At 43.5% G+C, this 62009-nt stretch overlaps 2 protein-coding genes across 2 annotated transcripts; both read right to left on the bottom strand.

Annotated features, from left to right (window-relative positions):
- Window positions 1-11295: 11295 nt before the first annotated feature.
- On the bottom strand, window positions 11296-25877 carry LOC115206744 (teneurin-2-like). Its single transcript, XM_029773951.1, has 9 exons — window positions 25495-25877; window positions 21936-22232; window positions 21068-21625; window positions 18584-18853; window positions 15580-15990; window positions 13576-13686; window positions 13069-13336; window positions 12765-12895; window positions 11296-12474 (listed from the first exon to the last, which is right to left on the bottom strand). Exons 1-9 carry the CDS (start codon window positions 25678-25680, stop codon window positions 11737-11739), a joined length of 2970 nt encoding a protein of 989 aa, XP_029629811.1. The 5' UTR covers window positions 25681-25877; the 3' UTR covers window positions 11296-11736.
- A 2979-nt stretch (window positions 25878-28856) lies between these two features.
- LOC115206743 (teneurin-2-like) lies at window positions 28857-46855 on the bottom strand. Its single transcript, XM_029773950.1, has 11 exons — window positions 46600-46855; window positions 43775-43918; window positions 36053-36302; window positions 35528-35548; window positions 35111-35340; window positions 32943-33097; window positions 32625-32726; window positions 31989-32162; window positions 31168-31802; window positions 29294-29469; window positions 28857-28882 (listed from the first exon to the last, which is right to left on the bottom strand). Exons 1-11 carry the CDS (start codon window positions 46853-46855, stop codon window positions 28857-28859), a joined length of 2169 nt encoding a protein of 722 aa, XP_029629810.1.
- Window positions 46856-62009: the final 15154 nt, after the last annotated feature.

Raw genomic sequence — 62009 nt, 5'->3', positions numbered from 1 at the left:
CTGTAGTAGTCTGAACTGTAGTATAGAATTCTGAACTATAGTATAGTCTGAATTGTAGTTTAGGAGTCTGTATGTAGTATAGTAGTCTGAACTGTAATGTAGTAGTCTGGACTGTGGTACAGTAGTCTGAACTGCAGAATAGTCTGAACTGTAGAATAGTCTGAACTGTAGAATAGTCTGAACTGTAGTATAGTAGTCTGAACTGTAGTATAGTAGTCTGAACTGTAGTGTAGTACTCTGATCTGTAGCATAGTAGTCTGAACTGTAGTATAGTAGTCTGAACTGTAGTGTAGTAGTCTGAACTGTAGTGTAGTAGTCTGAGCTGTAGTTTAGTCTGAACTGTAGTGCATAAGTCTGAACTGTTTTATAGAGGTCTGAAATGTAGTAGAGTAGTCTGAACTGTAGTAAAGTTGTCTGAACTCTAGTATAGTTTGATCTGTGGCATGGTAGTCTGAACTGTAGTATAGTAGTCTGAACGGTCATGTAGTAGTCTGAACTGTAGTATAGTAGTCTGAATTGTAGTATAGTAGTCTGATATGTGGTAAAGTAGTCTGAACTGTAGTATAGTAGACTGAACTGTATTATAGTAGTCTGAACTGTGGTATAGTAGTCTGAACTGTAGAATAGTAGTCTGAACTGTAGTGCAGTAGTCTAAACTGCAGTCGTCTAAACTGTAGTATATTATTCTGAACTGTAGTATAGTAGTTTGAACTGTAGTGTCGTAGTATGAAATGTAGTAAAGTAGTCTGAACTGTACTGTAGTAGTCTGAGCTGTGGTATAGTAGTCTAAAATGTAGTATAGTAGTCTGAACTGAATTATAGTAATCTGAACTGTTGTGTAGTAGTCTAAATTGAAGTATATTATTCTGAACTGTAGTATAGTAGTTTGAATTGTAGTATAGTAGTATGAAATGTAGTAAAGTAGTCTGAACTGTAGTATAGTAGTCTGAACTGTATTGTAGTAGTCTGAACTGTGGTATAGTAGTCTAAAATGTAGTATAGTAGTCTGAGGTGTATTTTAGTAGTCTGAACTGTAGTATAGTAGTCTGAACTGTTGTGTAGTAGTCTGAACTGGAGTGTAGTAGTCTGAACTGTAGTACAGTAGACTGTACTGTAGTAATCTGAACTGTAGTATAGTAGTCTGAACTGTAGTGTAGGAGTCTGTATGTAGTATAGTAGTCTGAACTGTAATGTAGTAGTCTGGGCTGTGGTACAGTAGTCTGAACCGTACAGTAGTCTGAACTGTAGTATAGTAGTCTGAACTGTATTATAGTCATCTGAAATGTAATAAAGTAGTCTGAGCTGTATTATAGTAGTCTGAGCTGTATTATAGTAGTCTGAACTGTAGTATAGTAGTCTGAACTGTAGTATAGTCTGGACTGTAGAATAGTAGTCTGAACTGTAGTGTAGTAGTCTGAGCTGTAGTAAAGTAGTTTAAACTGTAGTATAGTAGTCTGAAATGTAGTATAGTAGTCTGAACTGTACTATAGTAGTCTGAACTGTAGCATAGTAGTCTGAACTGTATTATAGTAATCTGAACTGTAGTGTAGTCGTCTGAACTATAGTATAGACTGAACTGTAGAATAGTAGTCTGAACTGTAGTGTAGTAGTCTGAACTGTAGTATAGTAGTCTGAACTGTAGTGTAGTAGTCTGAACTGTAGTGTAGTAGTCTGAACAATAGTATATTCTGAAATGTATCATAGTAGTCTGAACTGTAGTGTAGAAGTCTGAACTGTAGTATAGTCTGAACTGTTGTATAGTAGTCTGAACTGTTGTGTAGTAGTCTGAACTGTAGTGTAGTATTCTGAACAGTACTATAATAGTCTGAACTGTAGTAGTCTGAACTGTAGTGTAGTAGTCTGATCTGTAGTGTAGTACTCTGAACTGTAGTTTAGTAGTCTGATCTGTAGTGTAATACTCTGAACTGTAATAGTCTGAACTGTTATGTAGTAGACTGAGCTGTGGTGTACCAGTCTAAACTGTAGTATAATAGTCTGAAATGTAGTAGTCTGAACTGTTGTGTAGTAGTCTGATCTGTAGTGTAGTAGTCTGAACTGTAGTGTAGTAGTCTGAACTGTTGTGTAGTACTCTGAACTGTAGTGTTGTATTCTGAACAGTACAACAACAGTCTGAACTGTAGCAGTCTGAACAGTTGTGTAGTAGTCTAAACTGTAGTATAGTTGAACTGTGGGATAGAAGTCTGAACAGTTGTATAGTTGTCTGAACTGTAGTATAGTAGTTTGATCTGAACTTTAGTAGTCTGAACAGTAGTATAGTAGTCTGTACTGTAGTAGTCTGAACTGTAGGATTGTAGCGTGAACTGTAGTATGGTAGTCTGAACTGTAGTATATTAGTCTGAACAGTCATGTAGTAGTCTGAACTGTGGTATAGTAGTCTGAACTGTAGAATAGTAGTCTGAACTGTAGTATAATAGTTTGAACTGTAGTAGTCTGAACTGTGGTGTAGTATTCTGCACAGTACTATAATAATCTGAACTCTAGTATTCTGAACTGTTGTGTAGTTATCTGAACTGTTGTGTAGTACTCTGAACAGTGGTGTAGTATTCTGAACAGTACTATAATAGTCTGACCTCTAGTAGTCTGAACTGTTCTGTAGTAGTCTGAACTGTAGTAATCTGACCTCTAGTGTAGTAGTCTGATCTGTAGTATAATACTCTGAACTGTAATACTCTGAACTGTTATGTAGTACTCTGAGCTGTGGTGTAATAGTCTGAACTGTAGTATAATAGTCTGAACTGTAGTAGTCTGAACTGTTGTGCAGTAGTCTGATCTGTTGTGTAGTACTCTGAACTGTAGTATTCTGAACAGTACCACACTAGTCTGAACTGTAGTAGTCTGAACTGATGTGTAGTAGTCTGAACTGTAGTACTCTGAACTGTTGTGTATTAATCTGATTTGTAGTATAGTAGTCTGAAATGTAGTAAAGTAGTCTGAACTTTAGTATAGTAGTCTGAACTCTACTTTAGTAGTCTGAACTGTGGTATAGTAGTCTGAACTGTAGTCTAGTAGTTTGAACTGTTGTATAGTAGTCTGAACTGTTGTATAGTAGTCTGAACTGTAGTCTAGTAGTTTGAAATGTTGTATAGTAGTCTGAACTGTTGTATAGTAGTCTGAACTGTAGTATAGTAGTCTGAACTGTACTGTAGTAGTCTGAACTGTACTATAATAGTCTGAACCCTAGTAGTCTGACCTGTAGTGTAATACTCTGAACTGTAATACTCTGAACTGTTGTGTAGTACTCTGAACTGTAGTGTAGTAGTCTGAACTGAAGTAGTCTGAACTGTTGTGTAGCAGTCTGAACTGTAGTAGTCTGAACTGTTGTGTAGTAGTCTGAACTGTTGTGTAGTACTCTGAACTGTAGTGTAGTACACTGACCTGTAGTATAATAGTCTGAACTGTAGTAGTCTGAACTGTTGTGTAGTAGTCTGAACTGTAGTAGTCTGACCTGTAGTGTAGTAGTCTGAACTGTTGTGTAGTACTCTGAACTGTAGTGTAGTATTCTGAACAGTACTATAATAGTCTGAACAGTAGTGTAGTATTTTGAACTGTATTGTAGTAGTCTGAACTGTAGTATACTAGTCTGAACTGTAGTGCAGGAGTCTGAACAGTAGTATAGTAGTCTGAACAGTAGTGTAGTATTTTGAACTGTAGTGTAGTAGTCTGAACTGTAGTATACTACTCTGAACTGTAGTGCAGGAGTCTGAACTGTAGTATAGCAGTCTGAACTGTAGTATAGTAGTCTGAACTGTAGTGTAGGAGTCTGAACTGTAGTGTAGTAGTCTGAACTGTAGTATAGTAGTCTGAACTGTAGTGTAGTAGTCAGAACTGTAATGTAGTCATCTGAACTGTAGTGTAGCAGTCTGAACTCTAGTATAGTCTGAACTGTAGTATAGTAGTCTGAACTGTAGAATACTCTGAAATGTAGTATAGTAGTCTAAACTGTAGTATAGTAGTCTGAACTGTAGTATAGTAGTCTGATCTGTCATGTAGTAGTCTGAACTGTAGTATAGTCTGAACTGTAGTGCAGGAGTCTGAACTGTAGTATAGTAGTCTGAACTGTAGTATAGTAGTCTGAACTGTAGTATATTAGTCTGAACTGTAGCATAGTAGTCTGAACTGTAGTGTAGTAGTCTGAACTGTAGTATAGTCTGAACTGTAGTGCAGGAGTCTGAACTGTAGTATAGTAGTCTGAACTGTAGTATAGTAGTCTGAACTGTAGTATAGTAGTCTGAACTGTAGTATATTAGTCTGAACTGTGGTATAGTAGTCTGAACTGTAGTATAGTTTGAACGGTGGGATAGTAGTCTGAACTGTAGTATAGCAGTTTGAACTGTTGTATAGTGGTGTGTACTGTAGTAGTCTGAACTGTAGTATAGTAGTCTGAACTATAGTATAGTAGTCTCACATGTACTGTAGTAGTCTGAACTGCAGTATCGTCTGAACTGTAGTATAGTAGTCTGAACTGTATTATAGTAGTCTGAACTGTAGTATAGTAGTCTGTACTGTAGTAGTCTGAACTGTAGTATAGTAGTCTGAACTATAGCATAGTCTGAACTGTAGTGTAGGAGTCTGTATGTAGTATAGTAGTCTGAACTGTAATGTAGTAGTCTGGACTGTGGTACAGTAGTCTGAACTGTAGAGTAGTCTGAACTGTAGAATAGTCTTAACTGTATTGTAGTTGTCTGAACTGTAATGTAGTAGTCTGAACTGTAGTGTAGTAGTCTGAACTGTGGTACAGTAGTCTGAACTGCAGAATAGTCTGAACTGTAGTATAGTAGTCTGATCTGTAGCATAGTAGTCTGAACTGTAGGATAGTAGTCTGAACTGTAGTGTAGTAGTCTGAGCTGTAGTTTAGTCTGAACTGTATTATAGTAGTCTGAACTCTGGTATAATAGTCTAAACTGTAGTATAGTAGTCTGAACTGTAGTATAGTAGTCTGAACTGTAGCATAGTAGTCTGAACTGTAGTGTAGTAGTCTGAACTGTAGTGCAGGAGTCTGAACTGTAGTGTAGTAGTCTGAACTGTAGCATAGTAGTCTGAACTGTAGTATAGTAGTCTGAACTGTAGTGTAGTAGTCTGAACTGTAGTATAGTCTGAACTGTAGTGCAGGAGTCTGAACTGTAGTATAGTAGTCTGAACTGTAGTATAGCAGTTTTTACTGTTGCATAGTGGTCTGCACTGTAGTCTAGTAGTCTGAATTATGGTGTAGTAGTCTGAACTGTTGTATAGTAATCTGAACTGTAGTATAGTAATCTCACATGTACTGTAGTAATCTGAACTGCAGTATTGTCTGAACTGTAGTATAGTAGTCTGAACTGTAGTATAGTAGTCTGAACTGTAGTATAGTAGTCTGTACTGTAGTAGTCTAAACTGTAGTATAGTAGTCTGAACTGTAGTATAGTCTGAACTGCAGTGTAGGAGTAGGTATGTAGTATAGTAGTCTGAACTGTAATGTAGTAGTCTGGACTGTGGTACAGTAGTCTGAACTGTAGAGTAGTCTGAACTGTAGAATAGTCTTAACTGTAGTGTAGTTGTCTGAACTGAAATGTAGTGGTCTGAACTGTAGTGTAGTAGTCTGAACTGTGGTACAGTAATCTGAACTGCAGAATCGTCTGAACTGTAGAATAGTAGTCTGAACTGTAGTATAGTAGTCTGAACTGTGGTATGTAGTCTGATCTGTAGCATAGTAGTCTGAACTGTAGGATAGTAGTCTGAACTGTAATGTAGTAGTCTGAGCTGTACTTTAGTCTGAACTGTATTACAGTAGTCTGAACTGTGGTATAATAGTCTGAACTGTAGCATAGTAGTCTGAACTGTAGTGTAGTAGTCTGAACTGTGGTACAGTAGTCTGAACTGCAGAATAGTCTGAACTGTAGAATAGTCTGAACTGTAGTATAGTAGTCTGACCTGTAGTATAGTAGTCTGAACTGTAGTATAGTAGTCTGAACTGCATTGTAGTAGTCTGAGCTGTATTTTACTCTGAACTGTAATGCATTAGTCTGAACTGTTGTATATAGGTCTGAAATGTAGTAAAGTAGTCTGAGCTGTAGTATAGTAGTCTGATATGTAGTGTAGCAGTCTGAACTGTAGTGTTGTAGTCTGAACTGTAGTATAGTAGTCTGAACTGTAGAATACTCTGAACTCTAGTATAGTCGTCTAAACTGTAGTATAGTAGTCTGAACTGTAGTATAGTAGTCTGAACTGTCATGTAGTAGTCTGAACTGTAGCATAGTAGTCTGAACTGTATTGTAGTAGTCTGAAATGGGGAATAGTAGTCTGAACTGTAGTATAGTAGTCTGAACTGTAGTACAGTAGTCTGAACTGTAGTATAGTCTGAACTGTAGTATAGTAGTCTGAACTGTAGTGTAGGAGTCTGTATGTAGTATAGTAGTCTGAACTGTAATGTAGTAGTCTGGGCTGTGGTACAGTAGTCTGAACCGTACAGTAGTCTGAACTGTAGAATAGTCTTAACTGTAGCGTAGTAGTCTGAACTGTAATATAGTAGTCTGAACTGTAGTATAGTAGTCTGAACTGTAGTATAGTCATTTGAAATGTAATAAAGTAGTCTGAGCTGTATTATAGTAGTCTGAACTGTAGTGTAGTAGTCTAAAATGTAGTATAGTAGTCTGAACTGTATTATAGTAATCTGAACTGTAGAATAGTAGTCTGAACTGTAGTGTAGTCTGGACTGTAGTATAGTAGTCTGAACTGTAGTGTAGTAGTCTGAACTGTAGCATAGTAGTCTGAACTGTAGTATAGTAGTCTGAACTGTAGTGTAGTAGTCTGAACTGTAGTGTAGTAGTCTGAACTGTAGTATTGTAGTCTGAACTGTAGTGTAGTAGTCTGAACTGTAGTATAGTAGTCTGAACTGTAGTATAGTAGTCTGAACTGTACTATATTAGTTTGAACTTTGGTATAGTAGTCTCAACTGTGGGATAGTAGTCTGAACTGTAGTATAGTTTGAACTGTGGGATAGTAGTCTGAACTGTAGTATAGTAGTCTCACATGTACTGTAGTAGTCTGAACTGCAGTATCGTCTGAACTGTAGTAAAGTTGTCTGATCTGTAGTATAGTAGTCTGAACTGTAGTATAGCAAGTAGTCTGTACTGTAGTAGTCTGAACTGTAGTATAGAATTCTGAACTATAGTATAGTCTGAATTGTAGTTTAGGAGTCTGTATGTAGTATAGTAGTCTGAACTGTAATGTAGTAGTCTGGACTGTGGTACAGTAGTCTGAACTGCAGAATAGTCTGAACTGTAGAATAGTCTGAACTGTAGTATAGTAGTCTGAACTGTAGTATAGTAGTCTGAACTGTAGTGTAGTACTCTGATCTGTAGCATAGTAGTCTGACCTGTAGTATAGTAGTCTGAACTGTAGTGTAGTAGTCTGAACTGTAGTGTAGTAGTCTGAGCTGTAGTTTAGTCTGAACTGTAGTGCATAAGTCTGAACTGTTGTATAGAGGTCTGAAATGTAGTATAGTAGTCTGAACTGTAGTAAAGTTGTCTGAACTCTAGTATAGTTTGAACTGTGGCATGGTAGTCTGACCTGTAGTGTAGTAGTCATAACTGAAATGTAGTCGTCTGAACTGTAGTGTAGTAGCCTGAACTGTAGTATAGTCTGAACTGTAGTATAGTAGTCTGAACTGTAGAATACTCTGAACTGTAATATAGTAGTCTAAACTGTAGTATAGTAGTCTGAACTGTAGCATAGTAGTCTGAACTGTATTGTAGTAGTCTGAAATGGGGAATAGTAGTCTGAACTGTAGCATAGTAGTCTGAACTGTAGTATAGTAGTCTGAACTGTAGTGTAGTAGTCTGAACTGTAGTGCAGGAGTCTGAACTGTAGCATAGTAGTCTGAACTGTAGCATAGTAGTCTGAGCTGTAGTGTAGTAGTCTGAACTGTAGTATAGTCTGAACTGTAGTGCAGGAGTCTGAACTGTAGTATAGTAGTCTGAACTGTAGTATAGTAGTCTGAACTGTAGTATAGTAGTCTGAACTGTAGTATATTAGTCTGAACTGTGGTATAGTAGTCTGAACTGTAGTATAGTTTGAACGGTGGGGTAGTAGTCTGAACTGTAGTATAGCAGTTTGAACTGTTGTATAGTGGTGTGTACTGTAGTAGTCTGAACTGTAGTATAGTAGTCTGAACTATAGTATAGTAGTCTCACATGTACTGTAGTAGTCTGAACTGCAGTATCGTCTGAACTGTAGTATAGTAGTCTGAACTGTAGTATAGTAGTCTGAACTGTAGTATAGTAGTCTGTACTGTAGTAGTCTGAACTGTAGTATACTAGTCTGAACTATAGTATAGTCTGAACTGTAGTGTAGGAGTCTGTATGTAGTATAGTAGTCTGAACTGTAGTGTAGTAGTCTGAACTGTTGTGTAGTACTCTGAACTGTAGTGTAGTATTCTGAACAGTACTACAACAGTCTGAACTGTAGTAGTCTGAACAGTTGTGTAGTAGTCTAAACTGTAGTATAGTTGAACTGTGGGATAGAAGTCTGAACAGTTGTATAGTTGTCTGAACTGTAGTATAGTAGTTTGAACTGAACTTTAGTAGTCTGAACAGTAGTATAGTCTGAACTGTTGTATAGTAGTCTGAACTGTTGTGTAGTAGTCTGAACTGTAGTGTAGTATTCTGAACAGTACTATAATAGTCTGAACTGTAGTAGTCTGAACTGTAGTGTAGTAGTCTGATCTGTAGTGTAGTACTCTGAACTGTAGTTTAGTAGTCTGATCTGTAGTGTAATACTCTGAACTGTAATAGTCTGAACTGTTATGTAGTAGACTGAGCTGTGGTGTACCAGTCTAAACTGTAGTATAATAGTCTGAAATGTAGTAGTCTGAACTGTTGTGTCGTAGTCTGATCTGTAGTGTAGTAGTCTGAACTGTTGTGTAGTACTCTGAACTGTAGTGTAGTATTCTGAACAGTACTACAACAGTCTGAACTGTAGTAGTCTGAACAGTTGTGTAGTAGTCTAAACTGTAGTATAGTTGAACTGTGGGATAGAAGTCTGAACAGTTGTATAGTTGTCTGAACTGTAGTATAGTAGTTTGAACTGAACTTTAGTAGTCTGAACAGTAGTATAGTAGTCTGTACTGTAGTAGTCTGAACTGTAGGATTGTAGCGTGAACTGTAGTATGGTAGTCTGAACTGTAGTATATTAGTCTGAACAGTCATGTAGTAGTCTGAACTGTGGTATAGTAGTCTGAACTGTAGAATAGTAGTCTGAACTGTAGTATAATAGTTTGAACTGTAGTAGTCTGAACAGTGGTGTAGTATTCTGAACAGTACTATAATAGTCTGAACTCTAGTAGTCTGAACAGTTCTGTAGTAGTCTGAACTGTAGTAATCTGACCTCTAGTGTAGTAGTCTGATCTGTAGTATAATACTCTGAACTGTAATACTCTGAACTGTTATGTAGTACTCTGAGCTGTGGTGTAATAGTCTGAACTGTAGTATAATAGTCTGAACTGAAGTAGTCTGAACTGTTGTGTAGCAGTCTGAACTGTAGTAGTCTGAACTGTTGTGTAGTAGTCTGAACTGTTGTGTAGTACTCTGAACTGTAGTCTAGTAGTCTGAACTGAAGTAGTCTGAACTGTTGTGTAGCAGTCTGAACTGTAGTAGTCTGAACTGTTGTGTAGTAGTCTGAACTGTTGTGTAGTACTCTGAACTGTAGTGTAGTACTCTGACCTGTAGTATAATAGTCTGAACTGTAGTAGTCTGAACTGTTGTGTAGTAGTCTGAACTGTAGTAGTCTGACCTGTAGTGTAGTAGTCTGAACTGTTGTGTAGTACTCTGAACTGTAGTGTAGTATTCTGAACAGTACTATAATAGTCTGAAATGTAGTAGTCTGAACTGTTGTGTAGTAGTCTGAACTGTAGTGAAGTAGTCTGAACTGTTTTGTAGTACTTTGAACTGTAGTGTAGTATTCTGAACAGTACTATAATAGTCTGAACTGTAGTAGTCTGAACTGTTGTGTAGTAGTCTGAACTGTAGTATAGTTTGAACTGTGGGATAGAAGTCTGAACTGTGGTATAGTAGTCTGAACTGTAGTGTAGTTGTTTGAACTGCTGTATAGTGAACTGCACTGTAGTCTAGCAGTCTGAACAGTTGTATAGTTGTCTGAACTGTAGTATAGTAGTTTGAACTGTACTGTAGTAGTCTGAACTGTAGTATAGTAGTCTGAACTGTTGTAGTCTGTAGTGTAGTAGCGTGAACTGTAGTAGTCTGAACTGTAGTATAGTAGTCTGAACTGTAATATAGTAGTCTGAACAGTAATGTAGTAGTCTAAACTGTAGTATACTTGTCTGAACTGTAATAAAGTCTGAACTGTAGCATAGTAGTCTGAACTGTAGCGTAGTAGTCTGAACTGTAGCATAGTAGTCTGAACTGTAATGTAGTAGTCTGAACTGCAGTATAGTAGTCTGAACTGCAGTATAGTAGTCTGAAATGTAGCAAAGTAGTCTCAACTCTAGTATAGTAGTCTGAGCTGTATTGTAATAGTCTGAACTGTGGTACATTAGTCTAAACTGTATTATAGTAATCTGAACCGTATTATAGTAGTCTGAACTGAATTGTAGTAGTCTGAACTGTATTGTAGCAGTCTGACCTGTAGTATAGTTTGAACTGTGGAATAGTAGTCTGAACTGTTGTGTAGTAGTCTGAACTGTTGTGTAGTAGTCTGAACTGTAGTGTAGTCGTCTGATCTATAGTATAATACTCTGATCTGTAATACTCTGAACTGTTATGCAGTACTCTGAGCTGTGGTGTAATAGTCTGACACATGTGGAGCTATTACAGTAGTATGATAATCTCACCAATTTCAAAATAAAACCTTGTGATATTATTTATGATATCTGCAAATATGCAATAAAAAATCCTCCAACTTTTTGTGTCTAAAAAGTTTTTGTTTTCTTTAGTTTGACGTCTTTTAAAGGATCTCAGTTGTGTGAGTGTTGGTTGCTAGGATATGTTGCTGCAGTAGCTAAGAACAGTTCTGTGGTGGAGAATGGGAAGCCTGAGACAGTGAGATGACTCATTGTTTTACTCCATTTTACGTCCCTATGCTGCGGTGCCTGTTGCAGTTCGTGATTTTCTCTTCAGATCAGTGTTGTGATTGGCTGGGCCCTGTGGTGGCTCTGTCTCCCTATTGGTCCCTTTGCTCTACAAGTTCATTTCAGAGGCAGGCCCTTATCAGAGCACCCAGCACAACACAGCGCCACCATCAGTTCAGAGTCTGTCATTACGCCCTCATAGTGACCCCAAAATATGGGTGAAAATATTGATTTATTTTTTAAAAAGGGGAATCTTAGTTATTAACCAACAGTTTGTTTTTCAAGGTTCATGAGTGCCTTTCTCCACAGTCTGTTTTCAACAACAACAAAAAATAAAAATAAAATAAACTTCTGTCTAAATGTTAGATTTTTGTTGCCCTTGGCAGAAAAAGTAAAAAAAAAACAACGTTTTCTGGTATATTCTTCTCTTCAAAAGTCCCTGCAGCGTTCAGTGAGAAACCCCGTTTGTTGGTTTATTTTCTGTGGGGTTGGAGGGGAAAGGAGGAGAAGGCAGGGAGGGGGGGAGCGAAGAGAGGAAGGAACTAGTAACTAGGACAAGGGGATGAAAGGGAAGAAGAGGAGAAGGGGAGGAGGAGAGTCAGTGAAAGAGAGAGAGAAAGAGTCAGCCAGTCCTCCATCCCAGTCCAGGTGGGCTGTTACCTCTTGCCCATCTCGTTCTGTCTCAGGAACTGGATGTTGGTGCTGCTGTCAGCCAGTTCTGGGTACTGTTCCACAGGTAGAACATAATACCCGTCGTACCCCTGTACCCTCCCCGCGGTCAGCAGCTGTTGCTTCTCCCCCTCCGTCCACAGCCGACTCCCCTCCTTCCCATCCTTGGCCCTCTGCTGCTCCCTCAGCCAGGCCCCAGCCAGGGCCCTCTGCCGGGCTAGTTCCAGCAGCCTCACCCTCTCCTCGTCCACCACGTCCAGCGCTAGCCCATACCGCACGCTGAGGGCTAATGACGGCACCGCAAACTCCACTGTGGCGCCACGCCGTGACCTCCCGCTCACAGTCACGTTGATCCCACTCTCCAGCGCCTTGCGTCCACTGGTCAGCCCCAGCACCAGTAGATCACTATCGGCTGAACCGACTTTAACGAAATAGTGACAGTCACATCCATCCTGCGTGTAGTGCGTTCCGTCCAGGTAGATGGCGCCGTTGAGGACCAGGGACACCTTTCGGCTGTCGTCGGTTGCCATGGAGCTAACTGCCGCCACCACACGTCCTTCCTTCAGCGCTAGCATCACTCCCCGGCCGATGATGGGTGTTGATGTGCCGAACCAGTGTCCGGGCTTTTCGCGGTGGTTGCGGGGGTCCTTGTTAAGGAGCCGTCCCTCCAGGGCCATGAAGGCCTGGTTGTGGCGCTCCGCTGCCTGCTGCACCCCCGTTATCAGCTACAGGAGAGACAGGGGTAGGAAAGAGATTAAAGGTTACTGGTCAACCAGAAGAATGCAGACGAGGATACACTTATACTGTCTGGTTTACAGGTATTCTCATCTATGTCCAGATTTCACTGTAATCATTGAAGGTTCATATTACTGATTCTGTATTCAATGTCACATCTAATTGGCATCCGACTCTGAGAGAAAGAGAGAGGACCGTTTATCTATAATTACAGGCCATATTTGGCTCAATATAATCAATATAGTGCAATGGAGCTGTAGGCTGTCCCAGGCCTTCTCACCTGTCCATTCTCACAGTCCTGGCTGGCCTGCAGCTCATAGGGAGGCTCTACGAAGTAGAGGGTGTGACGGGGGAACCCTGGAATGATGTTACTGAGCTGGAAACCAAACATCACCAGCCAACTCTTCACGTCTGGGGAGCAAAGACAACAGAATGAAGGAAAATGAAAAATAAAGAAAGAGAACTACACATTGACAATGATAACACAACACCCCCCCACTCAGCTCTCTCTCCTTTACCTTCAGTAACAATAATGCATGGGTTTTATAATGCGCTTTTCAAGGATCCAAAGACGCTCTCTCTACCTGTGACATAGTTCTTAATGTCCAACACGTCGCTGAGGGGGTTATTGTTCTTGAACATATACAGGTTGAAGGGTGCAGGGTCCTTGCCAATCTTGGACCAGCTGGCATAGTCTGGCGAGGTCCAGCGGCCTGCCAGGACATCATAGTCCCTCTGGGTGAAGTGGACCAGCTTGGTCAGGGTGTCATAGAGACCACCATGGAACCCAACCACCAGCTGGAACTCTGGGTTAGAGTCCAGGTACACCTCCCCGTACGCTGTGTACTGCACCTGGAGGTCACAACAAACACAGACGCATGTTTCACTTCAATTCACTAAAACTTTATCCCCACTGGGGCAATTAGGAAAGACAAAGTTGGCTTATTTGTCAGTTTTTGTGTTTTTTTTTGAATAATCAAATTGACCTCAGGAAATCAAGTACTATCTTGGCTTATCTTAACATGCGGATAATGGGCGTTGAGATATTTAACAATCATTAATAGTATTATTATTACTGTCATCATGATTACCTGTTTGATCATCTGTCCGTTGCTGCTGAAGACAGCCAGTGGTGTTCCTGTGTTGTCTGAGGCGATGTAATACTCCTCTCCACTACTCACCTCCATAGCAAACAGATGACCCTGAAGTGAAGCAGTATAGGCTTTACATCACCATAACTCACAGACAGTCACATCACCTTAACTCAAAGACAGTCACATCACCATTACTCACAGTCACATCACCATAACTCACAGACAGTCACATCACCTTAACTCACAGACAGTCACATCACCATTACTCACAGTCACATCACCATAACTCACACATCACCATAACTCACAGACAGTCACATCACCATAAATCAGACAGTCACTTCACAGACAGTCACATCACCATAACTCACAGTCACATCACCATAACTCACAGACAGTCACATCACCATAACTCACAGATAGTCACATCACCATAACTCACAGTCACATCACCATAACTCACACATCACCATAACTCACAGACAGTCACATCACCATAACTCACAGTCACATCACCATAACTCAGACAGTCACTTCACAGACAGTCACATCACCATAACTCACAGTCACATCACCATAACTCACAGACAGTCACATCACCATAACTCACAGTCACATCACCATAACTCACAGACAGTCACATCACCATAACTCACAGACAGTCACATCACCTTAACTCACAGACAGTCACATCACCATAACTCACAGACAGTCACATCACCATAACTCACAGACAGTCACATCACCATAACTCACAGACAGTCACATCACCATAACTCACAGTCACATCACCATAACTCAGACAGTCACTTCACAGACAGTCACATCACCATTACTCACAGTCACATCACCATAACGCACAGACAGTCACATCACCATAACTCACAGACAGTCACATCACCATAACTCACAGTCACATCACCATAACTCAGACAGTCACTTCACAGACAGTCACATCACCATAACTCACAGACAGTCACATCACCATAACTCACAGTCACATCACCATAACTCAGACAGTCACTTCACAGACAGTCACATCACCATAACTCACAGTCACATCACCATAATTTACAGACAGTCATGTCACCATAACGCACAGACAGTCACATCACCATAACTGGGTGATAATAGAGGTTATGAGATTAAAGTAATGATAGTATCCGTGAGTCAGTTAGGCTATATCACAACAAGTTAAATAATGATAGTATCCCTGAGTCAGTTAGGCTATATCACAATAAGTTAAATAATGTTAGTATCCCTGAGTCAGTTAGGCTATATCACAACAAGTTAAGTAATGATAGTATCCCTGACTCAGTTAGGCTATATCACAATAAGTTAAATAATGTTAGTATCCCTGAGTCAGTTAGGCTATATCACAATAAGTTAAATAATGATAGTATCCCTGAGTCAGTTAGGCTATATCACAATAAGTTAAATAATGTTAGTATCCCTGAGTCAGTTAGGCTATATCACAATAAGTTAATTAATGATAGTATCCCTGACTCAGTTAGGCTATATCACAATAAGTTAAATAATGTTAGTATCCCTGAGTCAGTTAGGCTATATCACAATAAGTTAAGTAATGATGGTATCCCTGAGTCAGTTAGGCTATATCACAATAAGTTAAATAATGATAGTATCCCTGACTCAGTTAGGCTATATCACAACAAGTTAAATAATGATAGTATCTCTGACTCAGTTAGGCTATATCACAATAAGTTAAATAATGATAGTATCCGTGAGTCAGTTAGGCTATATCACAATAAGTTAAATAATGATAGTATCCCTGACTCAGTTAGGCTATATCACAATAAGTTAAATAATGATAGTATCTCTGACTCAGTTAGGCTATATCACAATAAGTTACTCTGTAATGATAGCATCACAACAACTTGGTTATATGACAACCACAACAACTTGGTTATATGACAATGATAACAAGGTCATGTTGATGGCCTGTTGATGAACACATGTTTCTCTAATAATCTGGTAGCCTACCTGCAAGTCATAGTACAGTGAAGTGATATCTGAGCTGGAGTGGTTGAATATATGTGTGACTCTTGCCGGGTGGTTCAGATCAGCGTAGAAGAACTGGAGGTGTTGTCCCAGGCTGGTCCTAGTGGACACTCTCCTGCCCAGTCCGTCATAGCGGTACTGGACACTCCAGCCTCCCGGTAGCTTGTTATATGCTCTAAGGAGCTGGCCCTTGGAGTTGTAGTCAAAGACATCCGAGCCTCGCTGGCTCAGGAAGCCGTCCTCATCCAGACGGTACTGAACGTCACCCAGGCGTGTGATCCGGTCTCGGAGGTCATAGCGGAGCGGCGTGAGGCGGGCACTGTTCCCAGGGTTGAGGAGGTGCAGGTTACCGTTCAGGTCGTAGCTGTAGCGCCACGTGGACCAGTCGTTCACCTGGAGGCATAGAGAATGAAAATAACTTTGACACAGCTGAAGTCATCTCTTTAATAGCAAACCTGAAGTCATCTCTTTAATAGCAAACCTGAAGTCATCTCTTTAATAGCAAACCTGAAGTCATCTCATTAATAGCAAACCTGAAGTCATCTCTTTAATAGCAAACCTGAAGTCATCTCTTTAATAGCAAACCTGAAGTCATCTCTTTAATAGCAAACCTGAAGTCATCTCTTTAATAGCAAACCTGAAGTAATCTCTTTAATAGCAAACCTGAAGTCATCTCATTAATAGCAAACCTGAAGTCATCTCTTTAATAGCAAACCTGAAGTCATCTCTTTAATAGCAAACCTGAAGTCATCTCTTTATTTTTTTTGTATTTTCTATAAAAAAAATGTATACCCCTTTTTCTCCCCAATTTCGTGGTATCCAATTGGTAGTTACAGTCTTGTCCCATCGCGGCAACTCCCGTACGGACTCAGGAGAGGCGAAGGTCGAGAGCCGTGCGTCCTTCGAAACACAAACCCAGCCAAGCCACACTGCTTCTTGACACAATGGCCACTTAACCCGGAAGCCAGCCGCACCAATGTGTCGGAGGAATCACCGTACACCTGGCGACCGTGTCAGTGTGCATTGCGCCCGGCCCGTCATAGGAGTCACTAGTGCGCGATGGGACAAGAACGTCCCTGCCTGCTAAACCCTCCCCTAACCCAGATGACGCTGGGCCAATTATTCGCTGCCCAATGGGTCTCTCAGTCGCGGGATCTCTAGTGGCACAGCTAACACTGCAATGCAGTGCCTTAAACCAATGCGTCACTCGGGAGGCCGAAGTCATCTCTTTAAAACCAAACCTGAAGTCATCTCTTTAAAACCAAACCTGATGTCATCTCTTTAATACCAAAGGTGAGTAGACGAATCAACGGCCTATGCTCCTTGTAGGAACTAAGGGCTTTGTCGTGACCATCTGAAGGATCAGGTTACAGTGGGTCCTCTCTACAGCGTGCTCTCTCTCGTAGAGGGGGAGAGTGGGAAGTCGGCTGTTTTATGACGGTTGTAAATACAGAAACTCCTTTCCCCACTCTGCCAAGATGAAAGTTGAGAATACCTTTGTTACTACAGAGAAAGCAGTACGGTAACCTCAAAAGGTTTTCTAATGTAACAATATTTCTGTATTCCAACCATTTGGAATGGTTTGTGGGTATTTAAACAATAATCATGTCCAACCTTTACTGTGTGGTGATATCATTAAAGATGTTATAACGGAAACATTGTAGCTTTAAGAGCTTTCACAATGTATATATCAGATGTACATCTACATGTTGTGGAACGTATATAATTAAATATGAAACTATTTGTGAGAAGATGTAATGTGATGTTGGCCTTCTAAATGAGATACTTGTTTAAATATGAAGTTTTAACTAGTCAGTGGCCACACCCCGTGAGTACAGACATTTACATCTGCGTCAAGGAAATTCCCCCTTTTCTACTCTGGTATATCCACTTCCAACAAAATGTACATTAGACCAGAAAATATGGAGCTGTCACTAGATGTTGAAATGGTTGGCAATTTAAACTAGGGTCAAGATAACGCCGGGATGAGGTCCCCACGTTGGAAGGGCTATCACTCTAGAGACCAAAACATGCCAGGTAAAGCTGGTGTGTGAAGTGGTTTAAACTACAACTTTACCAAAGGACAAGATCAGAAAACACAAAGCAGTAGCTACATGTTGAGATGGTTGGCAATTCCACAAGAGTCAAAAACGCAGGGATGAGGTCCCCACATTGAAATGGCTAATAAATCTACAAACGTACGAACAATTATTCAGGCTGCAGCTGTTTAAATACTTTAGTCTGGTAACCGGATCCGTTCTAAGAACATTTCCGAATGGTACTCTGAAGTACCCATTATAACAACTACAACCACGAAAAAGACCCTTGGGACTCCTGGGGAACGCACCCCTTTCCTTTATCTACCAAGCCATCATATCGGCTTAGCCCACTAGGGACTTTTCTATCATGTCAGTAACCAATGTATGACCTATTTGTGTGTGTGTTTATGTAATTCTGTGATTGATTAAGTTTAAGTAAATAAATAATTAAGCCAATTTGTATATCGCTGATTCATGATCTGGGCTAGGGTTTGCGACATTCAGAATATGACTGATGAGGTAATAATACATTAATAAGTGACTGTAATTGATAAGATATGAAAATATCTGAAGAGTTATATTTTGGAAATTCACACTCTATAAACATATTTTTTCCGTGGTGCCCCAACTTCCTAGTTAATTAAAGTTACATGATTAGTTTAATCGCGTAATTAAATTACACACAGATAATTGATTTGATAATATACAGTCTTCACATTTAATGATAGTCAACGCTAAGACAGCTTAAATCAGGTAAGTCAACGTAGGAGATTCAAAAACTGAATCGTAAAGTGAAAAGGAAAAACATTCTCTGTATTTGCAAAGAAAACCAACATTTAATCTAGCCAAATGTTTCAGGAAGGGGTCTGTAGTAATCTTCTAGGATTGTGATTTGGTGCTCAACTACTGCAGGACTAGTATCACACTGGTCACGTCAGATCTCCTACCTTCACCCCGCTGAGCTGACCGTCCCCATCATACTCATAGCGATACTGTGTTGTGTTGGCGTACGGTCCAATCTTCAGCTCTCTCTTCACCACCCGTCCCATACTGTCATACTGCACCGTCATCCAGTACATCAGGGACCTGAAGATCTCGTACTGCACCTCCTTGATGCGCCCGTGGGTGTCGAAGTGCTTGCTGAGGGTCATTACAGCCGTGGTTATGATCTGGTTGATGTCATAGTAGATCACACCAAACTTCCCAAAATGTTCCACCTGTAGCCAAGACAACAGTCAAGAGTTAAGTCAAATATTGTACAGAGGGTCTAGGTCCCACTTTAACTGGATAGTCCAGTAGAGATGATTTATGCTCAATCTATCAACTGTAACTGACATCCTGCAATGGGTTGGGTTGGGTTGTGGCAGGAGTTAGGGTTAGGGTTTGAGTTGTTGCTGGAGCTAGGGTTTAGGGTTTAGGATTGTGGCTGGAGCTGGAGCTAGGGTTAGGGTTGTGGCTGGAGCTAGGGTTAGGGTTGTGGCTGGAGCTAGGGATAGGGTTGTGGCTGGAGCTAGGGTTAGGGTTGTCGCTTGAGCTAGGGTTAGGGTTGTGGCTGGAGCTAGGGTTAGGGTTGTGGCTGGAGCTAGGGTTAGGGTTGTGGCTGGAGCTAGGGTTATGGTTGTGGCTGGAGCAAGGGTTAAGGTTGTGGCTGGAGCTAGGGTTAGGGTTGTGGCTGGTGCTAGGGTTGTGGCTGGAGCTAGGTTTGTGGCTGGAGCTGGGTTAGGATTGGGTTGTGGCTGGAGCTAGGGTTAGGGTTGTGACTGGCGCTAGGGTTGTGGCTGGAGCTAGGTTTGTGGCTGGAACTGGGTCAGGATTGGGTTGTGGCTGGAACTAGGGTTAGGGTTGTGACTGGAGCTAGGGTTAGGGTTGTGACTGGAGCTAGGGTTGTGGCTGGAGATAGGGTTAGGGTTGTGGCTGGAGCTAGGGTTAGGGTTGTGGCTGGAGCTAGGGTTGTGGCTGGAGCTAGGGTTAGGGTTGTGGCTGGCACTAGGGTTAGGGTTTGGGTTGTGGCTAGAGCTAGTGTTGTGGCTGGAGCTAGGGTTAGGGTTAGGGTTGTGGCTGGAGCTAGGGTTAGGGTTAGGGTTGTGGCTGGAGCTAGGGTTTGTGTTTTGGTTGTGGCTGGAGCTAGGGTTAGGGTTAGGGTGGTGGCTGGAGCTAGGGTTAGGGTTTGGGTTGTGGCTGGAGCTAGGGTTTAGGGTTGTGGCTGGAGCTAGAGTTAGGGTTGTGGCTGGAGCTAGGGTTAGCGTTTGGGTAGTGGCTGGAGCTAGGTTTAGGGTTGTGGCTGGAGCTAGGGTTAGGGTTTGGGTTGTGGCTGGAGCTAGGGTTAGGATTGTGGCTGGAGCTAGGGTTTTGGTTGTGGCTGGAGCTAGGGTTAGGGTTTGGGTTGTGGCTGGAGCTAGGGTTAGGGTTGTGGCTGGAGCTAGGGTTAGGGTTGTGGCTGGAGCTAGGGTTAGGGTTGTGGCTGGAGCTAGGGTTAGGGTTGTGGCTGGAGCTAGAGCTAGAGTTATGGCTGGAGCTAGGGTTAGGGTTTGGGTTGTGGCTGGAGCTAGGGTTAGGGTTGTGGCTGGAGCTAGGGTTGTGACTGGAGCTAGGGTTAGGGTTGTGGTCGGCGCTAGGGTTGTGACTTGAGCTAGGATTGTGGCAGAAGCTCGGGTTAGGGTTGTGGCTGGAGCTAGGGTTAGGGTTGTGGCTGGAGCTGGAGCTAGAGTTAGGGTTGTGGCTGGTGCTAGAGTTAGGGTTGTGGCTGGAGCTAGGGTTAGGATTGTGGCTGGCGCTAGGGTTAGAGTTTGGGTTGTGGCTGGAGCTAGGGTTAGGGTTGTGGCTGGCGCTAGGGTTAGGGTTAGGGTTGTAGCTGGAGCTAGGGTTAGGGTTGTTGCTGGAGATAGGGTTAGGGTTGTGGCTGGAGGTAGGGTTGTGGCTGGGGTTAGGGTTGTGGCTGGAGCTATGGTTAGGGTTGTGGCTGGAGATAGGGTTAGGGTTTGGCTGGCGCTAGGGTTTGTTTGAGCTAGATTTGTGTCTGGAGCTAGGGTTAGGGTTGTGTCTGGAGCTAGGGTTAATGTTTGGGTTGTGGCTGGAGCTAGGGTTAGGGTTTGGGTTGTGTCTGGAGCTAGGGTTAGGATTGTGGCTGGCGCTAGGGTTAGGCTTTGGGTTGTGGCTTGAGCTAGGGTTAAGGTTGTGGCTGGAGCTAGGGTTAGGGTTGTGCCTGGAGCTAGGTTTAGGGTTGTGGCTGGAGCTAGGTTTAGGGTTGTGGCTGGAGCTTGGTTTAGTTTGTATTGTGGCTGGAGTTGAGGGCTAGGGTTAAGGGTTAGGGTTGAACCAGGATGGGGATATGAAGCTAGGTTTAGGGTTAGTGTTGAGGGTTGGGGTTAAAGCTAGGGTTAGGGTTGTGGTTGGAACTAGGGTTAGGGTTAGTAGTATAGTTTTCTACCCACCTTTCCAGAGATCTCATCATAGCGGTAGAGATCCACAGGCAGAGGAGTCTCACTGATGACTGGCTTCATACTAGCGATACGGAAGCTGTTGTCATGGTACGTGTAGTCAAACCTAGCATTCACCATCCCCTCCTCACTGAACCGGTAGATCTGCTTATCGATCAACGGACCCATCTTACGGTAACGTATTGTACAGGAGAACCCGCCACTCTGTAAGTTCACCATCTTCAGCACCCCAGCTGTCTCGTCGTAACCGAACGTCACCACGGTGCTGTCGTAGAGGATCTCAGCTAGCTTGGCCAGCTTGCCGTACTTGTAGAGGACACGTCGGCCGGTGCCGAGGTAGTGGGTGGCCTGGGGGCGGCCGTCTAAGCTGAAGTCGTGGATGATGGAGGCGTTGCTCTCTGGAGGGTTGTAGGTGTTGCGGATGTAACCGATAGAGACGTGGGTGGACATGGTGTGGCGGGCTACACTAGGCATGGTGACGGCCGTGACGCGCCCCAAGGCGTCAAACTCAAATATGTACTGTCTCTGGCTCTGCAGAAGAAGGACCATGGACTGGAGAGAGAGAAGGAGGGAGAGAGGAGGGAGAGGGAACATAAGTCATTATCATCACCAATAGCATCATTTTATGCACTTTTCACTTCTCTCAACCAGCCTGTTTTTACTATCCCTGCTACAGGTGCTATGATGTCCTCACCCTATCCAGGTGGCTGTAGCTCCACACAGATGATAACAACAGTACCAGTACCAGCCATGGTAACAGACAATGCTATGTCCTCACCCTATCCAGGTGGCTGTAGCTCCACACAGATGATAACAACAGTACCAGTACCAGTAAAAGTACCAGACAGTGCTTTGTCCTCACCTTATCCAGGTAACTATAGCTCCACACCTTGCCATCTATGAATGACCGTGACAGAATACGTCCCTGAGGGTCAAACTCTGTCCTCTCGCTCATACTGCCCCTCTGCAGCCCCACCAGCTGACCCGTGGTCGAGTATGACACATTCACCACTGCCAGGCTGCTGCTAGGCAACCACATGGCGGGACGGCCCTGCGCATCGTACATGATGCGGAGCGTGAACTTGCGGTGGTCGTCGTAGATCTTCTCTGTCCGAGTGTTGCGGTCGAAGTCGATGGAGAGAAGGTTACGACCATGTGCCTGGAGGAAGATAGAGAGTGATGTAAGGAAAGCCCCCATGAAATGGACAAAAATGAATGGCAACATATTGCCATTGGACGAAACATATACATGATCGCAAATACCACTGAAATGCACCACAGTTCATTCAAAGATTATGGCAAATGCCATATGGCAAATGCCAAGTGTCATACAGCAAATATCCCAAAGAGGTCGAGCACGCTCCACTGTAAATTTTCATATTGCAAATGAACATAAAGTCAAGACCCAAGGGTCAAATTTTTTAAATGTAATAATATTTTCAAAAATACAACTTCTTCTAAAAAAGTCCTTTCTGGACCGTTTTTTGAAATCTTTTCAATTTTATTTGTCAATAATACATATATAACAACCATATGAACATACCATTGTGTTATTTTATTGAGTTGTCCATAAGGCATATGTTTTGTCCATTTGCAATATACTATCATAGGAAGTCAAAAGTCAGTGAACCATGGCCAAATGGCATAAGAAATGTCCAAATGCCATATATAAGTATTGAAAGTGCCAAATCAGGATGTTATGTCCATTTGCCATATATAATCATAGGAAGTCGGTTTCCGAACACAAAAGTCAGTGAACCATGTCCAAATGGCATTTATACTGACCAATGATGGTAAATCCCTCATTGAAAACCTTAGAAATGTACTGTCCATTTGCAATGTGTTACAATGGACATTTACCATCACGAATTTCACATGCTCTAATATACTGCAGAAATGCCCAATTGACTGGCCTGTTGAGCTTGGGATGGTCGAGCAGTGATAGTTGGTCCTCTCCATCGCTCATTGGTGCTTTGAGAGAGATTTGGGACTGTCATTTTTTAAAGATTTTTTGAAAAACATCCAAAATGACCAGGGGCACCCCCTATTGGATGGTCATGGGTGGGGGGTGCCCCCTACCCAGCCGTGGACCCCTTGCACCTCCCTAAAGGCATTATAAACCATTTCAAAAATGTGCTCCTGGTAACCCGTTCCAATCACCAGGTGCACGGCTGTCCATTTGCAATGTCTTACAATGGGCATTTACCATCACGAATTTGACATGCTCTAATATACTGCAGAAATGCCCAATTGACTGGCCCGTTGAACTCGGGATGGCCGGGCAGTGATAGTGGTTCCTCTCCATCGCTCATTGTGTTGATTTCATCATGTCCATTTGGTGATGGTTTATCACTGTTTAAACTTATTGCAAATGTACTGTCCATTTGCAATGTGTTTCAATGGGCATTTACCATCACGAATTTGACATGCTCTAAAATACTGCAGAAATGCCCAACTGACTGGCCCGTTGAACTCGGGATAGCTCGGCAGTGATAGTGGTTCCTCTCCATCGCTCATTGTGTCACTCCATCCTTACTGTGTGTGTGTGTGTGTGTGTGTGTGTGTGTGTGTGTGTGTGTGTGTGTGTGTGTGTGTGTGTGTGTGAGTTTTCTTAGACATCTGATGGGAGAAATGACTGATTTACAGTTCATGAGGGTTGCATAATCACACATATGAAGTTTTGGAAAGATGTGACCTTTTAAACCCTTCGAAAAAGCCCTTATGACTCCAATTTAAGGCACTTCTGTCTGGCACAGGAAGCAGAAAGTATACACATATCTTCCTTGGGGTAGGCTTTTACAGAATCCTGAGTTTTAAGTCTTTACGTTAAGAACTGCCTGATTTACAGAGGGTTGAATGCACAAACTTTTTCACAAACTGCAGGTTGGGTATATCAAAACACTTTTAGGATGATTTTAACCACTTTCGGTTGCTCCAGAAAGCTTAGAATCAACACAGGTAGTCGTCATAGTGGCCTGATGGATTGTCATCGAAGACAGTTTGATATGTCATTCATTACCCACATAGGCTTCAGGTTGAAGTTAGGGGAGCAGGCAATGTATTCCTATGGGGAGAGATGTAATTGCAAACTGTTAGACTTGCAAACTGTGTGGCAAAGCGGTGGCATTCACGAGATGTTAATCTATAATTCTTTGAATGACAATATTACATTTTAACAATGTTTTCGAATAGTAATTTTGTAAATTGTAGCGCTGATTCACCGGAAGCATTTGAGGGAAAAGATTTTCTGAACGTCACGCGCCAATGTAAAATGCTGTTTTTATATATAAATATGAACTTTATCGAACACAAAATGCATGTATTGTGTAACATGATGTCCTAGGAGTGTCATCTGATGAAGATTGTCAAAGGTTAGTGCTGCATTTAGCTGTGTTTTGGGTATTTGTGATGCATCTAGTTGCTTTGAAAATGGCTGTGTGATTATTTCTGGCTGGTTACTTTCCTAACATAATCTAAGGTTTTGCTTTTGCTGTAAAGCCTTTTTGAAATCGGACAACGTGGTTCGATTCAGGAGAGGTGTATCTATAAAACCGTGTAAAATAGTCATATGTTTGAGAAATTGAAGTTATAGCATTTATGAGGTTTTGTATGTCGCGCGACGCGATTCCACTGGCTGTTGACTAGGGTGGGACCTTGCCCAGACAGGTTAACGTGAAGCGATCAAATTAGCGCTCTATGACCGTTTTTGACCTTAAATCCCAGAAACTGGGCCTTAACTCAAAAAGCGTTGAGGCCTCGACGCCATCTTGTTTCTGGGCTAACAGCCCATTTGGCCAAACCTGTGCTCACGGAGTTTCGTCTTTGAAGTCTTTTCCATTTAGGAGAAATGGCCATGTCACTTTGGTGATGTTTTATCCATTTGCAATAAGCAGCCACTCGCCATCTGGTGGAATTTGCCCGAACAGCAGAAAAATTACAAGAATTAAAAAAATAGAATAAAACGGAAACCAAATTCATTCGATGACTTCCTGGAAGATCTGGCCCTGGGGCACAGACCGAGGCCGTCGGCCTATTTTAAAAACATTCACGGACGTCTAGTAAGGGACCGTACATTTGCAATATGGAGATCCTCATCAATCATACAACAAATGCTGAAGAGTGTAATCTCTGTAGCCAGAGTCAATGATGTAATCTCTGTAGCCAGTCAGTGATGTCATCTCTGTAGGCAGGTTCAGTGATGTCATCTCTGTAGCCAGAGTCAGTGATGTCATCTCTGTAGCCAGACTCAGTGATGTCATCTCTACACACAGAGTAAGTGATGTCATCTTTACACAAAGTAAGTGATGTCATCGCTACACACAGAGAAAGTGATGTCATCTCTACACATATTGTAGAGTATGTGATGTCATCGCTAATGATTAAATAACACACAGAAAGGAAGCGAGGTCATCTCAGCTCACCCTCAGCTTCCTGCCAAACACAGTGACCTTCCCTTTGGTCTGTTCCTTGCGGAGCCGCCACTCAATGGAGTTGAGTCCGTTGTCTGTGGGTAGTGTGATGTTCCTACGGCCAATAGTAGGACTGACCGATCCGGCCAGGATGTGGGGCTCAGTGTGGAAGCTGATGCCCATCCCGTTGGCATACATCACCCGCAGGGTGCCGTTGTTACACAGCTGGTAGCTGTTCCTCACCTGGTCTGTAGGGGGCAATGGGGACAAGGAGAGAGAAGGGAGTTGTCATGTGAGTTGGCTCTTTTACTGGCGTCTTCCTGTTATGTTTACATGCTGAAAAAAGATAAAAGTTGCAGATTAAATTGAAATGGATTTTCGCTGCCCTTCACAAGCAGAACTCTTTCCTTGAACAAAAAAACTAACAATTTGTCGTATGATTTGTTTGGCAACTTGTCAGTATCATTTCTGATCAGGCAACTCCACTCTCAGAGTGACTCATAATGAAAGTAAATGTGCGTCTGGTTTATAGAACAGCTTGGTAAATGAATAATCTGTCACTCTGTAATTTCAGTTTTTTCTATCCCCCACTCAAACACTCAAAAGCCATGTTCCCTCTAAACTGTGCGCGTGCATGAGCGCAATAGCCCCGAGACTGCCGTGCAGAACAAATACTGTATCAGCCCACGGCGAGAAGAACGAGTTTGAACTTCACTCAACTTTCTAGAGTTTTGCCTGTTAGTTAACTCTATCAAGTCTCACGTAATGTAGGCCTACATTGAACACCACACATTGGCTGCTACTGTAGGCTGAATGATAGAACTGTTAAAATGTTATGGGATGCATTTTCTCCATTGTTTTTGATGGTAGGCCACTCTGGTTGGTCTACATTATGATCAAATAGCCACAATAGCCTACTTTACCACTGTTAAAACTGTAACTTAAAGCAGGTACAGCCTCAGTGTTCACAGTAAAAGCGGGCTGGAAATTGCAAAGAATTTTCACAAAATTCCTGAAATTTGGTCAGTGCTGAGAAAAATTAGAGGGAACATTGCTCTTAAACATTGAGTCGGAAGTTAATAAACACCTTAGGCAAATACATTTAAACTTAGTTTTTCACAATTCCTGACATTTAATCCTAGTAAAAATTTGCTGTCTTAGGTCAGTTAGGATCACCACTTTATTTTAAGAATGTGAAATATCAGAATAATAGTAGAGAGAATTATTTATTTCAGCTTTTATTTCTTTCATCCTATTCCCAGTGGGTCAGAAGTATACAAACACTCAATTAGTAATTGGTAGCATTGCCTTTAAATTGTTTAACTTGGGTCAAACGTTTCGGGTAGCCTTCCACAAGCTTCCCACAATAAGTTGGGTGAATTTTGGCCCATTCCTACTGACAGAGCTGGTGTAACTGAGTCAGGTTTGTTGGCCTCCTTGCTCGCACACACTTTTTCAGTTCTGCCCACACATTTTCTAAAGGATTGAGGTCAGGGCTTTGTGATGGCCACTCCAATAACTTGACATTGTTGTCCTTAAGCCATTTTGCCACAACTTTGGAAGTATGCTTGGGATCATGGTCCATTTGGAAGACCTATTGGCGACCAAGCTTTTAACTTCCTGACTGATGTCTTGAGATGTTGCTTCAATATATCCACATAATTTTCCTACCTCATGAGGACATTTATTTTGTGAAGTGCACCAGTCCCTCCTGCAGCAAAGCACCCCCACAACATGATGCTGCCACCCCCGTGCTTCACAGTTGGGATGGTGTTCTTTGGCTTGCAAGCCTCCCCCTTTTTCCTCCAAACATAATGATGGTCATTATGGCCAAACAGTTCTATTTTTGTTTCATCAGACCAGAGGACATTTCTCCAAAAAGTACAATCTTTGTCCACATGTGCAGTTGCAACCTGTAGTCTGGCTTTTTTATGGCGGTTTTGGAGCAGTGGATTCTTCCTTGCTGAGCGGCCTTTCAGGTTCTGTCAATATAGGACTCGTTTTACTGTGGATATAGATACTTTTGTACCTGTTTCCTCCAGCATCTTCACAAGGTCCTTTGCTGTTGTTCTGGAATTGATTTGCACTTTTCGCACCAAAGTACGTTCATCTCTAGGAGACAGAACGCATCTCCTTCCTGAGCGGTATGATGGCTGCGTGGTCCCATGGTGTTTATACTTGCGTACTATTGTTTGAACGTGGTACTTTCAGGCATTTGGAAATTGCTCCCAAGGATGAACCAGACTTGTGGAGGTTTACCATTTTGTTTCTGAGGTCTTGGCTGATTTCTTTTGATTTTCCCATGATGTCAAGCAAAGAGGCACTGAGTTTGAAGGTAGGCCTTGAAATACATCCACAGGTACACCTCCAATTGACTCAAATTATGTCAATTAGCCTATCAGAAGCTTCTAAAGCCACGACATAATTTCTGGAATTTTCCAAGCTGTTTAAAGACCCAGTCAACTTAGTGTATGTAAACGTCTGACCCACTGGAATTGTGATACAGTGAATTATAAGTGAAATAATCTGTCTGTAAACAATTTTTGGAAAAATTACTTGTGTCTTGCACAAAGTAGATGTCCTAACCGACTTGCCAAAACTATAGTTTGTTAACAAGAAATTTGTGGAGTGGTTGAAAAACGAGTTTTAATGACTCCAACCTAAGTGTATGTAAACTTCCAACCTCAACTGTATAACAAAATCAAAACAGTGTCTGATGTGGTGTAGCTTCTGGAAAGACAGTGTCTGATCTGGTGTAGCTTCTGGAAAGACAGTGTCTGATCTGGTGTAGCTTCTGGAAAGACAGTGTCTGATCTGGTGTAGCCTCTGGAAAGCGACAGGGTGATTGAGGGTCCGTTCTTCTCTATCGGAGGCACAAAGAGCAGCAGTGTGATAACATTGTTGTGATTGAAGATAAGATAACAGTGATTCTCCGCCGACGCAGAGGAAGAGCCTTTTATTTCATTTACCAAAGGCAGGGGGATCATACACACACACACACACACACACACACACACACACACACACACACACACACACACACACACACACACACACACACACACACACACACACACACACACACACACTCACGCACGCACGCAAACACACACACATACACACACACAGTGGCTTTGAGCCTCCATCACCATAAACGGCAGTAATCCATAAAGCCAATTTGTTATAAACCTCCAGGCAGCGTTTTACCAACACTTCAAACACACAGAGATGGCTTTCTGTCGACTCTGCAGTAGACTACCCTTCTCACTATCGGAAAAATCTCTTTGTAATAAAAACAGAGAGAGAGAGAGCGGTGGCGAGGAAGAGAGAGACAGAGAGAGATGGGAGCAAAGCAAGCTTTCAAAAGCAGTGTCTCAGCACAGCAGACCAGAACACTGTGCTGTAATACACCCAACATACACACGGAGACACAGAGACACACAGAGACACACAGAGACACACAGAGACACACACAGACACACACAGAGACACACACAGAGACACACACACACACTCACACACACACACACACACACACACACACACACACACACACACACACACACACACACACACACACACACACACACACACACACACACACACACACACACACACACACACACACACACACACACACACACACACACACACACACAGAGATAGAGACAGAGGCCTTAGATAACTTTTGCTGTTCCCGATAGATTAATAACTTCTTGATATCATGCCATCCATTGTACTCCATTCCATCCATTATTATGAGCCGTCCTCCCCTCAGCAGCCTCCACTGATATGTGTGTGTATGTCCCACCTTGCACCACAGTGTATGAGGCCTCCACAGAGGACAGGTTGGTGATAACGGTGACGTCATCGTCTCTGCTGGAGCTTTCTATGTCAATGTTGATGGAACGTTCTATCTCCCGGTGCAGACTGGTCACCATGCCAGTAGGATAGGTTACATTGGTCAGACGACCCCCACTGTCATACCTGGAGGAGAGATATAGAGGTTACTTCTCACTGTCATACCTGGAGGAGAGATATAGAGGTTACTTCTCACTGTCATACCTGGAGGAGAGATATAGAGGTTACTTCTCACTGTCATACCTGGAGGAGAGATATAGAGGTTACTTCTCACTGTCATACCTGGAGGAGAGAGACATATAGAGGTTACTTCTCACTGTCATACCTGGAGGAGAGATATAGAGGTTACTTCTCACTGTCATACCTGGAGGAGAGAGACATATAGAGGTTACTTCTCACTGTCATACCTGGAGGAGAGAGACATATAGAGGTTACTTCTCACTGTCATACCTGGAGGAGAGAGACATATAGAGGTTACTTCTCACTGTCATACCTGGAGGAGACATATAGAGGTTACTTCTCACTGTCATACCTGGAGGAGACATATAGAGGTTACTTCTCACTGTCATACCTGGAGAAGACATATAGAGGTTACTTCTCACTGTCATACCTGGAGGAGAGAGACATATAGAGGTTACTTCTCACTGTCATATCTGGAGGAGACATATAGAGGTTACTTCTCACTGTCATACCTGGAGGAGACATATAGAGGTTACTTCTCACTGTCATACCTGGAGGAGAGAGACATATAGAGGTTACTTCTCACTGTCATACCCGGAGGAGACATATAGAGGTTACTTCTCACTGTCATACCTGGAGGAGAGATATAGAGGTTACTTCTCACTGTCATACCTGGAGGAGACATATAGAGGTTACTTCACACTGTCATACCTGGAGGAGAGAGACATATAGAGGTTACTTCTCACTGTCATACCTGGAGGAGACAAATATAAGTTACTTCTCACTGTCCAATCTGAGAAGATGAGGACAACTAGTGACAAAATGTAGTTATTCAATCATTGCATCCACACTGCTCACACGTGTCAATGAGCGTCTGCGCAGCCAGGCGCTAAAGTAGAACTTGGTTCTATTTGTGATGCTTGATGAGCTGCAAGTCTCGCCTCTCCCATCTCCTCATTGGTTTTAGGAGCATATACCCACGTGGGTGATTGAATGATGAACTGAGGTCCACACTCCAGTCCAGTTGGTGGTGGTAATGTACCTTAAAGTTGGTTGCCAACCACCATATAAAGTCCACAGAAGAAGAAGACCAAAGGAGAGACTGCTAGAAACAAACTCGTTTTACCCTTTTATCTGTGGATTAATTGTCGGCGTATCGGACCTTGTGCATTTCAGGTAAAATTAAAACCCAATGTTTATTTCCCAGGACAAATTAGCTAGCAACAGCAAGCTAGCTAGCTAAATTGCCATGAATATTTAATGCTTTTTGACGTAGCTCCTCTCCTCTCCTCTCCTCTCACAGCTTACAGAGGAGTGCTGGGAATAGCTGGTCTCTGCAGATTTCTCTTAACATGTCAGATATCGGAACAGCAAAAAGTGTGTGTGTGTGTGTGTGTGTGTGTGTGTGCAGTGACAAAAGCAAACCACTATGGACCTCTAACATCTGTCAGTTCTGTGAGCTCTGACTGAAGCAAACTCGAGGGTGCAGTGACAGAAGTTAACTTTAGGGGGCAGCAATGGGCTGTGAACAAATCCAAGCTACAGTAGCTGTGTGCTAGGCAATGCAGCTATGAGACCCTGAGTTCCGCTGTAGTTTCCGCAATTGACAGATGCATAAAAAACCCACCCCCACATCCCACTCACTGGTAGAAGGTGGTCCATCCGGTCTCGTCAGCCTTGGTGGCCAGTAGTCCTGTACTCCCAGAGTACCCCAGTAGGGCCACCTCCTGTCCCTGGGCTGAAACACTCTTCAGCCCCCCAGCAGGGTCCAAACCCAGGGTCACCACCTGGTTCTCTGGCAGTAACACCAGCCTGAGGAGACCAGAACTCCCCGCCTGGCCCAGACCCTCCCTTCTCACCCTGACAGTGTTATTGCAGTTGTCCACCACCATGGCTAGCTCTCTGTCTGGCCCGTAGGTGAAGTTATATAACGGTTCTCCTGTGACCAGACTCACGGTCTGTAGATGTTGACCATCACCGTTGAACACGTAGAGCTCCTGTTCCCGTGGAGACGCAACTTCGTATTGTCCCATCATCGATCCCGCCCCCGAGGCTGACGGGCCGGGCCTATTGGCTCGCACGGCTCTGATGCGTATGTTGTTAAGATCGGCGATGAAAAGTGTTCCGTCGGGTGAGACGGCGAGCGAGGCGGGGCAGTTGAGGCCGGCGTCGGGCGCGTAGCCGTCGTCGCCGTAGAAACAGTTGCAGTTAACGTCATTCTTGCAGTCGCAGTCCGACGAGGTGCCGGCTAGCAGAGATATCTCGCCGTTAGTGGACACCTGAGTTAGAGAGAAGGGGAGAGAGGAAAGACAGAAGGTTTTAGAATAGAGATGGAGGAAAGAAAAGTAAAGTTTCAAGTTTTAATGTCACGTACAGTGAAATGCCTTTCTTGCAAGCTCTATACCCAACAAAGCAGTAAGGTGAAGTTACCTTTTTAATGTAAAAATAAACCTGTGTTGTCATACCTGTCTGACGCGGTTGATTTTCTTCTCGTCTGTCTCAGCGATGTAGAGAACTCCAGTGTGAGACAGGGCGATGGCTGTAGCGCTCTCCAACGCAGCGTGGATGGCAAGCTTACTCAGGCTGTAGTCTATACCTGGAACCTGACAATGCATGGGCCGCCCTGCTATAATGCTCACCTGGGGGTCAATAATGTTATGTTATTTAAGATAATAATACATATATGATAATAGCATCATGATATCGTTTATATCACAATAACCGCTTGTATCGCAAAAACTGATTACATTGTAATAACTGATTATATGGTGATAACTGATTATATGGTGATTACTGATTATATAGTAATAACTGATTATATAGTAATAACTGATTATATAGTAATAACTGATTATATAGTGAAAACGGATTATATAGTGATAACTGATTATATGGGGATAACTGATTATATAGTAATAACTGATTATATAGTAATAACTGATTATATAGTAATAACTGATTATATGGTGATAACTGATTATATGGGGATAACTGATTATATGGTGATAACTGATTATATCGTGTCGGTTGTTTATATTACGATAGTTGCTTAATCACAATAACTCCTTATATGGCGATAATTGATGTGGAACGAAGCTCACTTGGTGGTTCTCAGTGATGCGCAGGATGATGTTGTTCTCCAGGACGTACAGAGAGTTATCCATGGGGTTTACTGCCAGGTCTGTGGGCCACTCCAGACGCACCTGATAAACACAAGAACAAACAAATCCAGGGTTGATCACCAAAGAGACATAACTAATATTTTCTAAATTTTACAGGCGACAGAAAACAAAGCATTGATTGATAGCGTTCATTGCATGTAACCCAGACCAGGTTGTTTTAAACCCCACAAGTTGAAATAGACACTCGCATCTTTTTGGCTCCAACAAAATCAAGTCCCTCCCTCTCTCCCTACCTACCTGGCTGACGTCCATGCTGGCGTCACAGCTGAGTGGTCGTATTGTGGTCAGGTCGTTAGCGCCCAGTAGAGTGGAGATGATCCCGTTTTGGTCAACTTTACGGATCATAGTGGCATCCACAAAATACATCAGACCATTCTTATCCACAGCAATACCTGGAGAAACACACACACACACACACACACACACTTCCTCAGACAATTCTTATCCATAGCAATACCTGGAGACACACACACACACGCACACACTTCATCAGACCATTCTTATCCACAGCAATACCTGGAGAAACACACACACACACACACACACACACACACGTCATCAGACCATTCTTATCCACAGCAATACCTGGAGAAACACACACACACACACACACACACACACACACACACACACACACACACACACACACACACACACACACTTCATCAGACCATTCTTATCCACAGCAATACCTGGAGACACACACACACACACACACACACACACACACACACACACACACACACACACACACACACACTACATCAGACCATTCTTATCCACAGAAATACCTGGAGAAACACACACACACACAATACCTGGGAGGTGGAAGGAGGAAGTTTTACAATTTAAGTTTTAATTGGCCTTAATAAGTAAGTGGGTACAAAATAAACACATTAGGCCAATAAATGTTATTTTATAAGATACAGCAACTTGGTAATCAGTAACTTATCTAAGGTTGATGAGTTGTATTGACCTTGTAAATAATGTGTAGCATTTGTGGCAACATGGCAACATACTAACATGGCAACATACTAACATGGCAACATGGCAACATACTAACATGGCAACATGGCAACATACTAACATGGCAACATGGCAACATACTAACATGGCAACATACTAACATGACAACATGGCAACATACTAACATGGCAACATACTAACATGGCAACATGGCAACATACTAACATGGCAACATACTAACATGGCAACATACTAACATGGCAACATGGTTTGAGGCTCTTTCTTTGGCTGGCAGACAGACAGACAGACAGACAGACAGACAGACAGACAGACAGGCAGGCAGACAGACAGACAGACAGACAGACAGACAGACAGGCAGACAGACAGACACACAGGCAGACAGGCAGACAGACAGACTGACTGACTGACAGACAGACAGACAGACAGACAGACAGACAGACAGACAGACAGACAGACAGACAGACAGACAGACAGACAGGCAGGCAGACAGGCAGGCAGACAGACAGACTGATGTACAGACAGACCTTTGGTAGGAGAATAAGAGAGGGAGGCAGAGAGGATGAGAGGATGAAAGGAGAGCTGGGGGAAAGAGAGAAAGGAATAGCAGTGATGGATAGAAGCAATGCCATGGAACGGATGTAGGAGAAGAGAGGGAGAGGGGGAACAGGGTGTCTTTGAACAGAGAAGGACTAGCACACAGGGGAAGGAGGGAAAGAGAAAGAGAGAGGCCAGTGACAGAGAAGAGCTGGAGGGATAGGAAGAGACAGACAGAGAGGGAGTGAGAAAGAAAACTGACAGGGCAGGCTGATAAGTGCTGGCTAGCTTTGTATCTGTCTGGCAGGAGATGTGCACACACAACACACACACACACACACACACACACACACACACACACACACACACACACACACACACACACACACACACACACACACACACACACACACACATACACACACACACACACACACACACACACACAGACTCACACAACACACAAACACAAAACAACAGACACCACACACACAAAATACACAACACACACACTGAGGAAATGTGACAGGGTGACATCTTTGACAGTTTGGTGTCAAAGCGTTCTTCTTTTTGATGCAGGCTTCATCACATGTCATCATCCTAACTTCAGCTGTAATCTGGTTTATAACCTCCTTCTGCTTCTGCCCTGCTTTACTTTCACTACTAGACCGACAATTAGTTTCATCATCACTGTTCTGATGTAAAAAAGGAAAGATATCACTACTACTTTCACTACTAGATCATTATTATCAGCATTTCATTGGTGTAGTACAGACGTGCCTTCCTTCCTAGTTACACTTTGAAGCTCATGGGGGTACTGTCTGTGGCTTAGCCTTCAAGGTTTGGAAGATCTCTTTGTGTGTGTGTGTTCCTCTGCTCCTCACCTTTGGGGCTCATCAGTGTCGCCTCAGTAGCTTTGCCTCCGTCCCCACAGCGTTCGTCAAAGGGCAGACACTGCTCTCCCGTCCCAGCAACCACCTCTGCGCTGTCCGACAGCAGTCGCCCGCCCGTCAGCAAGCGCACACGGTAGATATGCCGTGAATTGGTATCCGAGATCAACAACGCTCCCGTTACCGGGTCAATTGCCAGGAAGTACTTATGAGTGGGGTTGTTACTGTAGGACGGCGAGAGAACAATAAAGTTATTCGAATTTGAATTAGATTGGATAAAAACAACTTAGATTAAAACAATATTTCCCAGGGGCAATTGAACAATCTTTGTGATTAAAGTAACTCTAAATTACTGCTATTTCACTTTTTAGCTTGGAATTTCTAATTTAACCGAGGAGCGAAGCATCTTACCTGTGTCTGAAATCTTTGTTCCTTCAAAGGATAAGAAGACAGAAAAAACAACACAGAAAAAATGTTAATGTCGTGTGTCTGAGGGAACAACAGAACGACAGAGAGAGTTAGCAGTGGAGCAGTGGAGGAACAACAGAACGACAGAGAGAGTTAGCAGTGGAGTGGTGAAGGGAACAGCATAGTTAAATATGGATAAAAACACCCAGGAGATATAAGAACTAGTGCAGTGTATAATTCTACTTCAATCACACTGTCCCCCGAGCCCTCCCTGCTTTCATTACAACCTCACTGATCTCATCCAACATGTTCTATATCCTACACATTATTCCTCTCCCTCCTCCCTCACTTCTCCTCCTCTTCTCCCCCTCTCCTTCCCTTTCCTCCCTCACCCCTCCTCCCACCAGTCCCACTCTCTTCCTCTCTCCTTTCCCTTTTCTCTCCCCATCTCCTCCCACCTTATCCCACTCCTCTCCTCTCCCAACCTGACTTCTCCCCCATCTTCTTCTCTCCTCCCTCCATCCATACCTCAGTTCCAGTATGCCTGTGGTATTGAGCGAGGGGTAGACCCTGCGTACGAAGTTCAGGTCTCCCACATAGAGGCTCCCGTCGATGCCTGTTGCCAGAGCTACGGGTGCCAGTAGCTTGTTGCTGTCGGCGAGGCCGTTACAGCTGGGGCAGGAGATAGAACGTCGACGGCCGTTCCCCATTACACTGCTGATCACAGGGGGCTGTTCTGACACAAACACGTTCTCACCACTACCCTTATGGAGGATACCTGGACAGGACAGAGGGAGGGAGGGAGGGAGGGAGGGAGGGAGGGAGAGAGAGAGATTAACTCATGGAGAGATTAACTCGTTCATTTTGTTTGAGATTAAACCCCACATACTATTTATTCTGCGAAATGAAATGTATGTGATGTTGAGAAAATGGTGTGTATGTGTGTTGAGATGACGATGTGTGTTTGTGTGTATGTATACTGAACAAAAATATAAACGCAACATGTAAAGTGTTGGCCTATATTTCATGAGCTGAAATAAAATCCCAGAAGATTTGGAAAAATAAGTTTTGAACGGTCATCCAACTCGGAATTCCAAGTCAGGGACTCAGGCCTCTTTCTAGAGCTCCGACCTGAAGATCACTGACGTCATTATTCAACCTTATTTTTTTCCAAATTCCCAGTTGACCATAAATACAGAGAATGCCAGACTTTGATGACAAAGTTTTATGACAAAATTTGCACAGAAGGACCGCCACACCCACCACCTTCCTGTTCAAGTGAGCACAGCACAACAAGGCGAGTCCAAACATGTCTTGTATGCTGCTGCATAAATTATGAAATATGCCAGGGAGATATATATACTGTAGCTAAGAAAGTAATACTAAGTGTATGTTGTGTAGTAACCTGTTAGCAGCCCATGTGCCTCACCCTAATAATTCGGTCCCTTTTCCCATCATGATTTAGCCTACTGTTCTGACTTGGTGGTGCAAATGTAGCCTATAGCTTTAAAAAAAAAATGTAATCATTGAATATTGTAACAGGTTCTATCTCAAGGCCACCAGACTGTTAAATAGCCATCACTAGCACATTAGAGGCTGCTGCCCTATATAATGTACATAGACTTGAAATCACTGGCCACTTTAATAATTGGAACACTAGTCACTTTAATAATGTTTACATATTTTGCATTACTCATCTCATATGTATATACTGTATTCTATACTATTCTACTGTATCTTAGTCTATGCCGCTATGACATTGCTCGTTCAACTATTGACATATTCTTAATTCCATTCCTTTACTTTATATTGTGTTTTTTGTTAGATATTACTTGTTAGATATTACTGCACTGTTGGTGCTAGAAACACAAGCATTTCGCTACACCCACAATAACATCTGCTAAACACGTGTATGTGACAAATAAAATTTGATTTGATTTGAGCTTTCATTGTCTGCTTATATGCCCCCTTTATTTATCCTATGGTTCTGACTTGGTGTACAGGGAGAACACTGTAAGAATGGCCCATGTTCTGAATTCTGTCACTGTACATTTCAAAAGTGCTGAACAAATAGTTATATTGACTACGCTCACTCATTAATGTCTTAATCAAAATGATGGATTGCCTCATCTGCTCGTCGTCCCCTGATGCCATAGTTTGTACATCTCAATTGTCAGTAGAAACCACATTAGTTTAAGCAAGTCAGCCATATCAGCTATGTTTTTTTAAAAGGCAGTAAATGAGGCTGAATTAACTGTTTTGCTGCCAGACAAGGCTCCGCTGAATGCAGGTGTAGCAGTGGTAAGGATTCACTCCATGGTGCTGAAAAGAAAGGTCAGCCATTGGGACAGCTTTATGTAGGCCCTGACAGTTCGTGGCCACCATTTGTCACCGTTAAAATGCAATTGTAACGCCCTGGCCATAGAGAGGGTTTTTTTGTTCTCTATTTTGGTTAGGCCAGGGTGTTACATGGGTGGGCGTTCTATGTTTATTTTTCTATGTTGGTTTGTTTCTTTGGTTTGACCGTGTGTGGCTCTCAATCAGGAACAGCTGTAGATCGTTGTTGCTGATTGAGAGTCATACATAGGCAGCCTGTTTTTCCTTTGGGGTTTGTGGGTGATTATTTTCTGTGTGGGTTTTTGTTAATCCTGACAGAACTGTTGGCTGTCGTTTCTTTTCATGTTTTGTTTGTAGTGTTCATTCGTTGATTAAAATACATTATGATGAACACATCCTCCACTGCACCTTGGTCTCTTTCTGACGACGGCCGTTACAGAATCACCCACCAACAACGGACCAAGCAGCGGAGGAAGGAGCAGCACCAGGAGAAGAGCATTCAGGATTCCTGGAAGTGGGAGGAATTACTGGACGGAAAAGGACCATGGGCTCAAACTGGGGAGTATCCCCGCCCGCAGTGGGAGATCGAGGCAGCGATAGCTGAGAGGCGCTGGTATGAGGCAAGGGAGCGCAACAGGCACGAGAGGCAGCCCCCAAAAATGTTTTGGGGGGCACACGGGGAGTGTGGCAGAGTCAGGTTGGAGACCTGAGCCAACCCCCTGTGCTTACCGGAAGCAGCGTGGTACTGGTCAGGCACCGTGTTATGCTAGGAAGCGCACGGTGTCTCCAGTGCGCACTCATAGCCCGGTGCGCTATAGGCCAGCCCCCCGCAAGTGCCATGCTAGAGTGGGGATCGAGCCAGGACGGATTGTGCCAGCTCAGCGCGTCTGGTCTCCGGTGCGCTGTTTCGGTCCAGGCTATCCTGCGCCGGCGCTGTGCACTGTGTCTCCGGGGCGCTGGGAGGGTTCAGTTCGCCCTATGCCTGCGCTCTGCCCGTGCCGGGCAAGAGTGGGCATTCAGCCTGGAGTATGGGTGGCAAGCCTACGCACCAGAACTCCAGTGCTCTCCCACAGCCCGGTTTATCCTGTGCCTCCTCCTCGGACCAGGCCGCCAGTGGGTCTCTCCGGCCTGGTCTATCCTGTGCCTCCTCCCAGGATCCGGCCTCCTGTGGGTCTCCCCAGCCTGGTGAGTCCTGTGCCTGCGCCCAGAGCCAGGCCTCCTGCATGTCTCCCCAGCCTGGTGAATCCTGGGCCAGAGCCGCCAGAGCCGCCCGCCAGCCCGGAGCCGCCAGAGTCGCCCGCCAGCCCGGAGCAGCCAGAGTCGCCCGCCAGCCGGGTGCAGCCGAGGTCGCCCGCCAGCCGGGCGCAGCCAGGGTCGCACGCCAGCGGGGCGCAGGCAGGGTCGCCCGCCAGTCCTCCGGCGCAGCCAGGGGCGCCACCTAAGTGGGCCAAGCCGAGAGTGGAGCGGCGTCCACATCCCGCACCAGAACCGCCGCGGTAGGAGGGCCCACCCGGACCCTCCCCTTTATAGTCAGGTTTTGCGGCCGGAGTCCGCACCTTTGGGGGAGTACTGTAACGCCCTGGCCATAGAGAGGGTTTTTTGTTCTCTATTTTGGTTAGGCCAGGGTGTTACATGGGTGGGCGTTCTATGTTTATTTTTCTATGTTGGTTTGTTTCTTTGGTTTGGCCGTGTGTGGCTCTCAATCAGGAACAGCTGTAGATCGTTGTTGCTGATTGAGAGTCGTACATAGGCAGCCTGTTTTTCCTTTGGGGTTTGTGGGTGATTATTTTCTGTATAGGTTTTTGTTAATCCTGACAGAACTGTTGGCTGTCGTTTCTTTTCATGTTTTGTTTGTAGTGTTCATTCGTTGATTAAACTCCGTTATGATGAACACATCCTCCGCTGCACCTTGGTCTCTTTCTGATGACGGCCGTTACAGCAATTAACCTGTTGGGGATAGGGGGCAGTATTTGCACGGCCGGATAAAAAACCTATCCGATTTAATCTGGTTACTACTCCTGCCCAGTAACTAGAATATGCATATAGGTTGATTTGGATAGAAAACACCCTAAAGTTTCTAAAACTGTTTGAATGGTGTCTGTGAGTATAACAGAACTAATTTGGCAGGCCAAACCTGAGAAGATTCCAAACAGGAAGCGCTCTCCCTGACTATATCTTGGCCTTCTTGATCATCTCTAACCAAAACAGGGGATCTCTGGTATAAGGTGACATTTTCTAACGCTCCCATAGGCTCTCAGAAGGCGCCAGAACAATGAATGGTGGCTTTGCAGGCCCTGGCTGAAAAACATTAGCGCATTTGGATAATGGTCGATCAGAGGACAATGAGACTGGAGGCGAGTGCACAAGCCGACACCATGTTTACTTTCTCTCTTTTTGAACGAAAACAACGACTCCCGGTCAGAATATTATCGCTTTTTTACGAGAAAAATAGCATAAAAATTGATTATAAACAGCGTTTGACATGCTTCGAAGTACGGTAATGGAATATTTTGAATTTTTTTGTCACGAAACGCGTCGGGCGCGTCACCCTTCTTTACCCTTCGGATAGTGTCTTGAACGCATGAACAAAACGCCGCTATTTGGATATAACTATGGATTATTTGGAACCAAACCAACATTTGTTATTGAAGTAGAAGTCCTGGGAGTGCATTCTGACGAAGAACAGAAAAGGTAATCTAAAATGTAATCAATCTAAAATGTAATCAAACTTTTCTAATAGTAAATCGGAGTTTGGTGAGTACCACACTTGGTGGGTGTCAAAATAGCTAGCCTAAAAGCTATTTTAAAATCGGACATAGCGAGTGCATAAAGGAGTTCTGTATCTATAATTCTTAAAATAATTGTTATGTTTTTTGTGAACGTTTATCGTGAGTAATTTAGTAAATTCACCGGAAGTGTTCGGTGGGAATGCTAGTCACATGCTAGTCACATGCTAATGTAAAAAGCTGGTTTTTGATATAAATATGAACTTGATTGAACAAAACATGCATGTATTGTATAACATAATGTCCTAGGATTGTCATCTGATGAAGATCATCAAAGGTTAGTGCTGCATTTAGCTGTGGTTTGGGTTTATGTGACATTATATGCTAGCTTGAAAAATGGGTGTCTGATTATTTCTGGCTGGGTACTCTGCTGACATAATCTAATGTTTTGCTTTCGTTGTAAAGCCTTTTTGAAATCGGACAGTGTGGTTAGATTAACGAGAGTCTTGTCTTTAAAATGGTGTAAAATAGTCATATGTTTGAGAAATTGAAGTAATAGCATTTCTAAGGTATTTGAATATCACGCCACGGGATTACACTGGCTGTTGAGTAGGTTAATGTATTGTTTAGTGTTGTGTTGTGGCCTTGGTTTTTTGAGTTTGCCCCACCAAGATTTAAATGCTAAAATCGCCACTGATTATATACCATTCTGTCAGGTAGGCTAACATTACAGTCAACATTTAATTGGGAAGGTTTTTTGGGGAGGCCTTTAGAAATATTGATGCAAACAGAGCTTGATGACTGGATTACACATCACAAATAACCTACTAACCAAGACTAAGGACCAGACATTTTCACCACCTGGTTTCATACCCATTGTTGCTTTAACTAGCATTTACTGCTAGACACAGTATCATCAGTTGAAACGTGTGTCCTACCCTCCCGGCTACTGATGTCATTCTTCTGTGAGCTGCTCCTTGCTAAAACCAGCTGAGAGCTGAACACTCCTGCTGCCTACCGATGATATTCAGCTGAAACTAGGCTGTGTGCTGCGCGCATGTCAATATATTTCACTGCTTTGAGATTGTGTAGGCTACTTTTTGCATGATTTCTCTATTGTACTACATCATTGATAAGTCGTATACCTCCACTACACTACTTTGATATGCATCAGAAGAGATTAAGAAGTGAGTATAAGCAATGCCCCCTGAACAAAAAGTGAGTATATGACTTATACCTGCGTATACCCTCCACTAGACCACTGGCCCTTTGTGTTTTACAAAATGTGCCCTCTTCTACATGACTGTACTGGTATTACGGTTGCTGTCCTTTCAGCATCATGAGCCTGTCACACACTGAAGACCTAGGTCCAATAGGTTCACACACTGAAGACCTAGGTCCAATAGGTTCACCTCTGAAGACCTAGGTCCAATAGGTTCACCACTGTACTAACCTGTCACACACAGAAGACCTATGTCCAATAGGTTCACCTCTGAATACCTAGGTCCAATAGTTTCACCTCTGAAGACCTAGGTCAAATAGGTTCACCACTGTACTAACCTGTCACACACTGAAGACCTAGGTCCAATAGTTTCACCTCTGAAGACCTAGGTCCAATAGGTTCACCTCTGAAGACCTAGGTCCAATAGTTTCACCTCTGAAGACCTAGGTCCAATAGCTTCACCTCTGAAGACCTAGGTCCAATAGCTTCACCACTGTACTAGCCTGTCACACACTGAAGGCCTACGTCCAATATGTTCACCACTTGTACTAACCTGTCACATACTGAACACCTAGGTCCAATAGTTTTACTACAGTAGTAACCTGTCACATACTGAACACCTAGGTCCAATAGGTTCACCACTGTACTAACCTGTCACACACTGAAGACCTAGATCCAATAGGTTCACTACTGTACTAACCTGTCACACACTGAAGACCTAGATCCAATAGGTTCACTACTGTACTAACCTGTCACACACTGAAGACCTAGGTCCAATAGGTTCACCACTGAAGACCGAGGCCCAATAGGTTCACTACTCTACTAACCTGTTACACACTGAATGCCTAGGTTCAATAGTTGAACTCTCAACTTTCCACCAATTTCTTTCACTCTTCCCTACTAGTGAGTTAAGGAAATTGGACAGAGTTTGAGGATATTTTTCAATTAAAGTGAATGACAGTAATGTTATGAGTAAAGTAGGAATTCCAGGTTTCAATAGGCCATAATATATTCATGTTTCAAGAAAGGAGTATATTTGGCATTTTACATTTTTTTGTGCTTTTATGTGCTGACTGAAAGAAACTGATAATTATGAGTTGTTTAGGCTATTGGCCTCGGCTGGTCTGGGTAAGAATTATGTGTCCTCACTGTCTGAGAGTGAGTCAAGACCGAGTCAAGACCGAGTAAAAATGTATCCGACACTGACACCGAGACAAGACCGAAACACCCTATGAGGTCTCGAGACTGGTCTTGAGTATTACAACACTGCCAACCGGCGTCACAACCACGGGCCACGTGTAACCACGCCAGCCCAGGACCTCCAAATCCAGCTTCACAACCACGGGCCATGTGTAACCACGCCAGCACAGGACCTCCAAATCCGGCTTCACAACCACGGGCCATGTGTAACCACGCCAGCACAGGACCTCCACATCCGGCTTCACAACCACGGGCCACGTGTAACCACACCAGCACAGGACCTCCACATCCGGCTTCACAACCACGGGCCACGTGCAACCACACCAGCCCAGGACCTCCACATCCGGCTTCACAACCACAGGCCACGTGTAACCACGCCAGCCCAGGACCTCCACATCCGGCATCACAACCACAGGACACGTGTAACCACGCCAGCCCAGGACCTCCACACCCGGCTTCTTCACCTGCGGGATCGTCTGAGACCTGCCACTTGACAGCTGATGAAACTGAGGAGTATTTCTTTCTGTAATAAAAAAAATAATTCTGATTGGCTGGGCCTGGCTCTCCAGTGAGTGGGCCTGGCTCCCAATTGGGTGGGCCTATGCCCCTGCCCAGTCATATGAAATCCATAGATTAGGCCCTAATTAATTTATTGCAATTGACTGATTTCCTTATATGAACAGTAACTCAGTAAAACCGTTGAAATTGTTGCATGTTGCGTTTATATTTGTGTTCAGTGTACATGTACAATATATTTAAACATACTGCTGCGTGTGTTGAGGATATGGTGTTTATCCAGAGACCAGCCTCCCAGATTAGAAGGGTCCAGTTCAAAGCCCTGCAGTACTACTGTCCTCTTCTCCCATTGGATCAGACTGGAACATGACTCATACTCATACCCCACCGACACTATGGAGAGAGAGCGAGGGGGAGAGAGGAGGGAGAAAGAGAGAGAGGGGGGAGAGAGGACAGGGAGGAGAGAGAGGGGGCAGAGAGGGGGAGGAGAGGGGGAGAGAGAGGGAGGAGAAAGAGAGAGAGAGAGAGAGAGAGAGGGGGAGAGGGAGGGGGAGAGAGAGGGGGAGAAAGAGAGGGGGGAGAAAGAGAGAGAGAGAGAGGTGGGGGGGGAGAAAGAGAGAGAGAGATGGGGAGAGAGTGAGAGGGGGCGAGAAAGAGAGAGAAAGAAAGAGGGGGAGAGGAGAGGGGGGAGAGAGAGGGGGGAGTGATAAAGAGAGAGAGATGGGGAGAGAGAGAAGGGGAGAGGAGAGAGAAAGAGAGAGGTGGGAGAAAGAGAGAGGGGGAGAAAGAGAGAGAGAGAGAGAGAGAGAGAGAGAGAGAGAGAGAGAGAGAGAGGTGGGGGGGAGAAAGAGAGAGGGGGATAGGAAAGGGGGAGAGAGAGGGGGAGAGAGAGATGGGAGTGATAAAGAGAGAGAGAGAGATGGGGAGAGAGCGAGAGGGGGCGAGAAAGAGAGAGAAAGAAAGAGGGGGAGAGGAGAGGGGGAGAGAGAGGGGGGAGTGATAAAGAGAGAGAGATGAGGAGAGAGAGAGGGGGAGAGGAGAGAGAAATAGAGAGGTGGGAGAAAGAGAGAGGGGGAGAAAGAGAGAGAGAGTGAGAGGGGGAGAGGAGAGGGTGGAGAAAGAGAGAGAGAGGGGAGAGGGGGAGAGAGAGGGGGGAGAAAGAGAGCGAGAGAGGGGGAGTGATAAAGAGTGAGAGAGAGAGAGAGAGAGGAGAGAGAGAGAGAGAGGGAGAAAGAGAGAGGGGGAGAGAGACAGAGAGAGAGGGGGGAGAGGAGAGGGGGGGAAAGAGAGAGAGAGGGGGAGAGGAGAGGGGGAGAGAGGGGGGGAGAAAGAGAGAGAGAGGGGGAGAGAGAGAAAGAGAGAAAGAGAGAGATAAAGAGAAAGAGTGGGAGAGAGGGGGGGCAGGGGGAGAAAGAAAGGAAAGTGGGAGTGAGAGAAAATATAGTTAATAAACAAAGTATTATGGAGACAAGCAACTCTTTAATGCTCAGGACAGACAACCAGACAGACAAACAGACAGACAGTACCAAAAGTAAAGTGAGCTGCAGTTCCATGTATAATTGTTATATTTACAGCTATAGCTACCCAAGAGCTAATCCACATACAGTTAGTATCAGTCAAATGATGGTAGCACAGCTTGTACTCTTTAGCACCCCTGTCTAGACCAGAGTAGACCTGTCCAGACCAGACCTGTCCAAACCAGACCAGACCAGACCCGACCTGTCCAGACCAGATCTGTCCAGACCAGACCTGACCTGTACAGACCAGACCTGTCCAGACCAGACCAGACCCGACCTGTCCAGACCAGATCTGTCCAGACCAGACCTGACCTGTACAGACCAGACCTGTCCAGATCTGTCCAGACCAGACCTGACCTGTCCAGATCAGACCTGTCCAAACCTGTCCAGACCAGACCAGACCTGTTCAGACCTGTCCAGACCAGACCTGTCCAGACCTGTCCAGACCAGACCAGATCTAGACAGATCTGGTCTGGTCTGGACAGGTCTGGACAGGTCTGGTCTGGACAGGTCTGAACAGGTCTGGTCTGGTCTGGACAGGTTTAGACAGGTCAGGTCTGGTCTGGAAAGGTCTGGTCTAGACAGACCTTTCCAGACCAGACCTGACCTGTCTAAACCTGTTCAGACCAGACCTGTCCAGACTAGACCTGTCCAGACCAGACCTGTCCAGACCAGACCTGTCCAGACCAGACCTGTTCAGACCTGACCTGTTCAGACCAGACCTGTTCAGACCTGACCTGTTCAGACCAGACCTGTTCAGACCTGACCTGTTCAGACCAGACCTGTCCAAACTAGACCTGTCCAGACCAGACCTGTCCAGACCAGACCTGTTCAGTCCAGACCTGTTCAGACCAGACCTGTCCAAACCAGACCTGTCCAGACCAGACCTGTTCAGACCTGACCTGTTCAGACCAGACCTGTCCAGACCTGACCTGTTCAGACCAGACCTGTCCAGACTAGACCTGTCCAGACCAGACTTGTCCAGACCAGACCCTTTCTCCTCTGACCCCACTTACACCTCGTTAAGCCCATAACCCAATTAACATCGTGGGTGTTGGGTTCACTGTCCCAACAGGCAGTTCTGTGACAGATCAATTTCTCTCCCATAATGCAACAGTGTTGAAATGTTGTCATATCACCAACGCTTGATTAGCATAAACACACATATTAGTTGAAGGCAGCTAGCTGCTGTAGGGACTGCAAATATAGGTGCATTGTCCCCTTCAAAATATATCTATTCAAAGTAAAGTAACGTTGGTTATGTAATGAATCAGCTACATTGGAGCAATAGAGTGTGTGTGGCCGGTACACTCTTGTCTGTTCTAAGAGATGACAGACTTGACACTCTAAGCCCTGGGTGGCAGTTAAACTCTCCTCTCCTCCTGTCACTCAGACGTAACCGCGGCAGCCGTAACCGTGATGAAGGGTTATTAGCTGTCAAGCAGAGTTAGCAGTTAGTGAAGTGAGTTGGGGCCTCGGCACCCTCAGAGCTATTACTGCTCACAGACAGACACACACACACGCACACACACACACACTCTGTCTATACACACTCACCGACAGCTTCCGACAGCCCGTAGACTCTCTGTCCATAGGCATCTGTTTTATCCCAAATGTAGGTGTAGGCCAGGTTCGGCGAGGCGTGGAACCACTTCTGGAAGAGATGTCCCTCCACAGCCACCATCAGATGGACTTTGAGCAGGCCCAGAGACACCACGGCTGGGGTCATGGTCACCTTCAGCAGGCTGCGGTAGCCTGACGTCCTGGAGCTCAGGTAGCACAGCTTCAGACTGGTCCCTGGAACATCTATCATCTCATGGAGCACCTGCAGAGAGGGAGAGAAGGATGAGAGGAGAGGAGAGGAGAGGACAGGAAAGAGCTTTAGACCGGTGCCTGGAACACCTATCATTTCATGGAGCACCAGGAGAGAGAGAGAGAAAAAGCTTATTCTACTTTCCCCAACGCACAAGTGGTTATCTCCACCCTGCTACCATGAAAAGACTTCCACCCTGCTACCATACAGCGGGTAAACGCAAGTATTTCCTGTGACTGTGCCTCAAAACCAAATGTTTTCCTGGGCCACCACTCCACCCTGGACTTGATCAGCCTTTATGACCAGGTCCACCTATACAAGGCAGCAATGCCCATCTTCGCCCGGACGCTAAAGGACATCACTCTCAAACGCAGCCCCAACACTTCACTAAGGAGCAACAGATCAATAGACACTGCCCAGACCAGCGAGACACACTGTTTTTGTTACATGTTTGTTTGGTCTTCGTCCCCGTGCCTTTACACGGCACGCCGTAATTTGGGCTGAATAAAAAAACCTATTACGCATTCCTGCGCCTGTCTCCCGAATCCATTTATACCAATGTGACATGAAGGCGTAAACTTGGCAGTAGAAAATCTTAACTGTATATTTGACCTCTCAGCTTCCCTATCAAATCTAAACATTTCAAACAGAAAACCGAAGAAAATGAACAACAATGACAAATGGTTTAATGAAGAATGCAAAAATCTAAGAAAGAAATTGAGAAACCTGTCCAACCAAAAACATAGAGACCTAGAAAGCCTGTGTCTATGCCTTTACTATGGTGAATCACTAAAACAATACAGAAATACACAATGGAAAAAGAAGGAACAGCACATCAGAAGTCAGCTCAATATAAGTGAAGAATCCATAGACTCTAACCACTTCTGGGAAAATTGGAAAACACTAAACAAACAACAACACAAAGAATTATCTATGCGAAATGGAGATGTATGGGTAAACCACTTTTCCAATATTTTTGGCACTATAACAAAGAACAAAGAGCAAAGCATATACATGATGAAATACAAATCTTAGAATCAACTATTAAAGACTACCAGAACCCACTACCAGAACCCAACTACAGGACAAAATAAAAACCCTCCAATCCAAAAAGGCCTGTGGTGTTGATGGTATCCTCAATGAAATGATAAAATATACAGACAACAAATTCCAGTTGGCTATACTAAAACTCTTTAACATCATTCTTAGCTCTGGCATCTTCCCCAATATTTGGAACCAAGGGCTGATCACCCCAATCCACAAAAGTGGAGACAAATTTGACACCAATAACTACCGTGGGATATGCGTCAACGGCAACCTTGGGAAAATCCTCTGCATTATCATTAACAGCAGACTTGTACATTTCCTCAGTAAAAACAATGTACTGAGCAAAAGTCAAATTGGCTTTTTAACAAATTATCGTACAACAGACCAAGTATTCAACCTGCACACCCTAATTGACAAACAAACAAACCAAAACAAAGGCAAAGTCTTCACATGCTTTGTTGATTTAAAAAAAGCCTTCGACTCAATTTGGCATGAGGGTCTTCTATACAAATTGATGGAAAGTGGTGTTGGGGGAAAAACACACAACATTATAAAATTCATGAACACAAACAACAAGTGTGTGGTTAAAATTGGCAAAAAACACATTTCTTTCTACAGGGCCGTGGGGTGAGACAGGGATGCAGCTTAAGCCCCACCCTCTTCAACATATATATCAGTGAATTGGCAAGGGCACTAGAACAGTCTGCAGCACCCGACCTCACCCTACTAGAATCTGAAGTCAAATGTTTACTATTTGCTGATGATCTGGTGCTTCTGTCACCAACCAAGGAGGACCTACAGCAGCACCTATATCTTCTGCACAGATTCTGCCAGACCTGGACCCTGACAGTAAATCTCAGTATGACCATAATAATGGTGTTCCAAAAAAGGTCCAGTTGCCAGAACCACAAATACAAATTCCATCTACACACCGTTGCCCTAGAGCACACAAAACTATACATACAGTGGTTCCTCCTTTAAAAGTTGTTATCTGGCACCGCAGGACTTAGTATTATCCTATGTCACGGCTTCATTGCTACAGACCACCACAAGAGGGAGTTTGAGCACTCATTATGCATTTGGGTCCCAAGGTTTTTATATGACCAATCATATCGAGTGGTTCTAATGACGAATTTTGACACAAGCCACCCGTGCCTGGTGGCGTTCTTCAACAAAGATGGCTGACAAAACATTACGGCTGAACCAAATGTAAGTAGTTGTAACGTCATAACGAGTCAAGTGTAACCGTGTAGGTTCCGTCCCTCTCTTCGCCCCAACCCGGGCTCGAACCAGGGACCCTTGCACACATCAACAACTGACACCCACGAAGCATCGTTACCCATCGCGCCACAAAAGCCGCGGCCCTTGCAACGCAAGGGGAAACCCTACTTCAAGTCTCAGAGCGAGTGACGTCACTGATTGAAACGCTATTAGCGCGCGCCACCGCTAACTAACTAGCCATTTCACATCGGTTACACAAGCAAAACATTTGCAATTGAGATTAATGTGTTAGTTAATGTAGAGACAAACGTTTGTGCATATTTTTTTTGTCATAAAGTTAATTTACGAAAATCGCTACTTAGCAAGTTATCTGACTAGCTAACATTAGCCAGCTAGCTAGTGTTAGGAGAATTAATTTGTAATTTGTGTTGTTTAATGTTTTAGGGACTCTTGAGAAAACCAGCAAACCAGGCTGTCGTCTTGTGAAACAGTGGATGTAAAGAATCTAGCTAGCTAAAGCATTTACTGCAAATTGAATGTACAATTGTGTAAGCTTGCCTTGCAATGCAGCTGGAGTAATATAGCTAGCTAACTATTTATTTGCTTATTGTGTAGTGGAAGATAAAAACAACTGTATGCCTTTATTGTGCCAAGGATGCAAGTCCTATGCACTATAGTTATTACCATGCATGAGATCCCCACATTGTAGCCTGTACATTGAATATATTCACTGATCATGTACTGTAGTTATTACCATGTATGAGATCCCCACATTGTAGCCTGTACATTGAATATGTTCACTGATCATGTACTGTAGTTATTACCATGTATGAGATCCCCACATTGTAGCCTGTACATTGAATATATTCACTGATCTTCCTTGGCAAATAAAGGTGCGGTTCAGGTATGAATCTCTGAGACATTCTTTTTCAGTCATATCAAACTCCATTATTTGAATGATGCTGTGTCTGCATGTATGTATTACAATTATACACTTCAACAGTGTTTACCACTCCTGCTCCTGGGACATCAATGATTACACATTGTAACTATTCAATAGACTAGAAACATGATTAATTTGTAATTCATATATACAGAAACAAAAACTATGCATATCTAACTCCCTTCATCTGCATTAATCTGAGGACACAGGATAGTATTTCAATGAGATACTTCATTTCAACCAGTGGAGAATGTGAAACGCTTTATTGAAAGAAGTTCATTATCCAGGTGTTATAAACACATAAATGCATTATAATTATGCTAATTGGCAATATTATATTATAAATACAAGTTCAATCTGTACTTCAATGCACATATTGTGTGCATTATAAAACGAGGAAGAAAGACAAGGTGTGGAGAGAGGTGTAGAAGACAGAAAGGGAAAGAGGTAAGAACAGCGACAGACAGCATATGATTAATGAATTACAGTGCTACCCTAATATTTTCTCAGTTTATCACAATCGCGGTGTCTCCTAACCAGCCTTGGGCCCCCGGTTGGCCCAAACGTTATCTTAAGAGTGGGTGAGGTGGCGTTGACGGGACTGGCTTCCTCTCTCACATCAAAACATTCCTGCAGATGAGAGACAGATGGATAGAGAGAGTGCATGATTAAGCCTTGTTTTTCATGTTCTAACACGGTCAGTCATCATAATCAGGAGGTGAAATGCAAAACTGACCTTGGATCATTAACTCTGGGACTACTACATCTCTGTCTGTATTTCAATGTAAAGTATCTCTTTAATAATACTTCCTGTTGACCCGACCAAGTAACATCTCACCTATGATCATGCTGTGCCCTCTGTATCAGCCAGTTCAGATGCGGGAGGGGTTCACCAAAACAGCTGATATAACCTAGAGGATTTAGGGAGAAGGGGGAGAGGGATGATGTGAAGGAGAGAGACTGTTATTGTGTGTGTGTGGTCTCACCTGGTGTCCACACTAAGTGGCTACAGAGTAGTTTATGCTGAAAAACAGACATTTGAGGACAAACAATAGAAGATAATGTCAATAGAAGATACTGTATGTGACACAGTCACCTATCCGAGTGTACCTGAAACATTTACATACAGTGGGCTATGTGTCTCACCACTTGGTTATTGCAAGGCTAACCCCCAGGGAAATCATGACTTGGCAGCAACAGATAGTCCAGTGAAAATGGCTGTGTTTATGTTGTGTAAATCTGAAAATTAGCAGCTGACATCTTAAGGGTTTTTAAATGAATGCATGTGAGACAGGTTCCGTGTACAACAAGACAGGCAGAGTTGGAGAAAAAGAACACAGAACAGTTTAATTACCTCTGGTTATGGACACTTTCGTCAGCAATAAAGCTTCCATGGCCTGTTCCTCGGACAGTGAACATCTGGCAATATCCAATTTGTAAGTCGCTCTGGATAAGAGCGTCTGCTAAATGACTTAAATGTAAATGTAAATCTACATTTTCGACCCATTGATCAGCTCGCTCTCTGAAAGTAAAGAAAACAGCTTATTTTTTTTAAAGATATGAAAACAATAACTAAGATATGACCGTTCAATCTAAAGCAGCAGATGTCATTTTCAGGATACGTCAATACAGCCCAGTGCTGCTTACCTGAGATGCCATCTTCGTAGGTGTCCGCTTTGACTTCCTTTGTGTCGGAAAGAAGTTGCTTTCAGAACAATTATTTTTGATTGAAAATAAAGAAGGTTTTGCTCTCGACAAAAAGACACAAATGTACCTCCATAGCATATAACAATTTGCCTGTGAATAACCACACCTTCATACAAACGGGCTACTGTATGCAGAATTCTTGACGCACAACCGAAGATGCTGCCATATCCTGCCAGCACACCCACAAGCGAGCCACTCAGGAGCAGAATGATGACACGTGGAATAGGAAAGGAATGAGATGGGAACAACAATTTGTTGCAGGTTGGGGAGGGGGGCTAATAGCTGAACAATAGACTATTCCACCTTTACTAAAGGATAGTATAATAGCCGAGCTAGGTGTGGAAAACCCCCCTCCTATCACAGACCAGGTTTGCCCTAACGACCAAGGGGTAGCTTGCTGCTCAATGTAATAAAGTAATGACTTTTCAAATACGTTTCCTTACACGTTATGTTGGCTGACAATTTGTTAGCTACGCTGTCCTTACGAACCACATAGCATATCATTACAGCAGTATGTACCGGTATGTTAGCTAGCTACGCTGTCCTTACAAACCACATAGCATATCATTACAGCAGTATGTACCGGTATGTTAGCTACGCTGTCCTTACGAACCACATAGCATATCATTACAGCAGTATGTACCGGTATGTTAGCTAGCTACCTAACGTTAGTTGGCTACTTATACATCAAACTTGCCAGTATATTAACTATAGGCTATCTAACTACCCAACGTTAATTGACTTGATTATTCCCGTCATTCTTAGCTTAGCTAAATGGAATAGTCGTTGTGCTTTCTCAATGGACATTCAGGTGCTTTTCGTAAATTCGCACTGGCTATCTATAGGCTGGACAATAGAACGAGTCAGAATTCAGCCAAGGCTGAAAAACGGCTTAAGAACGTTGGCTAAACTGGAACACTAGCGCGAGCCCATAGCAAATGAATGGAATTGAACGTTCGCAGAGCCTGTTTTGACTTTTTTTGTGATGCTTAGAATTCCATAAAAAATGTAGCCCTTTTTATTTACCACTACAATCTGTTCGTCGGACGAAACTGGAAAAAACAACTTGTGTAGAAAGTAAACATCCGCACCTCGATGGTGCTTATGTCTGCGTAATGAAAAAGTAGGGAAAAAATTACAACTTCGGACTATTTCTGGTCTAGCAATCGATGACAAATGCCTCTCCATTAGAAAACAATGGGGGTAGCTCAGCGTTCCAAGGGCAAAAAGTATTTTGGGGCTAGCATTTGATGACAACTGAGCTAGCTGCCCAGGCTTACATAATTAGAAAGAAGAGATTCTCATAATTAAAATGGCGTCTGACTTGAAAAGAATCGAAATATACACATTGCGAGATATTTGCCGAAATAGACAGACATGCCTATATTTCCCCCATAGGAAACAATGGGAAGACCGCAGAGTTCCAATATTATTTTTGTTGTTTACATTTTAACTATACTGCAAAAAAAATTAAGGGAACACTGAAATAACACATCCTAGATCTGAATGAATGAAATAATCTTATTAAATACTTTTTTCTTTACATAGTTGAATGTGCTGACAACAAAATCACACAAAAATAATCAATGGAAATCCAATTTATCAACCCATGGAGGTCTGGATTTGGAGTCACACTCTAAAGTGGAAAACCACACCACAGGCTGATCCAACTTTGATGTAATGTCCTTAAAACAAGTCAAAATGAGGCTCAGTAGTGTGTGTGGCCTCCACGTGTCTGTATGACCTCCCTACAACGCCTGGGCATGCTCCTGATGAGGTGGCGGATGGTCTCCTGAGGGATCTCCTCCCAGACCTGGACTAAAGTATCCGCCAACTCCTGGACAGTCTGTGGTGCAACGTGGCGTTGGTGGATGGAGCGAGACATGATGTCCCAGATGTGCTCAATTGTATTCAGGTCTGGGGAACGGGCGGGCCAGTCCATAGCATCAATGCCTTCCTCTTGCAGGAACTGCTGACACACTCCAGCCACATGAGGTCTAGCATTGTCTTGCATTAGGAGGAACCCAGGGCCAACCGCACCAGCATATGGTCTCACAAGGGGTCTGAGGATCTCATCTCGGTACCTAATGGCAGTCAGGCTACCTCTGGCGAGCACATGGAGGGCTGTGCGGCCCCCCAAAGAAATACCACCCCACACCATGACTGACCCACCGCCAATCTGGTCATGCTGGAGGATGTTGCAGGCAGCAGAACGTTCTCCACGGCGTCTCCAGACTCTGTCACGTCTGTCACATGTGCTCATTGTGAACCTGCTTTCATCTGTGAAGAGCACAGGGCACCAGTGGCGAATTTGCCAATCTTGGTGTTCTCTGGCAAATGCCAAACGTCCTGCACGGTGTTGGGCTGTAAGCACAACCCCCACCTGTGGACGTCAGGCCCTCATACCACCCTCATGGAGTCTGTTTCTGACCGTTTGAGCAGACACATGCACATTTGTGGCCTGCTGGAGGTCATTTTGCAGGGCTCTGGCAGTGCTCCTCCTGCTCCTCCTTGCACAAAGGCGGAGGTAGCGGTCCTGCTGCTGGGTTGTTGCCCTCCTACGGCCTCCTCCACGTCTCCTGATGTACTGGCCTGTCTCCTGATAGCGCCTCCATGCTCTGGACACTACGCTGACAGACACAGCAAACTTCTTGCCACAGCTCGCATTGATGTGCCATCCTGGGTGAGCTGCACTACCTGAGCCACTTGTGTGAGTTGTAGACTCCGTCTCATGCTACCACTAGAGTGAAAGCACCGCCAGCATTCAAAAGTGACCAAAACATCAGCCAGGAAGCATAGGAACTGAGAAGTGGTCTGTGGTCACCACCTGCAGAACCACTCCTTTATTGGGTGTGTCTTGCTAATTGCCTATAATTTCCACCTGTTGTCTATTCCATTTGCACAACAGCATGTGAAATGTATTGTCAATCAGTGTTGCTTCCTAAGTGGACAGTTTGATTTCACAGAAGTGTGATTGACTTGGAGTTACATTGTGTTGTTTAAGTGTTCCCTTTATTTTTTTGAGCAGTGTATAAAACAACGTGAGCAGGTCTTATTGCCAACAATAGCGAAGCAGGCATTGTGACTTTGAACAATAAACTGGGAATAGAACGATTGGAAGGCGAGTTGGTGCCACGGGGCTCAATAGAACTAAAGGGAGCTGGCAGGGTGAAAAATGCACTAAAATAAGGTCTGTTTTTTCGCGATTACTTCAAAACAACAGTAAGGAACTGGGAAATATGGTCATATTATGAAACTGGGCTCCACGGCGGATGCAATGAACTAGTTATCAGAAAATAACGTTGCTAAAAATTGAATGTGTCCAGCTTACTACCTACATGGATTTCAGAGCACTCTCGTCTGAGTGTACCAGAGCGCAGAATAATCACTTTACGAGTGCTCAACACCTGTTGAATATGGCCGGTGTCAGTAAACGTCGGAAGAAAAGTCTAATTAAATTGTTTCCAGCAGCACATTTACAGTCACCAACGCTCTGGTTAACAAGAAAACTGACTTAACAGCTCTGCTAGGGCGAGTAAAATGGTCAGAGTGGTCTCATTTGTGTCTGGAAGTAGCTAGCCAACGTCAGCTTGGGTGCCTGACTGCCGTTGTAAGGCCAGAACGCTCAAATCAAACCTAATCCTCGGCCCAAACGTCCAGTGTGCACTGCGTGAGTGAAACGGTCTGAATTTACAAACTGACAATGCTCTGAATTTATGAGCATCATGTTGTACAGCTCCATATTTTCTGTTCCATCCTAACGGAAACCCAGGGGTTTTTTCATATTTCATGGAGTAGAAACACCATAATATTAATCAAATTAATTAAGCAAGTACCAGTCAAAAGTTTGGACACACCTACTCATTCCAGGATTTTTCTTTATTTTTACTATTTTCTACATTGTAGAATAATAGTGAAGACATCACAACTATGAAATAACACCGGTCTCCCGCGTGCCCTGCATTCTGTAGTACCGACATGGCCTCCTCTCCCTTATGTAAGGAATTAGGCACTTTTCCATGTTTACTACAGTATGTATTGTAGACTGCACAGTAGCCTAATAAACAAATAACCACATTTTGTTAATAAAATAAAGATAAAATATACTCTTTCAAAATGCAGATGTTGATTTAGTTATGGATTATGGAATAAAAATCACTGATTTACAGAAATATTGGAACAAAGTTGTCTAATGAAGGCAAACAATTTAGAATCCTCCAATCCTGTAGGCTACTCCCGACAATCATGTTGTACAGTGCCATATTTTCCATTCCATCCTAACGGAAACCCTTAGGGTTTCATTTTTTGTTTTTCTCTGAATGGAAACACCATAATATTAATGAAATTAATTAAGCCAAATTTCTTAAAATCAATCCCATATACTATGATATTACAAAGAAGGTTTTAAATTCTCTGTTAATGCCAATATGGAATACTATCAAATGCTTCTTGAAGATGCCCTCTGGTGGTAAAACTAGCAATAACTTGCAGTAACAGAAGAAATGGCTGTGTCACGTCCTGACCAGTAAAGGGGTTATTTGTTCTTATAGTTTGTCAGGACGTGGCAAGGGGTATTTGTTTTATGTGGTTCAGGGTGTGTTTGTGTATGTGTTCATGTAGAGGGGGTATTTGGTTTCTATGGTTCGGGGTGGTTGTGTATGTAGAGGGGTATTTGATTTATGTATTCCGGGGTTTTTGGGTTATTGTTCTATGTTAGTTTATTTCTATGTTCTGTCTAGGCGTTTGTATTTCTATGTTTTGGTAATGGGGATTGGGGCCTTCAATTGGAGGCAGCTGTCTATCGTTGCCTCTGATTGAAGGTCCTATATTTAGGAGTGTGTTTGTTTTGGGAATTGTGGGAGATTGTTTCTTGTTTAGCTGTGTGCCTGACGAGACTGTCCAGTTCGTTAGTTTTTTTTGTATATGTTGTTTGTGTTTTCCTTCTTCACTAAATAAAAAGAAGATGAGTATACATTTTCCCGCTGCATTTTGGTCTACACCCTACGACACCCGTGACAGGCTGAGAATTAAATTACGTGCCACAGAATGCTGCAGCAGCACGCAAAGTGTGCCGCAGTATAACGCAACTTTTAAAGGAGGAACCACTGTATCTTGGCCTAAACATCAGCGCCACAGGTACCTTCCACAAAGCTGTGAACGATCTGAGAGACAAGGCAAGAAGGGCATTCTATGCTGTTAGGTTCTAATTTTGAGAAAATAACTCATGGACACGAGAGAATAGGGTGACCAGACGTCCCCGTTTTCCGGGGACAGTCCCCATTTTTGGTGGCCTGTCCCCGGCTGGAGCTGTCCCCGGAAATGTCTCCGTTTTTAACTGTGCGTTAAAAACAGACCACAAAGTGAAATATTTTAATTGGCAAGAAAGACCGGGCAGCAGAACCTATCCGGTTGACGTCTCAATCACGTTAGGCCAACAGAGGGGGCTGCTTGCTATAGCATTCACTCTTCTTCTACTAACTACTTGCTCGCGCTAGTTTTAGAGAAAACTGCTGTGGAAAACTTGGCCAGAAGCTAGCAAGTGTCAAGTGAATCCACAACATCACCACAAACGTATTTTCAAGCCAGGTAAGTTACAATCATTTGAGATACTATCTTGTGGTGTTATAATGTCACAATTTATTATATAGATGGATGATCTGCTCTATAAGGTTTTAAATAGGTCATGCTAGCTAACGTTAGCTATGTAGACTAAGTTAGCTAGCTACTGTTATGGTAGCTAGGTTAAAAAACATTCACATGTAAACATGCAGTGGACGGGCTATTTTGAAAATAAGATTATATTAAATGAATGCACAATTAATTATGAGAATATTTTTTGTAGATTACAATTTTAATGGTTTGGCATTATAATAAGTAGTGTGAAAATATATTTAGAAATGTTCATGGGTAACATTAGTAGTGGAGAGGAAGGCTGGAGGAAGAGTGGATAGGAAGAAGAGTGAAGGGGATAGAGGAGGAAAGGTGATTACAGAGCCTGTCAATTTATTATTCCAAACAATATTTTTGAGATAAAATACAAAAATGAGGCAAGCAATGGGAATCTGTTAATCAAAGTATTTTATTTCTTAGTATACTATTTATTAATACAGATTGGAGAGGAAGGAGAAGGAAAAATGAAGGGAGTAAAAAGAGTGAAGCAAGGAGAGTGTAGAAGAGTTAGGTGGAAAGGTGAAGAGAAGGAAGATGAGTGAAGAAAAGAGGAGAAGAAAAAGCTAAGAGAATAAGAAGAGTGACACAAGGAGAGTGAAGAAGAGCAGTCAGAGGAGGTACAATGACTCTTTCCAAGAAACGGAAATGCACTTTTTATGAAAAACGTGATGAGAGAATTTCCATTTATACGCTCAGGTCAAGACGATAGAATGGTTCACTGCACCCTTTGTAATTCCTCTCTTTCAATTGGCAGCCGGAGAAGAACGGCAGTGGTAGAACATCAGCAGACGAAAAAGCATAAATACTCTCTGATTGCCTGTGTTGGTATGACCTCTGTCACCACATTCTTCAAGAAGGTAGAGCCTTCCCAAGAAGAATATGGTTTAGCTGTGCAGGGGGCGGTCTTTGGATACCACACTATGCGACACAATCATAGTTACAGATCTATGGACTGCACAGCACAACTGACACATAAGCTTTATGAGCCAAAGTTTACATGTGCTAGGACAAAATGTGAAGACGTAGTGAGTAACGTGTTAGCACCATGGGCTAGGACAAAATGTGAAGACAGTGAGTAACGTGTTAGCACCATGGGCTAGGACAAAATGTGAAGACAGTGAGTAACGTGTTAGCACCATGGGCTAGGACAAAATGTGAAGACGTAGTGAGTAACGTGTTAGCACCATGGGCTAGGACAAAATGTGAAGACAGTGAGTAACGTGTTAGCACCATGGGCTAGGACAAAATGTGAAGACAGTGAGTAACGTGTTAGCACCATGGGCTAGGACAAAATGTGAAGACGTAGTGAGTAACATGTTAGCACCATGGGCTAGGACAAAATGTGAAGACATAGTAAGTAACGTGTTAGCACCATGGGCTAGGACAAAATGTAAAGACGTAGTGAGTAACGTGTTAGCACCATGGGCTAGGACAAAATGTGAAGACATAGTGAGTAACGTGTTAGCACCATGGGCTAGGACAAAATGTAAAGACGTAGTGAGTAACGTGTTAGCACCATGGGCTAGGACAAAATGTGAAGACATAGTGAGTAACGTGTTAGCACCATGGGCTAGGACAAAATGTGAAGACATAGTGAGTAACGTGTTAGCACCATGGGCTAGGACAAAATGTGAAGACATAGTGAGTAACGTGTTAGCACCATGGGCTAGGACAAAATGTGAAGACATAGTGAGTAACGTGTTAGCACCATGGGCTAGGACAAAATGTGAAGACATAGTGAGTAACGTGTTAGCACCATGGGCTAGGACAAAATGTAAAGACGTAGTGAGTAACGTGTTAGCACCATGGGCTAGGACAAAATGTGAAGACATAGTGAGTAACATGTTAGCACCATGGGCTAGGACAAAATGTGAAGACATAGTGAGTAACGTGTTAGCACCATGGGCTAGGACAAAATGTGAAGACGTAGTGAGTAACGTGTTAGCACCATGGGCTAGGACAAAATGTGAAGACATAGTGAGTAACGTGTTAGCACCATGGGCTAGGACAAAATGTGAAGACGTAGTGAGTAACGTGTTAGCACCATGGGCTAGGACAAAATGTGAAGACGTAGTGAGTAACGTGTTAGCACCATGGGCTAGGACAAAATGTGAAGACAGTGAGTAACGTGTTAGCACCATGGGCTAGGACAAAATGTGAAGACAGTGAGTAACGTGTTAGCACCATGGGCTAGGACAAAATGCGAAGACAGTGAGTAACGTGTTAGCACCATGGGCTAGGACAAAATGTAAAGACGTAGTGAGTAACGTGTTAGCACCATGGGCTAGGACAAAATGTGAAGACATAGTGAGTAACGTGTTAGCACCATGGGCTAGGACAAAATGTAAAGACGTAGTGAGTAATGTGTTAGCACCATGGGCTAGGACAAAATGTGAAGACATAGTGAGTAACGTGTTAGCACCATAGGCTAGTACAAAATGTGAAGACATAGTGAGTAACGTGTTAGCACCATGGGCTAGGACAAAATTTAAAGACATAGTGAGTAACATGTTAGCACCATGGGCTAGGACAAAATGTGAAGACGTAGTGAGTAACGTGTTAGCACCATGGGCTAGGACAAAATGTGAAGACAGTGAGTAACGTGTTAGCACCATGGGCTAGGACAAAATGTGAAGACAGTGAGTAACGTGTTAGCACCATGGGCTAGGACAAAATGTGAAGACATAGTGAGTAACGTGTTAGCACCATGGGCTAGGACAAAATGTGAAGACATAGTGAGTAACGTGTTAGCACCATGGGCTAGGACAAAATGCGACGCCATAGTGAGTAACATGTTAGCACCATGGGTAACTACTTTGGTAACACAGGACCTAGACTAGGTTGAATTTGTGTCCCTGTCCATTGATGCGTCCAAACATGGACCTGTAAAGCTGCTGCCAATAGTAGTCAGATATTGTAAGATATATGATGGCAGCACATCTGTGGAAACAAAACTGCTTGATTTTGTTGAATTGAAAGGAGAAACAGCAGAGGAGATTTCAGCTGAGGTTCTGGTGGTCATCCAAAAATGTAACCTGGACAACATTCTCTGCCGACAACAAATACCAACTTTGGAGGACTGAATAGGCTGGGGAGGGTCAATGTCCATACCAAAGTTAAAAATGCTCTGCAGCGGGAGGTGATTGGCTTAGGTTGTCCTGCCCACATCATTCATAACACGGCCAGAACAGCTTTGGATATGATGTTGAGTACCTGCTCACAAAGATATTTTCATATTTTCACCGTCAGAGTAGAAAGACTGAAGAGCTTTTGTGAGTTTGTTTGCCAGTAGTACCATAACATTTTAGGACACAGCAATGTTCGCTGGCTGTTAATGCTCCCTGCTCTAGAAAGGGTGCTGAAAATGTATGTGCCATTAAAATCCTTTTTACTTTCTGAAGATAAATACCCTCTTGTCCTGCGAACAATGTTCGAAGATCCACTGACTGAACTTTGGCTGGCCTTTGTCCATGGAAACCTGACGTATTCAGTGACACGATCAAGATGCTTGGAGGCCAGGACCGCTGTGCTGTGGAGTCAGCTGCAATTCTGAGAAACGTTGAGGCAAAATTGACTGCAAGACGTGATGACATCTTTATTCCAGTTTTGGTCAGAGGACTTCTGAGAGAGTTAGAGGAAAATGGAGCCATGTCTAAAGAGAGCTTTCTCAAAACATCCCAATCGTTCTTCACTATGGCTGTGAACTACTTGCAAGCATAGGGAAAGCACACAGATAATCTAAAAGATTTACATTGTCTCCTTTTAAAAAGGCAACCTCAGCGTGAAGAGATCCAGAAGGCAGCAGCCACACTGCAGGGAAAATGCCCCAATGTGACCATCAATGAGGATGCATTGTTTGACGAGGTTACTGGCCTGCAAGAGTTCCTAAAGGGGGGATCGCTTGAAGAATGGAAAACATCTGAGACACCGCTTAGTCAGAGATGGAGCACGGTGGTTACCCACTTCAAAGAGAATGACATCCTACACACTAACCTGGCTAGATTAGCATCTGTTGTCATGTGCTTACCTGGAAGTAATGCACCAGTCGAGAGAGTGTTCTCCCAAATGAATGATCTATGGACAGCAGCAAGAAATAGGTTCACTGTTCTTACCATCAAGGCCATGCTTATTGTGAAGACAAACTTCAACCTCCCCTGCCAGGAGTTCATGGAAAAGCTGGCCAAAGACAGAGCAATCCTGAAGTAAATACATTCTTCTGAGAAATATACAGATTAGGTTGGTACAAGTATATTATGTAGTTACCAACCTCATCAGCATCTTATTTCTTTATTATGTTGTTAAGTATTTCACATATACTATTGTCTCTGTTTTTTCAATTTTGCTCATGTTCTCTTCTGCTCTTATTCTACCAGGACCACTGAATGGCTATTCAGATCGGACAGTTCTGTCTTGTCTGTAGTGTTTCTGTAATATAGTTGTTTTCTCTGTCTATCACAGTGTGCCTGTTAGACTAAATACATGAAACCGGAATTGTCCCCTTTTTTTATATCATAGATAATAACATTGGATATTTTAATGATATATTGACCGCTGAACTGGAAATGT

This window comes from Salmo trutta, chromosome 13, assembly GCF_901001165.1.
Source record: "Salmo trutta chromosome 13, fSalTru1.1, whole genome shotgun sequence".
In the NCBI taxonomy this organism is placed as follows: domain Eukaryota; kingdom Metazoa; phylum Chordata; class Actinopteri; order Salmoniformes; family Salmonidae; genus Salmo; species Salmo trutta.
This window is presented reverse-complemented; position numbering and strand designations above follow the sequence as displayed.

Excerpts from the sequence above, each read along its gene's own strand:
- LOC115206744 (XM_029773951.1), bottom strand. The coding sequence starts at position 25,680 with ATGTATGCCAACGGGATGGGCATCAGCTTCCACACTGAGCCCCACATC. Across the intron at positions 22,233-25,494 it reads TGTTTGGCAGGAAGCTGAGG|GCACATGGTCGTAACCTTCT; the intron begins GTGAGCTGAGAT and ends ATCTTCCTCCAG. Across the intron at positions 12,475-12,764 it reads AGGACTGTGAGAATGGACAG|CTGATAACGGGGGTGCAGCA; the intron begins GTGAGAAGGCCT and ends TCTCTCCTGTAG.
- LOC115206743 (XM_029773950.1), bottom strand. The coding sequence starts at position 46,855 with ATGATAGATGTTCCAGGGACCAGTCTGAAGCTGTGCTACCTGAGCTCC. Across the intron at positions 36,303-43,774 it reads TATCCTCAACACACGCAGCA|GTATCCTCCATAAGGGTAGT; the intron begins GTATGTTTAAAT and ends TGTCCTGTCCAG. Across the intron at positions 32,163-32,624 it reads GCATCACTGAGAACCACCAA|GTGAGCATTATAGCAGGGCG; the intron begins GTGAGCTTCGTT and ends ATTGACCCCCAG.